Source organism: Megalops cyprinoides, chromosome 6, assembly GCF_013368585.1.
Source record: "Megalops cyprinoides isolate fMegCyp1 chromosome 6, fMegCyp1.pri, whole genome shotgun sequence".
Taxonomy (NCBI): Eukaryota; Metazoa; Chordata; class Actinopteri; order Elopiformes; family Megalopidae; genus Megalops; species Megalops cyprinoides.
Genome location: NC_050588.1, coordinates 12,804,573 through 12,857,820, shown reverse-complemented (window position 1 = coordinate 12,857,820; position 53,248 = coordinate 12,804,573). Strand labels below are relative to the sequence as shown.

The following is a 53,248-nucleotide window of genomic DNA, read 5'->3' as shown; positions in this document are numbered from 1 at the left end:
CCTGAATACAGAAGGGACAAAGGTGCCGGAGCTGGTGTAGCCTTCCAGAGTTGCCAAGTGACAAGAAAGTGACACAGAAATAAAGGGAGAACGTGAGGGGGAGAAAAGATAGGATGGACGAGGAAGAAAAGAGGGAGAGAAAGAAAGGAGAAAAAGAAGTGGAAAGGTCTATAATCCTGGAATAGTGGTAGTCGAACATCTCCATGGTAACAGGCACAAAGGCCTGTGGTTTCCTATTGATGGCTAATTGTATTCTTCACAGCTCTTTTGTTAATTGTTGTCTGCCCAGCTCCCACTTCCTGCTGGGTTTTTACACAAAGGCAGGAACAGAGGGGATTAGAAATGGCACATCGGCTTTAGACTCTCACCCCGCGTTGCGGCGACTCGCTGTGCACAGGGGAAAAGTGAGAGAAAGACATAAAACAGGCCGTTAACACTTTGAGGGCCGGAACGCACCTGGCTGGCTCTCAGGAGTCTCTCTGCAGATATCTCAAATGATGACTGCAGAGGCAATAAAGTGCTGTGAGCGGGTTGTCCCTCACACTGCTCAGTAGTGCAAATTTGTTTAGCTTGCATATAAATACACACAAACATACATACAGTACATACATACAGACACATATTATATATATATATATATATATATATATATATATATATATATATATGTGTGTGTGTGTGTGTGTGTGTGTGTGATGTGTCTGAGTGTGCGAGTACAGGTTTAGCCTATTAGTTAGCCTGCCTGTAAGACCCGGTGAAGTGGTCTTGTCCCTATGTTTAATCATTACCTTAGCCTAGTGCAATAAGTTATAGAATTATACAACACTTGGTCAGCTTAGGCGTGTGAACCATACAAAAAGTGTGTTACAGAGGAATACTCTTGTTAAGCTCGGGGAAGGTGTAACTTGTCTCTAAACTGTTTGAAAACATGTCTTGGATAGAAATGGTGGCAGATACAGCCAAAACACTTAGAGGCCTATTTTAAGGGGATTAAGTAAAGACGTTAGACTTACAAAGGGCTGTTTCAGGCCATTAATATTAGTCATATTAAAGGTGAGTCCACAATATAATTGTTAACGTGTTTCTGCACATTTGTATGTTTTGAATGCTGTACACATGCACTGCTGACCAATTATGTTCCCGGTTAAGACTTAAAATAGTTCGTCGGTTCATAATAATAGAACTGTTTTGAAATAAATGTTTGTTGGGAACCATTTCCCCTGGTGTTGTTGATTCCCCATGCACCACCTGAAATCTGACGCACAAGATATCGAGGTCGAACCTTTAAATTAGTTTTATGTCGACTGAAAAAGGCCTGCCCCTTTAAGTGGGAGGTGAATGGCAGGGAGAGAGAATGTTGGAAACAAAATACCAGAAAGTCAGGGAGAGACAGGAGGGAATTGACGGCGTGTAGTTAGTTAGGATACTTTGGCCAAAGCTGCTGATGCTTAACACAGTTTTCTGACTGAAGTAAGGCGGTGCAACGTACAGGTGCTTAGTTGTACCACGCTTTGCATGCTGTTTAACAACAACTGCCCATTCAGAAAACATCGGATCGGAGGAGAGAAGTCAACACAGTACGGGTTTCCCTGGAGTGGTAAGTTCAAGCGTGAGCGAAGCTGCAGTGTCTGTTAGCGAGATATCCAGCAAAGACTCTTCACTCGATAATGGCAGATTAACGTTACATCAATGATTAGCGTAACTCAATCTTCGTGGTAGGTCATAGTACGTTCTTTCGTTGACACGAAGTTTAACTTTGGTTTTAGCGAATTGCTGTAATAACTCATTGTGACGAGTGGATAACTTTTCACTTGTCTAGAATTAGGTTAGGGTTGATATCTACCTATCTAGCTGTCGCCGAGTGCGCTAAATGAGGGGAAATCATTTTAATCGCCAACCAAAATAAATCCAACTGCACTAGTCCGTTTACAGTATCCGAAGTTCCTAGCTAGCTACTTCCAATTCAGTCACTATAGTTACGAAGTATGCCCGGCAAGGTTTCTTGAAAGTAACGCAACTTTTCAGTTACTCATGTGCTCGTAGAAGTTTATTGCCAAGCATGTATCATTTTGTTCGCAGTAATGAAACGTGGGCTGGCTGTCAATATTGTAAAACATTTTGGAGCGAAGCATCCAACAAGCTGAAATCAGCTATACGACGATACTGCAGCGAGTAGGCTACAGTCATGCAATATTTTATTTGTCATCTAGAAAAATGCTATATTCTTCTACGTTTGTAAATGTATTTTATCGCTAGTTAAAATGAATCGAAGTGCGCTTATGTCAAAGATGTGGCATGGTCGATGTCATTATTGCAGTGAAATGCAGCCGAAACAAGAGAACCGAGAAGATATTGCATTAGCTAGACATGACATGATAGAATGAGTGAGGTGACTTGTTACTGAGTGAGAAGGACAGGTCATCTTTATCTTCTCTGTGTCCGTCTCAGTTGCCACATGTGTTTACCTCTGTATATTCAATACAGTAATGATAGAGTAGCCTACAGCCAGACTACTAAAGGGGTTGGGTTGAGTATATGCCTTGCGAATGGATGAAAACGCAAAAGACTGGCAACCTTCGGTTATACACCCCAGCATGTTTTCAGTGGAAATGAGAGAAAAAACTAATCTCAATCTACTGCGGTAGCCAAGATATGGCGTGTGCAAAACCAATTCAAGGGTCAATGTTGCTAGCTAGCTAATGACCATAGTGTCAAAGCTACGGTGCCATGGAGGGAGGGCTCCTAAGGGGCTTTTAGATTGTCAAAGAAACCCTTGGCTATCACTGTCTTGAGCCTTCATTAAACTTCTAAACATAAAGACTTCTAAATTTATGTAGGGTGTGAGTCAGTAAAGTGACATGGGCTGTATGTTCGTAGATGTGTGATTGTCGGGGGGCGGCGGGGGCTAGATTGTCCTGTTTGATGCGTGACCCCAGTGACAGCGATGCACTCTTTTAGGTCTGAGGCAAATGACTCCAGCACCTGAGTCTCACGCTTCCATTGTTGGCGAGCATGTCGTCGGCTCATTAAAAGGGAAGTTGGCAAAGTGGCCGCAAGTGTTGGCTTCACAGTCGTTGGCCGTGCACAAAGCGAGCTGTCAGTAGGGAGTCCCTGACCTTTTCTCCATCACTCTCCTTCTCCGTCTCTCGTCCCTCCGTCGCGCTTTGTTCCCGACGTCGCCTGAAAGCATAGAGCGCGGTAACATTAAGCACGCTGGCATAGCCGCGCGGTGAAGCGAGACCTTGGACCCTCCTCCAAGATCAATCGTGTCTTTGTTGAGCCCGGTGAATAGGAATGTCCATTCTGCCTGTCACAGCGAGAGAGGCACTGTGTCAAACCGCCTTCGCCATGTTCGACCCGGCTCCAAAACAGTAGAAGCTAACAGTTGCTGAAGGGTAACCCCATGCCAAGCGATTGGTGGTCGTCCGTCTTGAATAAGTCTTATGGATTTATTTTAACCTCGGGAAATGAATATTTCCTGGACATTTGGCACCCAGGCAGTTTGCCGAGAACATTACCATAGACTGCATTTTGTCTCAAATTCCATAGACTATCAAATGTTTTAAAACGCCCTCACACCTTCTGCCTATGCCTGTCACACAACCTTCTTCTTTTAACAAAACATCTCTCCGTTCATTTTTGGTTACACTGTGAATCAGTCTGTAATTATATATAACATTATTTAATATTCTATAAAGAAATGGAAAGAAGTGAAAAGTTTGTCTTTCTTTTAATTTGTCATTAGTTTCTGTGGATTTCCCCACAAATCACTGAGCTAAAATGTCAAACAAGAGGAATTGTTTGGATCGTGGCGGTTGGTTTATTTTGACAGACTGCTGAGACCTGTATGACAGGCATATTTTACCTTTTGGCTCAATGTGCCCCTCAGAAGGAAGCTGGGTGAATTTTGAACAGTCTGTAAAACAGGTTTGAGGTCAGGGCAGAAGAGTATATGTCTAGTTGAATAGAGCATGCTGGGACGGAAGCCATCCCTTGACTCTACAGTCAACACAGTCCCGACTCTGTACACTGACTGCTGTATTTATGATTGCGGTTATTCAAGAGTATATTAATATTATTTTACAATTCCACTGAAATCCATGCATGACATGGACTCACTTAAGAAGAAACCGTGCGATTGCGGGCAGTATGTAGCCATATGTGGAAAGTCAAACACAGAAGTGCCGTCCGCAGAGCAGGCTGGTTTTTCTGTGGCATCCTCCACATTGTTTCCAGTGCCCTTTTGAACTTGGGACCTGACGGGACCAGCACAACAATGGCTCGTTAAGTGTGCTTCCCCGGCCCGCTGGAGATTTCTGCTGGTCATTGCACTAATAAACCTTGCTGAAGCGGAAGAAAATGGAATGATAAGGGTGTTTCGCAATCATTCCAATTCAAAAAGCACCCCCCACCCCCACCCCCAAACACCAACATAGGGGTCTCTCTATTGTTCTAGTGCCCAGTGCTCAAAGCACATTCCCTAAAAAAAGAAGCGTTTCTTTCTCCTTTAAAGATCTTATTAAAAGGTGGTTTGAAATATGTGTTCCTGTGTTTTTTTTCCCCTGCTTTCAGCAGTAGGAGGTAAAATGTTTTCTTTTGCTTCCATTTTACATGATGGTTTAGGAGCAAAGGAAGGATTCACTCCTCCTCTACTGCAGATGTGCTGACCAGGTGAGAAACTGCACTGGTTAATTAACTTGCATCCTGTAACCAGCCTTATTTATTTTCCAGATCTGGATGCTATGCCCCCCTCTTCCAGTTTGTGGTCTTTGTAGATCTCAGTTGGTGAGTAACACATCTCATCTTTCATTGTTCCATATGCATTCTCCTCATTTATTAATGAAGGAGCTCCATTGATAATCCTTCCTTTAGACAGAGCTTGTAAGGACTTGTAGGACTGGGCAGAAGATGTAATGAAAAGGGCCTTTTCTAAGATAAAGTAAAATATGTCCTTTTGTCCTCAGTGCATTTAGACCATTTCACTTTAACCCATATTCAGTGGCACTGGTACCACTGGTTATTGACTCTGGACTTGAGCCGTTGCTTCTGTAGCTTGACTTGTTTTGATGTTTAAGAGAACTGCAGCAATAGCCCTGATCAGTTTTACCTGAAGTGAGCCTTGGGCTGTTTGCTAGACAATTATTGATAGTTGGCCTTGTAACTGTTATTTAACACATCGACTATGTCTAATTAAACTCGTCTAATTAAATGGTTTTTTCTTTTTTACTTTTTTGAAGAAAAAAAAAAGTCAATAAATTTTGGACAATAATCCTTAAGGAAAGTGCTGTAATGTACTCACCAAGCAGACATCAGGCAATGGCCCTTATGGATTTTTAAATTCTTTATGCATCCAACCAAACACTGTCCTTCGGTTTTGTTTTGTTTTCTCATAAAAGCTCCCTGACTTTTTTCTTAGCAGTCTTGCCTGTGGGAAAACCTTCAGAGAATCTGTCTATTGATTTCACCCTTTTTTATATAGCTGATAAAAGGAATTAAGTGGATGGTGGAAACTGCTGCATGTCGCTACTTGCTTATATTGCACGCCCTAATTGTCTCTTGTGTGTGAGAAGCAAACCTTTTTTTGTGACTTAGTTTACCCATTTGGCACGCACTGGGGTGATGTAATGTAAAGAGGTAGGCAGAAAATGAATTTCTATTTGACTGAGATTGAGATAACTTTAATCAGTTGTCTAGATCAGGGTCTCAGTGCTTAATACAACAAAACTAAGAGTGAAGAGTGAAGAATAATCAATGGCGAGTCAATGTAGTTTGTTTTATGGGTCTAAAGTGAGAGTCAGTGTGGGTTGCTCACGAAGTCATTATTTGCACTAAAATTGCTCCTGTTTCTTACAGTTTGGAGGTGGAAGGGGCAAGCCATTGCACTCAGTGGCAATAGTGTATTTAAACGTCTAATAATCCGAGGGTGCACATCCATTTTAAAAGCAGGAATAGTGTTATTTTAAAGCTCGGCCCGAAGTACATTCAACGCACGAAGCAACAACGAAAATGACAAACTAGACGTGATAAAGAGCGTCCGCATTATCTCTTTATCATTCATTTCCTGGCTCACTAACGGCAAACAAATGTGGGCTTATCAAAATGGCTTCTTTATAAATAATTATAATTTTTTGTCATATCTGCGGTCGATGCGAAGTGCTGAGAGCGTGGAATCATCACTGATTCTGGCTTTGATTACAGATGAAAGAAAGCATCGTGCCTCCCCACTAACTACCCCCCCCCCCCCCCACCCCCCCTTCACCCTTGTAACCCCCCCCCCAAGACTGACCCAACACCCACATTTCTCCATCCTGTGCCCCGCACCCGTCGCACACAGAGCCGGAAATCAGAAACAGTGCAGTAATAATGGAAAGCAATCTTTAGATACCTTGACAGTAGCAAGTAGAGAACAAATACGGCAGCTACTTCATGAGCTCGGCTCATTGTTTCAGAGCCTTTCGTATGCATCGAAATACCACAAGGTAAGCTGATTAGTTCATGTATTCCACTCACTTTCTCTTGCCCTTTGGACAACTTTTCAGGGTGACAGAAGCAATAAAGTAATAATCATATGCTAATATATATAAATAATAATTTTAGATTTTGATCGCCCTGATTTGATGTTACACATGTATACTTTCTCTTCTTTTAAATATTTCTTTATCATGTTTTTGGCAGCAACTGGACTTGGCAGTACATTTGCCGTAAAATAACTCTCCACGGAGAGTCTTTTTTTTTCTTAAATTCCAGTTAATCTGTTTCCTTCATTTCTGTAATTTTGCATACATTTAGTTGTGCATGGTATATAATTGCTAAAAGACTGTACGTTGTTTGCACAGCACTGTTTTTTTTTTTCTTTATTTACGGCAGCTTAAGATACTGTTCATTTTGTTACACCGCAAACATTAATTTGTTTTATACTGAAACTAGAGAACGGTATGGGTTGAATTTATTGCCTTTCTCCATGTATCTGCTCTACAGCATACTTGCTCTATCGATGCAACAAAGGTATAGTGTTGTTGTCAGGGCTTAGTTTAGTGAAAACAAGCAATTCTGTCCATTTTGCAGCCTTTTGTTGGCTTGTTTTCTTGGCTCCATACCTGAATGTGAAGTGACAAGTAGCGTGTGTGATTGTTTGGCTGGCTTGTTGAATGTAGTGGTTTTATTCTGTGACTGTGGGCTTATGTCGGTATATCTAAAATGCCGCCCTTAACCCAGAACACCACTGATTGTTTAAGGTCAATAACTTTCCAGAAGAAAAAACCTTTAAAAGAAAGTGTGAAAGTGGAGTAACAATTTTTGCTCTTCACGAGCATGAAAATTTTTTGATCATTTCTGTTTTCAGCTCATTTTTCTAAACTTGAATTTGTCACAATGCAATGTTCTATCATATGGACACAACGCAATATTGAAACATGTTGGTCTCTTCTGCTCATGAGGTTTTTATAGAAGATTTAGACTTTCACACTTTTCCAAGTAACTTTGCAAGTAACAGTACAGTAATTTATGGCATAGTTCACATAGTTGTATGACCTTAACATGCTGTTTAATATGAAAAAATACTTGGTCTAAATGCCCTCCTCCACAGAGCTTTGTAGCAGTACATTTGTGTGATCTGGAATGAAGTGTTTTTATTAAAATGGGTGCTTCTTCATTCAGGTGTACTTCTATTTGGGTTCAGTGCCAGAAAACTGAGATAGGGCCAAGGTGCGGCTTATTGAATATATGTTAGAGTGAAGAGTTGTTCTTTACCACAGCGGTGACGGGGGAGAGAAAATGAATTGTGCGCTCCTTTTTTTCCATGAACAATAAGTTTAATGCACCAACGCCCTGTAAAAACTTTACATAATCGCACTTCAAGGAGCACGTCCATACTGGTGAGGCCAATGTTGAGGCTTGAAGTTCAGGTACATGTTTTAAATCCAGAGATATAAGTAGGAACAAAAGTTAAATATAAGAAAAACATTTAATAAAGGCCCCGTATTCGAATATGCACAACACCTAAAATTGAAAATATCTTCGAGCTGAAAAAACACAGTTCAAAGTTTGAAAGTGGGAATTTTTTTTTTTGGTCTGACAAATGAGCGCCCACAGAATTTGCTGCCAAGAAAACAGGCACGCTTTGACATATATACTGTATAATGGAAAATTTGCCGACAAACCGCTTAATCATGACTGCAAAATTATGTCGGCACACACTGGCATATCCTCATCATTATGGGTTAATTGATTTTTTTTTTACAGTTTTTATGGATGCATAAAAAATGTATGCAAAAAAGACAGACTTCTTATCAGGCTAAAAGCCTGGTTATTGCTCAGAATTACTTGAGATATTATCGTAAATATCAGATGAACTATTTCTTGTGCTGTTTCATGGCAAGGAGCATGCAGTGTATAGCTCATGGAGCAGAGTTGTTTTGTTGTACGGGTATGGTTCTACCATGGTAAGTAAACCACCTGTTGCATGTATCTTTTAAAAATATCTGTTGTAACTTGGAGGTATGTTTGCTGGCTTTGAACGGAGCCAGTATAACCTATGCATTGTATCCAGCATCATGTCCGTTCATGCTAGCTGTATTTAGCCAGCTTGTTTGAAACTTATTATGATGCTGAAGGGTTCAGTGAACTATGGCACCTTTATTTATTTATTGCCATTTAATTGCATGCTGTTTACTGAATGGCTTTTTTATCTGAAAGGATTTGCCTGGCTGATGTGTAAAGGTTTATAAATTAAATGAAAGATGCCTGTAAACATGTGCTTGTACACAATACATTTGTGTTACATAAAGTCAGGTTTTTAAACCCGTTTTGCGTATTTGAAAATAAACAGATCTGTTAAGGCTCCATTTATCTGTACATAAATCGGTCAGTATTTGTTTGCCATTGTACAGCATAAGCTAAACATTTGTTTATTCATTCCTTTCACACTTGGGTGGTTCACAACAGTCCTATCGCCACAGTGGGTGCATTCACACTCTATGAACAAGACAAGGAAATAATTCTAAGTTTATTTGCATGATTTTTTTCTATGGCCTTTTAATCAGATGAAACAACAGACTCTACATTAACTCCTCCATTGGCACCATATCCCCAACTTATTGCGACTATTTTTATTTCTTTTCTATTTTTTTGTACAAGCACACTATTTGGTTTTTTGGCTTAGGAGACATTGGCTATTTTTATTTTCTGGACAGGCTAATCAGTAGTATATATTTTCAATTATAATTTTGTGTGTATTTCATTGTAGCTGGAAAGACATTACCAGAGGAAGTATGAAAGTATTTTGTTGGGGCTTGAAATGAGTTTTTAAAAGTATGAAAGTACTGTTGGATTTATCAAGGACACAACAAGCCTATGGCCCAAAAAATGTAGAAGCTTGGTATGTCCAACCAAACACTTCCCCTGGATTTTATTTTCCAAACCAGAGCCCCTAAAATATTTCTCAGAAAGATATTTCACAGTCATTTAAAGTGAGTAAACTCAAATCAGCTAATTTGTCTTTAATGAAAAACAAATTTGATATTTTAAAGTTAAGTACTAAGTACTTTAAGTTCCAGTGTTTTCTGACTTGCAAATGTAGTGGAGAGTAAATTGTAATGGAGAAAACATAGGAATAGTTTGGCATAGCACCACTGAAAATAAATGCACATTCTTTCTTATCACTTGTTTTTCTTAGAAAGCAGCTGTAGGTGCTGTAAATGTGTCTTGCTGCTACTTTCACATTTCCCCCAGCTTGCTCATAACAGTGAGTGACAAGCCAGCCGAGCCGGTTGGCACACCAGCGAAACTCTCCTTGCCTTTGTATATTATTATAGTTTGTTAGCTAAACAGCCACTTCGCCCATTTGGTTTCCCGCTAACTAAAACTTTCCGCTTGCAGAATGCAGATTCCTGCATTCATTTATGGTTTGCTTTTGGTCTTACTTTTCACATATAAACAGATATTACTGACTGAACTATGGCTCGTAAAGGCTATTTTCTTGAATAGCGCAGACATGCTGTTCTCCTTTGATTTAGATGCGGTGCTTGCTCAGTTGTGCTACTTCCTTGCATCGCACAAGGAGAAATGCAACATCTTTTAATTTGATAAAAAAAAAACTTAAAGTAGATTCTATGGCACACAACTACAGTGCATGCCAAGAACATTTTATGTTGAAACATGCATGCAATATGATGAACAAAGCATTCACAATTAAATAATAAAAAAGTGCCGTAAGGCGTTTTCTTTTGGTGTTTGCGATTATATGTGACATGACCTGACATGACACGACTATTATATGAAACCGTTTTTCCCATGCTTTGCAAACTGAAAACGAAAACATTTAGAGAAAATAGCATTCTGTACACTTTAGTGAGAGGAGAGAATGACAGTGTCTCAGACGATCAGATTTTTTTTTTTCCACTTTAGTTGCTTGCCAAGCTGTCAACCAGCATCTTTGCTCAGTACGATAGTGCTGTGTGGACTAGTCCATAGACAAATGCACAGTGCTTTCCCTGATCAATTCCAAATACAGTATGTTTTTCATTACACTTTGTTTTAGCAGCAAAATTCCAACAGTAGTGGGGAAAGGTTTGATCAAAGGGCCAACAACCAATGGACAAAAAGACTGCTATTCTGATGATTGACAGATGGTATTGGATATAGGTAGCGGAAATTCTTGTTGCATTCTGTTTATGAATGGGCTGGGGTAGGGGTGGGGTTTGGGGAGTGAGCAGCCCTTGCAGATTCCCCCTTGGGCCTGACCAAAAAGGTGACCTCCCTTCATAAGGTGTGCAGAAAGTGTGCAGGGCGCGTGCTACTACGGGCATTAGAAAATGTGCAGCCGAAGGTGGGCTGGTGTGGTTTGGGGTGGGGAGGGGGGGAGGGGGCGGAGTTTCAGTCACACAGGAAAGGCTGTTATCTCACGGAACTTTCACACATTTCGGCATTTTGCTGGCGCACAAAAAAGTCAAAACCAAAAAAAAAAAAAAAAATCTGTTTCTCTGCTTTTTTACGTCAGCACCTACTGCCACATAATCTGCATCCACAAAAACTCTTAAGTGTTTAAGCAGGAAAAGCCACGGGTGACCGTTTTGTCTCAGCACAATCACTGAACCGCCGGTGACCTATCACGCTCCAGTCGTGGCAGGTCTGCTAGTGTTTGCTTGTCGTTCCACCCTAAACATGCATTAAACACCCGGTTTGATTAAGTAGTTTGCTGATTAATTAAATAAGGTTCACCTTTGCCTTTGTTCCTGAGAAGCTGGAAATTAGCCCGAGGAAAATAACTTGGTTTTGATTCCGTGTTTCAACTGAAGCCCACCATGGGATATTACGTGGGGTGGAAAGAGTGGAAGATTCCAGAATGGTGGCTAATTTAAAAATTGTAGGTCTAGGTTGGAGCTGTGTGGCAGCGACAGTGGGCTTTGTGGTGGGAAATTCAGAAAGTGTGTGGGATGGATGGAGAGAGTTGATCTACTTAAAGTACGGGGGCACTTTTATTATTTCTGTGGAACCAATGTGCTCTGTTGATTCAAGTATGTTGTTTCCACAACGGTGGAATGATTTACCAACAATGCTTAGTATACACACACACACACGCACACATACACAAGCACACGTATAATTGTAAAACAGTGTTAACGTAAAGAAGCAAAAAGGGTGGGTTTGTCACTGTCTTATCAGTGAGGAGATCAGATGTTAACTGTGTTGACTGTGGCTGTAGTCTTATTTTGTTTAGCCAGCCACACTTCGCTCACCACAGTGTACGGAGTATAGTTAAATAAACATTTAAAAATGAATGTTTTTTTTTGTTTTTCAGCAAGTTATTAAATATTAACACATATTTCTAGAAGTGTTTTTATTTTTTGAGACATTAACATATGAACACTTTTTCTAGTTTCTTTTGGAAAACAAAAAAAAATGTAATGCTAAAACCATTGTAATGAATCATTTAAATAAAATATGTCAACTGCAGTCCTTTTCGAGACGTTTATGTGTTAATTTCATGTGGTTTTAACACATTTCAGCGCTGGCTTCATCTGTGGCATCCCTTTCAGATGTTAGAAAACACAGCGAGCGAGGTTCCTGCTCTGTAACTCACTGCCCTGTCTGTGGGAGACGCCGGAGCCCAGCATGGCTGAAGGCGCGAGAATCTGAGCTTTCAAATGATATGCAGAGCACCCCCGTTACCCTGTGAAAGAGAAGCGAGTCCAAACGTGTCAATCATGGCACTGCGGCTCTCCGCGGACGCTTTGAAAGGCGAGTCAGACCGCGGTGAGTTTGTGATGTTGCGGCAGCGCGTCGCCTTTGAGGGAGCTATAGGTCGCTTTCTTGCTCGATAACTTTTGAAGGCCCTGACCCCCCCCCCCCCCCCCCAACACACGTGCACACCTTTGTCTATTGTGGAATTGTGGACCGCGCCAATTAACTTAAGTGTTTATCTCCAGCTGCTAAACAGCTTTAACCCGGGAGACGATTTTCCGGCCCGAGGAGAAGAACTGGTTTGTAGCTCTCTCTCTCTCTCTCTCTCTCTCTCTCGCTCTCTCTCGCTCTCTCTCGCTCTCTCTCTCTCTCTCTCCCCTTCTCTTCACTCCCTCACAGCGTGTCTTTGACTTGCCATTTCCTACCTCCTGTCTGGGCTTGCGGAGAGTAAGTATCCTGTTTGCGACAGTGCGTGCGTGCGCGTCCTTGCGGACAAGGGGTGCCCCCCTCCTACCTGAACTCCTGGGCAGGACGTCCTGAGCCTCACACGACCGTGGCTTCACCCCTCTTTCCTCTCTTGGCATGCTCCGCTGCCCTCCCCGCACCAGCTGCTCCTGTGATTTGGCCCTTGATGTTTCGATGCCTTGCAATTGGTTTTATCCTAGTACAGGCAGCTTGGGTGCTTCAGGGCCCGATGGGGCCATTGGTTGTCCTTATGGGCAAAAACAGCCCATAAAATAAATTCACTAATTAAAGCCATGGCTGGGAGATGCAGTCAGGTTCTCCTTCGCACTGGGTGCACGTTGGTTGTGGTCTTACGTTAAAGACTGCTCAAAAACCCAGAGGATTCTGGCCTATCCCTGATGTAGTCATTTACGCAAAGTCAGGTGACTTCAGCCTCATGTCATTTTGCCATTCCAAAAGGTCAGATTGAGACAAGGGGTTTTTTTCTAGTAGATCTTAAATGCCTCTGAAATCTGCCCCCACAGAGCTTGTGGCCCCTGTTTGTCGGAGGCATTTAACCATCAGAACCTCCGACCAGGCTGTTTCTCGCATCACGTTGTTATGCTTGACCAACTGATATGAGCGTTTCCAAGGTGACCATGCTCCTAGCCTGCCGATTCCAGATCAGTGCGTCACTCAAAAGAGGCGCAGGCCTCTGTTTGGCTGACGGCCGTAATGAGTGATAATGCTTTTTGTTGTTGTTTTGTTTAATTTGATTTGGGGCATCAGAGGCCAGAAATGTCTGTACGGGTTTGTCGGAGCTGGAAAATGGACATTTAATAAAGAGGTCATTTTGACATTTGTGTGCGAAAGAGTGCAGCCGTTGGGTGGGTGCGGGTCGGGGGGGGGGGGGCGGGGGCGGTTGCGAGATTAACTTGGTTTTAATTAAGCGGTTAAGCACTTTATAGCAATCTAGCCCTAATTCTTCACAAACCAAGGTATTCTTCTGCGCCTCCCTGCACACACACACATACACACACACACACACCTTCATTTACAACACTAATAGGTTTGGACTATGACGAGTTCATCCCCTTCCCTCTCACCTCCCACGGTTCTCCAGTAAGGGCACAATACTGGGACCAGCAGTTGTTCAGAAGTACCTGTTGCTCTCCTCACAAAGAGCCGGCCGGGTCTCCATGGAGACGCACAGCTGCGCTGCCGCTCCTTCTTAAAGGCCGCTATTTGCGGTGCAGTGAGGAGCTGGGCTGGCAGGGTGGTCACTGTGGTCTTACGTTGTCCGCTCCCCCCTCGACACACACACACACACACACACACACACACACACACACACACACAGTTCTCCCCTCCACCCCCCACCTCCCGCCACATCAAATACGCACCAGTGTACACACAGGAATGGCTGAAGCAGGCCCCACTGAATCAGGATTTGATATTAAAGTGTGCCGGGGCTTAGAAATGTCTGCATTTATCGTCTCCTCTTTTGTTTTTCCTTGCCTGAAGGGGAAAAGAGACAGCGAGAGCCGGAGGGGAGGGGGGGGGGAGGGGGGGTGGCGGTGGGCGATGTTGTGCAGGCTGTTGCGAAAAAGGCCCTTCATGAACATCCTTTATCCCTCTCCTCTTGTTGTGTTTCTTTATTCTGAGTGCGTTTTGTGCTCCCCCTATTCAGCTCCTCTCCTTCTGTCTCAGATGAATGCCACAGTGGCCCTTTTCGCTCAGAAACACAATAACAGGACTGTTTTAGACCGAGAAAGCAGGATAATAGAGCCTGCTTTTTAACCTGCGCTGCTGAAAGGCGGAAGAGGGGGAGTCGCAGCGGTGCAGGTTTCTCTGAAGAGCAGGCGAGTCGTGTCGTCGTCCTACTTATACGTCTTGTTTAGAAGGCCTGGAAAAGCGCGAGGCTGAGAGCTGGTCAGGTTTTTGTTCGCGGGCGTCACGTGAGGCAAGTCCCGCTGAAGTGCTGGGGCCCTAGAACTGGTTCACCCCAAATGTCCGTAAGACCCGAGCGCTCAAGTGAAGAGTCTGTGGTCCCGAGGGAAGAGTGGAGGGATTGGGGCCGGGGGGGGGCGGATGGTAGTGACCAGTCAGCAGAGATTCGACAGGGTCAGTGACTGGAGAAGCCAGCTTTGCCTGCGCCAGGGTGCCGATACACAGCGGTTTCCTCACTCCCTGAGCGGAGAGGCTCACTGGGGAGCGTGGTGCCCGCCCGATTTGCATTTGCCTCTTTCCCCCTCCCTGCACGGAAAACACCAGGCGCCGCATGGAAGGCGAGGGGGCAGTGGCGGGGCTGGCCCCTGAGCGGCAGCCGGAAAGGATGGCCAGGAACGGGCCCGTCTCTCCCGCAGCCAGCGTTTGCATTCTGGCATCGGCACGGATGGCACTCGAGCCTCTTAACCTCATTTTGCAGAGGGGCCCTCATTTAAATCGCGGGCCACAGAATCTGAATGACCCCCATCCTCTTGCTTGGTCCACAGCCCGTTGGCCCGGTGCAGCAGAGATCAAAAGGACTGCTGGACACCTGAGGGAACCTTTGTCTTCTCCAGTCCCATAATTCCCTCTTCCAATCCGCACGCAGTTTCTGCGGTTCACCGGCAGCGTGACCACAGCCTTTTAAAACAAGAATGAACCTATTTAAATGTTGACTAAGACATATATAAATGTGTGTAAAGAAATATATACTTCTGTTTTCAAGTACACAGATGTCCCTCACACATGCTAAAAGGGCCACATTTTGAACTCAAAGGAGAATTGAGGTAGAAAAGTGCTGAACATAATCCTCCCCTGTTCAGCATGCATCCTCATTTGTACAGATGACAGTGCCCAGCATAGGGTAGGGCCTCTCTGGGAAGGAAGAGCATGCAAACTCCTTAGCCTCCCCATCTTTCACCAAGGATCTAATTGTTTGGCTTTGCCTGTTTTACCGAATACAGACATTCAAGCCTTTAGGGTATTTGGCAGAATTTCATTTCTGTTTCCTATTTATTCATTCTAACCACAGGACAATTAATTAATTAAATTAATTTTAATTGTTTCATTTTTTTGTCCCTGGAACTCCTCCAGCTCTGTGGCTTTCAGTCGGTCCTGTTCCTGAAGAGATGACTTTGTTACCATTGTTACCACACCGGTTTTATGAGGTCGATCGGTAACTAATCCAGCGAATCATTCAGGAGCCCCTGGAAAAATGTTCCCCGTTTATGCGCTAGTGTGTCCACTGCAGTTATCATGAGTCTTATTTTGAAGTGCAGACTTGTGCCATTGTTGTTTCATAGCTATCTGGTAATAATCACAGTTTGATGTCACGGGTAACTGGAGCACTGGCACTAGCATATTTTATGCAAATACCGCAGCTGTTTGGCCAGGTAGTGGCTACTCTTGTTGGCTTATTCTGTGTGGTACATGTGTCCGAGAGAGAGAGAGAAATGGAGGGTTAGGCACAGAGTTAGAGGTGGGAGAAAATATACTTCCACTGAGGAAAGGCCGTTGCTTGGCCTTGTCCTAAGAGGTCTGGAGGTCCCACTACCCGTATAAATGGCCCATGTCACTGGTTCTCAAACTTGGCGCGAGGAACTCCGTCAGATGGACGAAGTGCAGCGGACCACAGACCCTGTATCTTGGTGAATGAGCTAAAAACCTCCCGGCCACAATTTTGTTCGCAGCCCGTCTGAAGAGCTTTCTGCTGCTGATTCGACAGCCGATTAGTCCCGCGGTAAGCGTTCGCTGATTACTGGCCTTGTGCCGCAGTCGAGTTGCCTGTAAGTTAAGCCAGCTGTTTCCTAATCACACTGCAAGCGCTGGAACTCGTCCCCAACCACGCTGCTGGACCCTCCCCAGTTCAGTTAATCTGCGGGGTGGTTGGGGGGGGGGGGGGGGGGGGGGGGGGGGGCAGAATGCTGGTGCAGCGCCGAGTATTTGAGAGGCTGGCGTGTTTAACCCGTCACTCAGAGGCGGTGGAGCCCCAGCGTCCGAACGGAGGAAGCGGGTGTTGGGTTTCGCTGCCAGGATAAACAGTCTGCCTCCTCCTCTGTCAGGACAGACTACTGTGCTGGCTGCCTGCGTGCGGCGCGGCCTCTGTTTACTTAGCAGCAAGCGCGCACTGACTCACCGCGTGCCTCCGCGTCAGGCCCGTTCTGCAGAACCGGGCCGTGCGGTTAGCGCTAGCAGCGAGGTGTCGCACCGGGCGCCCACATATAGCACGCCGACGTTGTGTAAACGAGAGAACGAGGGCGGTTGCATCACGGGGCCACCTTCAGGCGCAGTGTTACTGTACTTGTCATGACACGTCCCGAAAACTAAAGCTTGTGTCTCCGACTTTCTCCTTTGATGCGAGAGGCATCGGGTTTTGCTTTTCTCCCCCGGAGTCAAACAGCGGGGATTTGGACGGCGTTCCCGGGAAAACCCGGTTGCGCTCGTTGTCCGGCTGACCCCCGTCTGAGGCATCCTTCCGTCCTGTTCGCCAAGGCGGGATGGGGTTGGGGGAGGGGTTGGGAGTGTTTCCCCCAGAGAGGAAGCAGTCCCTCAGCAGGGAGAGGAAGCTGGCGTGCACAGTCACCCGCAGGTGCCAGCCACGCCTGTGGTTTTGCCCCTGGGCCGGAGTCTGGTGCCAGTGGATGTGTGTGCTGGAAAGCCCCCCTGCAGACTAAAGACCATGTGGCAAATCCTGCCCTCGATTCATAAACCAGGGAGGTGGGCTGTGTCTGTCACAGACTGGTCTACCGCTGTCAGGGGGGACTTTACGGTGTTGCTTACATAAAGGGCAGCATTATGTTCTTAGCTGAAGCTTTAAGAAAATCTCTTAGGTATTTTAGAATCTGAATCCACCAGCAACGATTCCATTCCAAGTCTACACCATTTCCATATTACACTGGTACAAACAGTGCTATAACAAGAGCTGCTTAAGTAAAAAATATATCTTTTAACCTAATGCATTGTATAGCCAGACGGTATAGATTATAGTACTAAAAGGATCATTTGCATTGTTTGTAAACATGCTGAATGATTCATTATTTGGGATAATGTCAAGGGGATGTATAAAATTTTCCACACAAATTCCCACTAATTACTAATATCACACTTTCATTTCCAATGTTGACATATCCAAATATTACAAAGCCATTTTACCAGGTAAAATTTTATGTTAAGACGAATGTTTAACTTTGCTAGCTCATCAGTTACAGTAATTACATATGCTTGCGCCTAGATTGAGCAGTGAGCGGACCTGGAGATTTGAAGAGTCTATAGCCTGATACGGCTACAACATTGTGCTTTCAAGAGTAAGCTGGTGCACTGAGCCCCCTTATACACACTCACATATGCACCATAATTCCTTTCCAGTCTCTCTTGCAGAAAATAAGTACTGCTCAAGTTAAGATTATGATGATGATATTGTCACTGGAGCTTTTTTCTACAACATAAATATGATGACCTCAGATTGATATGTTTTTTTTTCGTCTCTTCTGAGTCTAAATTGTAGTGAAAATAAAGCAGCTGGCCTCCGAAGGTGGTAAGCTATTTCAGTTCTTTTTGGCATTTATTGGCACTGCTTTGAAAAGGCAGAGGCTCCACCTGCTTCTGCTTCTGAAGAAATCTCTTCCTTACCTTTCCACAGCATCTCCTGGATTCACAGCAGGTACAAGAGTATAGTTGTGGTCATATTTTCTTATGGTGGTGCGTGAGTGTAACCCATACAGCCTTGCAGCAGTAGTTAGAAATCGGTTTAGAGCGAGGATTGAAGTGAGTCCAAACGAGGCACTGAGTGACACTTACAAACGGCTCGGGGCTTCATCCATTCCAGGGTTTTAGCAGCCCACCTTCTTAAACTAAGTACAGTTCTCAAACTACTAAAACCCGACACAGCTTATGAACGTTGATATGTGTATGCACTTAAAACGTGAGAAAAAAGTGACAAGCGCATCATAACAGCACCTGGTGGTGACTTAACTATGGTGCAGCTGTTAAGACTTGCGACACAAGGGCAGTCTTGTTCCCGTCCCTGTAATGGCCGTGCGAATAATTGCTTGTGTTGCAAGTTGCTGAAATAAACAGTGCGACTGTACGGTAGGACCCTGGAGTTGCTGTGGCTCGGCTGTGTCCAGGCCACCTGGGCAATGACTCATCCGTCCCCCACACCCCCATCCGTCCGTCTGTCCGTCTCTTCATCCGTCTGTCTGTCTCCTCTTCTCTGTTTGTCTGCGCCTCCTGCCAGCCAGCCATTCCCGTGGGTCCCAGAATACCAGGCCGAGATCCAGTGGGCCACCCCCATTCTGGGAGGGTGGGGGGCGGGGGGGTGTTCCATGAGTGGCATTCTCACGGGCGCACAGCGCTCCCCAGGGGGGCCCAGGGCCCGGGCACGCTGGCGAGGGGAAGGGCCGATAACGATCGGGAGAGCGGGCCGGCGGCACAGGAAAGGGTGGTGCCGCCCAGCTCGCCGGCCCCAAGGGCGGCGGCGCTAAGAATAGAAGGAGCCGGACCGGGGCGGCCGGGGAGCGCACTTGTTCTCATAGCCGTCCCTCCCCCGCCTTCCTCCTCCTCCTCCTCCTCATCCTCTTCCCTCGTCAGGACGGGGGTTTTGGGAGCTGGTGGGGCTGGTGGGGCTGGCGGGTGACGCCCAGGTCGGTCCAAGCAAGAATCCACAGAGGGGGGCATGTAACCGGCACACTCACTTCAATGTGATGTTCAACATCACCGCTATGCTGTTGCATCCTATCACAGATCATCTTTCTTCCATCTTTAAGGGTAGCGTATTTATGAAATGACTTTAATATGACCCAAGTAATACTGCGATCAACACCAGTAAAACAGAGAGAGACGTTACTCTCCACTTTTGTGTAGAATAAAATCTCAGTGTCTGTCTCAGCTGTCACCTTGCTGATTAGCATGGATGGGAAGCTGCACTAAGTACGCAGGTGTACTTGTTTACGATAAAGAATTTCAGCCATTGCAGAGTGGTACATTCCGCCTCGCCCCTGTTGGCCATGAGTAGTTGGCACGCTCCGCCTGCATTGTTACCCCGCTGTGTTTCCTGCAGCATATTGCTTTTGTCCATCTCATGCCCATTGTTCACACTTCCTTTGTTCCCCTCCTGCAACAATGGATTTTTTTCTTTTTATATATACTTTTTCCCCCCCCTCTCTGTTTTGTTTGTTTTGTTCTCCGTCTGGTTTGTTTTTCTTTCCTGCCGTTCTCGGAAGAAGAAAAGCGAAGCTGAATCAGAGTTCACAAAGGTTCAGCGCACCTCTGTCTTTGCTCTCTCGGCCCTGTCACTGTGAGCGGAGAGCAGACTGGAGAAAGAGTTCGAAGTGCCCTGAAAAACACAGAAGCGCCTTCCTCGGCCTGAAAATGAAAGGGCACCCGAGGGTGTTCCCTGAAAAATCGAATGGCGTCTTACCCTTCATTTATCAATTATCAGGCACATCTCAACAGAGCTTGAAATAAAATTTCACTTTTCTGAGGGGGGGAATTGAAAATTCAAAACAGTACGTAACAAGCACACGCGCGTTCCCCGTGCTTTGCAAGGTAGACTTGTAAATTCTCGGTATGTCCAGCCAAACGCTTTCCCCGAGTTTTATTTTGTCAATGACAGGCTTGTGTTGTGGTCCCGCCCACACGGCGCTCCCGGCATGCTCTCGTGTTCCTGGAGGCCCTGCGCCGAAAATTACATCCCGCGCTGAAAAAAGAGGGCGCGAGTCATCAGCCCGTTTCGGCGTGCACAATGAGCCTCTGTTCCGCATGCAAAGCAGCCGGCCGTAGGATTTCATAAACAAACCGCTGCCTCGGCGGAGAGATAAAGTCAGCCCTGAAAAGCATAATGCCCTCATTAGGACAGATGGCATTGGCTAATGGAAGTGGATGGGTTGGGAGGAGCTCGCTCGCAGGAGATTCTGCGGACAGCACAGGAAACTGTCGAAGTGTGACGACAGCGGTCACCACTTAGTCCCTTTTTTTCCCAGTTCTGGGGAATTTCAGTTAATAATCTGAGAAGTCAGGGTGAAGTCATTGAATCTTTATTACGTGCAAGCTTGGGGGTTAAGTTAAGGGGTCGCTAAGCAAAGAATAACACCAGAGGCCAATGAGGAAAAAAAAATCAGGAAATGTGTCAGACGTACCAAGCTTCCAGCTGCCCAGCCTCCATTGAATTTTTGTGATTTGTTATTGATGATAATTGCTAAGGTAAACTGCAGATCCCTTTTCAGGGAACGACCCCAGCCACCCTTTAAAACTCTGTAAGAATGAACACAGAGGCACAGTGACAATGCCTGTCAGTTCACCACTGAGGATTGATCACATGTATGATGACCTGGGTGCCACTTTACCCCCTGCACACAGGATGTGTGAGCCTGCCCCCCCGGCGCTGCGTCTCCAGGCCAACGGTGATGTGACCATGGTGGGCGTGGGCGTCAAACTGGAAGAAGAGGAGGGGCCCGGGGACGGGGGCGGAGTGGCGGGCCAGGAGACCCAGCAAGTGTCGCCCGGCGATTGGACCGCACAGCCGCCCACCGAGCGGGCCGAGGCCCGGATGGGGACCCCGCCCAGTGCGCGCACCCCCACGGTAAATGGCTTTTCAGCGCTTAGCCTTCAGCGGCTCTCTAATGCCCTTCTGCAGACCCTGCTAGGAAGCATGACCAGTAGATAGCATAGAATGAGCTGGCTTATCTCCTTTAGTTTGAATGTTTGATTATTCCCATTTGGAATGTGCTCCTGCAGTAGATGATCCACTTGCAACAGCATGGTCAGAGGTGAAGGGGCTTGGGGGGGCTCACTGATGTCATTTCCCGGACAGGAGAGCTCTCCCGGGAGAGAGAGGACACAGAGACGGAGCCCTCAGGGCCAGGACGGGGGGAGCAGGAGCTATGACAGAGTGGACCTCCATCCCAACGTAAATGAGGGTGAGACATGAACGTGCTGTCATTTCACTGCACCTGTGACCAAATGTAGGTTTAAACAAACGAGAGAAAGCACCGCCATAAATGTATAACTCTCTCTCTTTCTTTCTCTCTCTCTGTCTCTCTCTCTCTCTCTCTCTCTCTCTCTCTCTCTCGCTCTCGCTCTCTCTCTCTCTCTCTCTCTGCTCCTGCCCCTCCCACTGTCCCTTCTTTACTGTATGGTGAATGTGGCTCCTCAGTGATGCCCACCATTGAGAAGCTTCTGAGCGTGGACTGGAGGGAGAAGTTTTTGGGGAAGGGGGCTCTGAGTGGAGCCCAGCTGAAAGGTGAGGTGAAACTGGTATACTTTATGTCCCGACCTGTGAGATCTACGCATCTCTGTCCCATATTTTACCCCGTATGCCCTGTCTGTGCCCGCTCTTTAACGCCACGTGTCACCCGGGTGTGCAGGCACTCCGGAGAGCCTGGCAGAGAAGGAGCTGCAGCTGTTGGTGATGATCAACCAGCTGTCCAGCCTGCGGGAGCAGCTCCTGGGTGCCCACTCGGAGCAGAGGAACATGGCCGCCCTGCTCCTGGAGAAACAACAGCAGCAGATGGAGCTAGCCAGGCAGCAGCAGGAGCAGGTGAGTTGGGGTTTTCCCCTGTGCGCCCTGTACAGTACTCCATAGTAATCCTCTTGGATAGTCCATATAGCCTATACCCTGTAAGATTTTCCCTATATACACCCTGTAACATTCTCCATAAATGCCATAAATGACATTACTCATATATGGCTGATGTGTCCTCTATGTGTCCTGAAACATTCTCCATAAACACTCTATTGGGAGAATACTCTGTGTATGCCCTCTAAAGTTCTCTATAAGCACCTTCAACGCCAAGCAACAGGTAGACAAATAAAACCTGTGAAGTATGTACCGAGGTCATTTTCAGATGTACAGCATGCAGAGTACATGTTGTCACTGTATCCAGCTATCAGAGTGACGTTTGATGAAGGCTTTGGGGATTGATGGTGGGCAGCGTGCTCATAGCTTGATGTGGAGCCAGATGGGTCCGCGTGTGACTGACCCTCTCCCCTCTGTGCCGCAGATCGCCAAGCAGCAGCAGCAGCTGATCCAGCAGCAGCACAAGATCAACCTGCTGCAGCAGCAGATTCAGGTGAGGAGGGACCTGCTGTCTCTAGCAGACACGCACACACACACACGTACATACACGCACACACACACCTCACACACATACACATACAAACATACATACACACACACACACACAATCCTTGATGAAAACCTCCTCTGAACCTGTGGCTGGAGTTGTCTGAGTGGGGCTTCCCCTTGACCTCTGACCCTGTCCGTGCGGCCCTGTTCCAGCAGGTGAATATGCCGTACGTGATGATCCCAGCGTTCCACCACAACACGCAGCCACTCCCAGTCTCCTCCGAGCCCCAGATGGGCCTCCCCCTCCAGCCCATTCCCTGCAAGCCAGGTGAGCCCATGTCAGGCGGCCGTTGCCAGGTTACGGAACAAAGAGGCCTCGCTGAAAGGCTATTTGTTTGTATTGTTTAATGCCTCCTGTTTAACTTTATCTCGGTGTACAGTTCAGCGCTGCCTTGTTTCCTCAGGTCCAGTTCAAATCCGACCCCCTCTCGGGGCCTGCTCTAATAAACAACAATGGTCAGGTTAAGTCAAGATGCTGGATCTTTTTCCCCCGGCGCGCAACACAAGCGACGCGTGATCTCGGTCGGCGTTGTCAATAAAGTTGTAAAAATTGAATGGAACCCTCTCAGTCGTCCTCCGCCACTCTATTTATGTGCAAACCACATTCAAAGATTCTCCACCACTCACAGCCTTTCAGATAAGGGGGCCTTTAGATGTTTGTTGAAGGCCGGGGGTTTATCTGAAATTGCCTATTAGCCGCTGTGTTGATCAGTTGGCTAATGGAAGGGGCATAAAGACCAGTCCAATTTTCCTGCTCGTTTTTTTTTTTTTTGTGCGACGAAGGCCATCTCCGAGGACAAAAGGGAGGCAATAAGCGATTGTTAACTCGCTGAGAGAGGGAGAGGGGAGAGAGAGATTGCGGCCTAGCGGAGCACAAAGGAGCGAGCTGCCTAGCCCGAGCTCGGGCAGCTCAGCTGTGCGCTCCCCACCTCATTAAACTAATTGTCTTCGGATAAGCCGTAATGATCGGCCCCCCTTCCCCTTTTATTTGTTTCCTGCGCCGCGCCCTCTGTCAGCGCGGGGTTATCGCCCCTGTGTGGGATATTGTTCTTTTGTTGCAATAAGGAAAAAAAAGGGAAGAAAGAAAGAGCGTACGATACACTGCCTCTTTGAAGGCCAGTGGATAGGACTTCAAAGGAAGCTCGCAACCCGCCACGAGTTCCTCATTTTCGGTTCCGCGTCCTGCGCCGGGTCACTTAAGGCACTGTCAATACCTCCTTTTGTGGTTAAATCAGGCTCGCGCTTGACGCTCGGTCTGTGTTTTCAACCAAAGGCCTGAGCGGAGCCGAATGGAGCCGAGACTGCAAGGAGGATGCGTGGGTTTGCTGTATTTCTGTGTTTTACTGGCTGCTACCCTAGAATTAGTCATGTCCCTTGTGGACACTGTCTGTCTGACTGACCCATTACGTTACATTACATTATTGGCATTTCGCAGATGCTCTTATCCAGAGTCACTTACATAGGTTACAATTCTTACGTGTTATCCATTTATACAGCAGGATATTCACTGCGGAAATTCTGCGTTAAGTACCTTGCACAAGGGAGGCACTTGCGCAAAGGAGTGCCCCAGCAGGGAATTGAAGCAGTAACCTTTTGGTTACAAGCCCTGCTCCTTACCTCTATGCTATACTGCTGACCCACTCACTTACTCACAGATTGACTCACTAACTGAGCCAGTGATCTCTGAAGGATCGAGGTTTTAGCAGCACAGGGCAGCAAACCCCGCAAAGAAGTTGCAACAAATTAAACAGCTGTTTCTTGGTTTTGTGGTGAAAGCTCAAATGTTGCAGTGAGCTTATAATAATTTGAATGATATTTCATAATGGAAGACAGAGAAGGGCTCCAAAGTTGATTTTAAGCCGGTGAAGCACAACGATATGATCTGATGATCAATGATACGGTGAACTCGGATGAACGCGTGGGACGGGGAGCTCTCCCGTAAATACCCGGAGAACCAGTCAGAGCGTCAAATCTGCAAGGATTCCTCGTTCAGATGCCACAGCGCGTGCAGTTACACCTCTGACGTAAACAGAACCAAAAAAAAAAAATCAGGCTGGCTCCGAGCACGGCCCTGCAAATATTTCACTGCGCTCACCCCAGTTGCATTCTTATGTAAACTGTGTTACACAGTAAAGGAGGCAAACCAATTGTCTGCCGCTATCAATGGGCTTCTTTGTGACACATTTGTTTAGCCTCCCGTGTCGCTCGGTTAGAGGAGGTGTGTGTGTGTGTGTGTGTGTGTGTGTGTGTGTGTGTTTGTGTGTATGTGTGTGTGTGTAATCAGCTGAAGGCTCTGTGCTCCTGGTGACCTGGCCATGTGGGCCTTGTAACTGCAGATAATGTTGTCCCTTTTGACGCCGGCACCTATGACTGTGGTTTTGTTTATGTGAGGGAAACAAAGCTTTCCAGGTTGTAATTGTTTGTTTTTTCTTTCTTTTTGCCTTCATAGTGGAATATCCAATGCAGCTCCTTCCTAACCCTCACTCCACCCCTGGGAAGAGTTCTAGTGGTACAGTCCATCGACAGGTACTTTTCAGCTCTTGTGGTCATGGTGTAAGGCGACTAGGTGGTTTGGGATCACCAAAGCTTTAATGGGCACAGTTTTCTGCAAGTCATCACTACCTGTTGAAATCGTAACTGTATTTCATACAGGGTGTGAAATGCCTGTTTAAACCGGTGTGACACATTTATCCAAACGGCCTTACTCATTCCTGTACTATTACCTGGCATATATTTGTACAAAGACAGTTTGCAGTCTGCATCAAATACACTTCCCCAAACTTAGGTAAATAAACCTTGCTGGTGGAATGAACTTAAGTATGCAGATCACACTAGTAAGTGGCATGAGAACATTCCAGGAAATTACAAGTGATTCTAGAGCATTTCAGCTATTTGTCTTGGCCCAGCTCCTGGATAACATATCCTTACAACATTAGTATGTGTTGACATTAAGCTAGCCGATGCTCACATAGATAATTACCCCCACAACACACAATGGCCGGAACAAGTCATTCCAGAGACACTGAACTGAACGTCATACCGTTGAACACCCTTATCACTCTGCCTTCGTCACTCAAAAACCAGAATGCACAGGTGAAATTGTCACACTGAAGCAATTTACAGTAAGGGGTTAAACTGCTAATAAAAGGTCACAGCAAAACAATTTTAGGTATGTATCTATAAGAGAAAACAAACTAGAACTATGGAAAAAATGCTTTTGAGCTTTCCTTGAGGAGGACTAGTGTGTGTTCTCCGTGAGGTGGAGCGGACTATGCGTGAGTTCTCTTCAAGGTGGAGTAAAATGACTCCATCTCTGTTTTTGTTGTAGGAGACTAGTCAGCCACTGAACCTGACCTCCAAACCCAAAGGGATGGAGCTGGGGAAAATGCCCAGTCCTCAGGCCCTGGAGCGAGCGTCTCTTCACCTGCAGGCGGGATACGGGCACCGCGACTTGCAACACAGCCCCCCACAGCCTGCACTCAGCCTGGGTCAGCGTTCCACACGCATATACACACACACACGCTTATACACAAACACACACGCGCGCTTATTACAACCACACACGCACACACACATATACACACCAGCACGCTTATACAAACACACATACACATACACATACACACACATAATTAGATCGGATATAGACACAGACATGTACACACTAGCTCACACGCATGATTAAACCGGAGGAACACCTTCCCAATACGCAAGCAGATGTGGCTGACTGCTGAGCACCATGTGTCAGAAATGGAGTAAAAGTCACCGTGGTGCTGTTTGGTGTCTTTATCTCTGAAGCCTTTAGGAAAGTGTGATTTAGCTACCAGGGATTTACACTGTGGAAAGCTAGACATCATAAGGTCAGTGTTAGCAAAAAAAAAAAAAAAAAACATTTTTCTCCATTCACCTTCAACCTACATTTTCCTCTTGGTGACTGTATTCTTCCTCACTCTGTGATGGCATGAGAGATGCCTTGTCACCACCCACAGAAACTTGTTTGACTGTGACATCAGGGCAGAGTTTGATGGAAGCTGTCATCGCTTCACTGGGGCCCTCTGTCATTTGAGCAACAGCTAAATGAAATGGCGACCGCTCACGCCTGTAGGTGGTGGTGCGTGACCTATCAGAATGGAGACATTGTGGCACATAACCCCCTTTCTAAGACTGCACCCTCATGCCCTGTCTGTCCCACAGGCTTTCTGGGCGAGGGGGATGTGGTGACCCAGGCTATTCACGACGCCCAGCAGCTGCTGCGGGGTCCGGTGGGGCGTGAGAGAGACAGGGAGAGGGACGCCGTTGCACGCAAGGTGAGTCAGCGGGTGAGATTCCCCCGCCGCCGCCGCCACCCTCGCGAACTGACAGCACCCTCCCGGTCACGCCTCACCGAACGGCCCAGGCGGAGGAATGCATTAATGCCCCCCAGAAATAACACGCGTGACCTCGACGTCAATTCCCCCCCCCACCCCCCTCAGCCTGGGCACAGGATCCGAGGTCAAGGTGCGGACCGGACGCGGGTGTCGGCTTACGGGCCGGGAGGTGGGGCAGCCACGGCGGTCTTTGTGTGACAGACACCGCAGGGAGAGGCCACGCAGCCCTATTCGGCAGCACAGAGGAGCAGGCACCTCTACGGTGCTGCGTGATGTTATGATTATACAGTGCTGTGGCAGCTATTTTCCTCTTTCTTTGCTAATTATACACTGATTAGCGCCTCTTGCCCGTCTCCACCTCTACCTCTCTGGACCTGTCCTTCCGAGACAAAAGACTGGCTGCCCGCCCCGTCTGCCCTTTTCTTCGCCTCCCGGCTTCCCCTCTGTCGCTTAGGCTGCGAGTTTTTCCTGTTTTTGCGTTTGCGCCGTGAAATTTACTGCGAAGAGACGTGACAGGCGTTTCCCATCGCGCTCCTTCGAACAGTCCTAACCATTCTTCTCGAATAGTTCCTTTTGTTACCTGTCAGATCCGATTGCCCCCCCAGCCGTTCTCTGTGTGCTTTCGGTTCCCGTGAAAAGCTGTGCAGTGACTCTGTTCTTTGCTCTTGTATGTGTGCATGTGTGTGTGTGTGTGTGTGTGTGGTGCTGAAGGAGGAGTCTCGAATTGAGCGGCTTTCCCACGGGGAGAGAGGTGAAGACGCCCACGGCCTTCGGGCTGGTGAGGACCACCACAGCAGCGATTCAGAGGGTACGGCCGCTTTAAAGCCATTAAAAAGATTAAGAATTTCCACCCCCATTGTTACCTGTGCCTTACAGCATTTAAAGAGTTCATTTGAAGATAAAATGAACTGATTTGCATGGAGGCAATGGAGCAGGATACTGTAGTTCTAGCAGCACACCAATGTGGGGAGTGTGTAATGGCGCTGTGGAGTAATTTATGATCTAGGCTTGTAACCCAAAGGTTGCAAGGTAACCTTGGTAGGATGTATGCCCTTGCAAGGTAAACTTGGTATCAAGGTTCCGAATCCAGATTGCTTTAGGAAGTGGATATTAAAGGGACAATATACCCAAAGTTAAGCTAAGTCACCCTGAATGAGGGCTTGTGCTAAGCATTACATTACATTATTGTCATTGAACCTGAGTGGAGCTGAATGCAGCCGAGACTGCAAAGAGGATGCGTGGGTTTGCTGTATTTCTGTGTTTTACTGGCTGCAACACTAGAATTGGTTGTGTCCCTCATGGAAACTGCCTGACTGACAGACCCATTACATTACTTTACGTTATTGGCATTTAGTAGACTCTTATCCAGAGCGACCTACATAGGTTACAATTCTTATATGTTATCCATTTATACAGCTGGATATTTACTGAGGCAATTGTGGGATGAGTACCTTGCCCAAGGGTACAGCAGCAGTGCCCTTTCGGGGGAATCAAACCAGCGACCTTTTGGTTACCAGTCCTGCTCTTTACTGCTACACCATACTGCTGCCCATGAATACAAGTGCGTGTCGTCTCTCCAGCAGGGACCATGTCCGCTCCAGGCGCCGGGGGCTTCACAGAGGCCCGCAGCTCATCCTCGGGGCACATAAAGAGGCCCATGAACGCCTTCATGGTGTGGGCCAAGGACGAGCGCCGGCGCATCCTGCAGGCCTTCCCCGACATGCACAACTCCAGCATCAGCAAGATCCTTGGTGAGTGGGTGGGCTTGCCCGGCCACGCCTCCTCTCACCCCCGTCCAATCGGACGCAGCGCAGCTGTCTTTTCTTGCCTGTGGCTTTTGTCCGTAGGTGTAAGCGGCACTTCTTCGGCGATGTCAATTGGAAACTGTTTATTTTAAAATGGAGAAACCGTGCACCGTGACTACACCCCTAAAGTGCCTCACATTTATTATGGGATGTTTCATTATTTGAGATACATTTTTGGTAGGGCATTTCTGCTTTTTTTTCTGGCTTGCTTCCCTTTTCATGTTTGGAATCTTCACCCCCTCTCCCCACCCCCATATCCCCAGTCCTGCCACGTGTCTCCCGTGTCGTTCTATCTTTGGCTCTAACCTCTGTCTCTCTCCATCTCCTGTGAGCAGATACATTGTTTTCCCATCTATTCTCTCTCTCTCTCTCTCTCTCCTGTTGTTGTCAGTGTGGTTTGCGTGTGTGTGTGCGCGTGTGTGTGTGTGTGCCAGCGCCCGTGCCCCTCGGGGGCCCCCATGTGAATGCGCCTCTATTTCGGGGGGTGACACCTGCTGCAGCTCTGGCCCAGCAGGGCACGCCGGGGCACGATCTGCCACCTGCCTCCCCCAGCGGCAGGCAAACAACAGCCACCCCCCCCCCAACCTCCACCCCCCCCCCCCCCCTTTTCCGAATGCCCCTTTCCTCTGACAAAACAGTGGCATTCCATTCCATTGTCAGCAGCTCCAGCCAACCTCCCAGCCCCCGTCCTTTTAGAGAGCAGAACGTGGCGTTTATCTCTGCGGGGCAGCTCCGCCCACATGTTCCACAGCCCCACTAACCACCAGATCTGCTGGACACTTATTGCCACGTCCAAGCGCTCTTCAGTCTTGCGTAGACCAGCTAGCCAAGCCAGATGGCAGCTCTAACCAGCCAGAGTTTTGCACTGTGGACAAAAGCCAGCAGCACTCCAACTTTATTTACGTAAACACCATAAGCTCAGAGTGGCTCCTTTGACTTTGCATGTTTGATTGTGCATTTGTTATTGATTACGTGTGTACATTTAGACACACATCAGTAGGTTGTGTAGAACATTTTAGTCTTGATTCTCCAGCAGTACAGTGACCTTACTTTTCATTACTCTCATGGGCACAAAACAGGGGCTGGTGGGAGATGTAGTCCACAGCCTCAAACCCTGTACTTCACCTTCTGTCACCATTCAGTATAAAGCATTCAGCGGTGCTCTGTGCTGGTGTGTCCCCGTGCTGACTGCCCCCTGTGCCGCCTCCCGCCCCGTACAGGCTCTCGCTGGAAGTCCATGTCCAACCAGGAGAAGCAGCCGTACTACGAGGAGCAGGCCCGGCTCAGCCGGCAGCACCTGGAGCGCTACCCCGACTACAAGTACAAGCCCCGGCCCAAGCGCACCTGCATCGTGGAGGGGCGGCGTCTGCGCGTGGGCGAATACAAGGCCATGATGAAGAGCCGGCGCCAGGAGCAGCGTGGCCCGTATCCCACCAGGTTAGCCCCTACCCCAACTCACTGACGCACCAGATACTGCATAACGCAGAGCCTTCTGTTAAGTCACAGAGGCCTAACACAAAACAGTCTTCTGTTAATACAACTACCACAGTGGAAACCAAGGCCACCATCTCTGTTAACGCTGCGCAAAGCTCATTTCCTGATTAGTGTTTATCTAAAGTAGTCGATGCGTTTTCAGCTCATTAATTAAGACTTTCAGCTGATTAAGTCTTTCTAGGAGTTCTTTGAAGTGTTTAAAGGAGGCTTGCTTGGCAGTTATGTCACTAATTTTTTTTTTTCTCACTCAACCCCTGTTTTGTTTTCACCAGCCAATCAGATCAGCAGCTGCACTACCCGTCCGGTGACGCTCGGTACCCCAGTCCCCCCGTGTCCTTGGCAACGATCCCCCTGCACCCCGCCCTCCTGGAGCGTTACCTGCCTCGTGGCCTGGAGCCCCAGCAGGCCAGGGTCACCGAGGAGCAGGGGGGTTCCGCTGAGAGACACCCCTACAGCGAGGGCGAGGAGAGCGACCAGGGAGAGCGCAGCGAGGGAGAGCTTGTGGTCCTCACTGACTGAAAGCAGAGGGGAGGTCAAAGGTCAGCCTCCGCCCGCCGCAGGAAGGCACATCGGCAACATCAGCGTTCCCTGCTTTTCCGGGTTTCCTCTGACCGTGTGCTCACACAGACACTGACCGTGGTGTGGATTTGCAGGTGCAAAAGATGCGGTTGGTTTTTTTTTTTTTTTTTTGAACGGGTGCAGACCCGCATTTAGAAACTTTTGTTTTTCACCAATCCGTTTTTGCAGATGTTGGTCGCTGAAGGTAAAACGGAACGATCGCTTTTCTTTTGTTCACTTAAATATGATAAGCGTAAGAATCAGAGAGGCTTGCTGACGTCAGTCACCCCTGAAGCAGGATGCCACTTCTTCACAGTCCAATTTATCATGTGTTTTCTTACAGCAAGGCTTTTGTGCTTGTGATGTCATCAAGGAAAGCCTCTGCGCTTTGAGATAAGCAGCCTCCGAAACGGCTTCTTCTTGCGGTGGACATTAATATAAAAGTCCCATAAAAGTGCACATAATGTTAATGTAAATCTGATTATATACCTAAAGAAATGCATATAGTCTAAACTAAGAAATTCTCTACTTTCTCAGTTTAGATATTTTGTTAAAATTTTTAAGTAGTTATAATAAATGGCAAAAGGAAGAAAACCCAGAGAAAGTGTTCGGTTGGGACATACTAAGCGTTCATGAATCATCTTTTAACGGCAATCTACATAACGCGCACTTCAAGCATTGCCCTGCGGAACTTGGGACACTGAACGTTTTACTTGGGGGTTCATTTTCAGTAACTTTTTTACTTTCCCTGAAAAAAAAAAAAGTTATTTTCCCAAATTGAATTTGCCCCTCATTGTAGAGAGGTAACCTAGTGATCATCTTTCAGAGAACAGTCCAGGGTGTCCTTTAAATCCTGCATGGGGATGACAAACAGAGCTTCTTTTCTGTTTTCTGTTCTTCATTTATGTCTACGTAAACATGTACTGGCGTAATCGCCACTGGTTTGTCGAGGCAAAAGTGGTTTTCAGGGATCATAACATGACCTTCATTCAGAGGTGCACTTTTTATTTATGTTCAGTTATACCATTTGAGATGATGGAACGCATAGTCTGCAATTTAACACCCAACCACCCCCCCACCACAACCAGGAAAAGCACATTAGACTAGTTTGATGGTCACCTTTTTGTGCAGCCTGCAAAGTTTATCTGTAATGATCAGATTCCTGGCTACTTTCGGTCTCACTGCAGAAGATGTTGGGACATCAGTGCGAGTTCCTGTTGGAACGAGGCAAAGGTGCTTTCCAGGACTCCGTGAGAGTCTCACCAGCTCTGGCAAAGCATTATTTTCTAGTCATTTTTCCAACCTGCTGGTATTAAACTGCTTTGCCAAAGCAGAGCAAGAGGCGAAGCTGGAGGACTCCAGCCTGTGGAATGTGAGCACTTGTGTCACGCTCCTTCTTAACAAGGTTCTGTTGTTTCGTTATGTGTCACAATCTGCACTCCCCTGCTGGTTCTCAGATGGCAGCCAAATGTTACTCCGTGTTGCTGATTTTGGCGGGAAAAAGCTCTTTAATCATTTCATAACCCCACGCGAAAATTAGTGGCACAGTGATATTCCAGTGTTTTTTTTTAATAATTGCAATTATGCTGTAAATGCCACTTGCTTCACTATTTGTTTAGCAGACAGCCTTAGCATTTACAATTTTTTTACTCATATTGTGAAACTAATTTATATAGGCGCAAATGGTAAATTACAGTGTTCAAGGGCACCCCTACGTTGCCCTGTGCTTGAACGTAATAACCTAACTCAAGCTCAGCCTCACATTGGAGTCAAAGTCACATGGTTCAAAATACTCCAGTCATTACAGCACCTGTATATGTCATTGTAAATGTGTACTTTGCACCATTCTGTTATAGCACCATTCTCTGGAGCCAGTTGCATGTAATAATTGGGGGAAAAAGTTCAACACAGACAAGAATGGGTCTCTCCTGCTGAGTTAGGTTTGAGGTTAAACTTGTTGGACTTTCTCCAGGTCCTGCTGCAAGGCTCACAAGGTACAGTGGTTAGTGTGGCATATATTAGTAATGCAGTTTACCCCAGGGCTGTTAAAACATGTTTGCCTTGATTGATATGTATAGTAAGGTTAATAATCAATATTGTGACAAGGGCTGGATTAGGGAAGTGTGTCCATTCAGAGGGAAGAGGGAACATTAAAGCACCATTGTTTGAAGGATTTTTGCATGTCCAGGAAATGGAAATGAAGCATTTATGGAAAGGGTGAAATCTCAAATTTCTAGCTTCTGTGTTTACATTGGGGGACGGCTTCCCCTTTCAATCATTTGGGAGAGTTTGCCCTCTGCTGGCGAGAGTGGGGTCAGCATTGCCTCTCGGAGCAATTGGCATCTTTACAGGCAAAACTGACAGAACAATTCTTTTGTTTCATTAGACTTTTCTTCCCCACATTTGTGGAAGAAGACCAGTGAGGAAGTATCAGCTGAACTGGCCTCCTATCCATAAAGCCCCATAGTTTGCATAATAAATTTGATATACATACATTGTCTCATGTAACATGATTCCCACAGCAGTGTTGGGCCATGTTTTAGCATTGTAGTAGCACAAAAGTAAAGGTGCGCTTGAATTTTGGACACGCCTTTTTGGATCCTGATTGGACCTCAGCAGAATGATCTTCTTAACCATCTGCTGTGTTTGTTAAGGCTGCAAAAACACAATCGTAAAGAGATGTCCAGTTATCTCCCTTTGTGGATCAGGGTCAGAAGCTAGGTAAAGCCAATAAACCAATAAAAGTTTTAGCAGCTGGTTGAGAATGTTCATTTTTCATTGAACACCTAATTGGACCAGATGTACATATGGAAACAAGTACGCTTGCAGTGGAAGAAAACCAAGGGACCCTAAGTAGCTGCCCAGTACTGGCATTGCCCACCTCTGTGTGTGTGTGTATGTATGTGTGTGGGGAAATAGACACTTTTCCGCATCATCATGCAAGCAACATTATCATTGTCTGTCTTCTGAACAATCATTTGGCAGTCTCCAAATGTACAGCAAAGAGTGAGTTTCATATTTACTATTGACTGCAGTCACAGTTTCGATAGGGTGAGGCGAGAGGATTGTGCAGAGATTTTAAACATAAAATGTGTTTTTTGGGGTTGTAATTGCAAATGGAATAGTTTGTCTGTTATAGCGGGGCTTGGGGGGGGGGGGGGGGGTTTGACTGTCTTACAATAACAAGCTGGCACTCTGTAGGTTTGCTGGCAAAAGAAATATGTTACAATCAGAAAAAACGAAAAAAACATTAACCCCTTATGAGAATTTGGTCAACTGTTGTAAACCTCTTGTTGTAAATATAGACATAGACCTCTATTTTGTTTATAAAAGCCTGTGTAATTTAAAGGTGTACATTTCCTGGCCATTTTTATTTCCAAGTTTTGTGTTTGTTTTTGAACGTAATAAAAAAAAAAATTGTATTGTTGTGCTAAGTTTGTGTTTCATTAGTCTTTTTATTAAGATGCAGCCTCTTCAGAAGTGGATTAATTTTCTTCAGTTCCACACAGCTGTCTCCTCTTGTTCGTCCATTGTCCATCCCCCACAAAGATTTCAGTTGTCTTTGGGACTGAAAGCCAAGGCCGGGACAAGAAAAGGGAGTGTCTTCAAATGTGTCACCAGCGGATGTGAGACCATGTGTGTGTATTTACGTTTCGTTTAGGATATCCTCAATAGCAGACTTCCCCAGCATACCTTCCGGGACCAAAGAACAGAATACAGGTCAAGTCAGCAGAGACGGGCAAAAGTTCAAGGAGGAAAAAGGTGTTTTTCTGGAAGTGGGATGAAACGGTGAAAGGAAATGTTTTAAAACGAAACTATGGTCAATTTCTTCACAATGAAAACTCTTGTAAAAAGCTAAGAATAATCAAAAAGAAAACATATCAGTGGTGGATGGTCTGGAATTTTTGTGCTGGTTTAAATACAACGACCTACTTTTAAGAATAAAATGTGTCTTGACAGTTTCTGTTCTGCCTCTGTGAATAAAGGGGCCAACAGTCCATAGGCATAGGCATTCTTCTGAGCTGTAGTATTTCATAACATTGATTTTCTTCCCTCCAGTACCACGGAAATTATATATTCTCAGCACAACTGTCAAACCACTCAAAAAAATACTGTATTGCATGTTTCATTTACATCAGTTACTTTTTCCCAGTTATACTTGTCAATACTGCCACCTACTGGAGACTTTAGTCACTCCCCGTACTCTGATAATACACTTGAAATGATCAACATTTCAAAATACAGCTGTAATTCAGATGACCATGAGGGAAAAGATCACATTTCACACTATTATCACCTCTGCATTTTACCATCTTGTGGCAAGTTACAATCAAACAAAAAAAAAACACCCTAAAGAACATCCCACCGATGCGTTCAGCAGTTGTCAGAATCAGTTGTCAGAAAAAAAGCACAATCCGCAGCAGTAATTTTCACAGCTGTTTTAATGGAAATGTTTACAGACAAATGTTAAATCACTTTTCCTGGCACACATACAGAAGTGAAAAGGATCACTGTACACACTTCAGTTTTTCACAGTAATTGTTACATTATTTACACCCCACGCCCCTCCCTCAGAGCTGCAGAGTGTCCCCTCCTGCCTCACCAGCACGAATGTTTGGAAATGTCCGGGCCTCTCTCTGCACCTCAGATACTCAGCACCCTCCTCTAAACACATTAAACAGCCAAAAGCATATACAAAGGTTTAAATAGACAGATATAAAAGAGAACTCAAGTTATCTGTACAGGTTTTTCAAGTTAAATCAGCTCAGTACATTCACAAGTTAATTTCAATCGAACTGCAATGTGTGAAGCTAACCATTTTGGTATACCTTTACAAAACAAAGCATAAAATAAAACAATAACGATAGTTTACTTTTAAACTAGTGCTACCAGGAGAAGTCCTTCATTTTGTCAGTATGCCCTTAATGGTTGGACCATGATATACAGTCATTCAGTTTGACCCTAAACTAATGATGTTTCATAATTAAATACACAATGTTTAAATTGTACTTGGAATTCATTATAAGTCCTACAAGAAATGCAAATACGTAGCAATAAATAAAACTCCGGATTAGCATTTGGCTGGACGTACCAGCTAAGAGTTGCTGTACAAAAGCGCTTTTTACACATAGCATATCCAGCCTACTGATATTCACTTTTTGTGCATTATTTCTTTCTAAAGGACTTTAAATTTCAAGCATTTGCTGGGCGTGTGCTGTATCATTAAATGCCATGTTACGGTCATTTAATCGTTTCTTTTCAAAAACAAATCGGGGCATGATTCAAACCTACCTGACCCTCCAAAGTCCACACCAGCATCTAATACGCTTGCAGGCCACATCGCTTGCAATTGTACAGCTGCTGTTCCAGTAAGTCCCAAGGCACTAGTGCAAGAGGACATTTTTGAGCAAGGAGATTAATTGTGCTCCAGTAGAGCATTTTTTTATGCCTTGTGTCACTGTGTATATGAAGTATGTAGAATTCACTGCAAACTACAATTAGTGGGTGTCAATTACCACCTTTCAGTTCCAACGAGGCCATTCCCATACGCTGTAGGATGAATTTGGTTCCACTGAGTTTGGTTGGCGAATGTGAGGCTATGATATGATATGCAGCCAATACCCGCCCCATCGCTAATAGGGATGGAAAAAAAAAAAACTGCAGCCCTCACAGAATGCACACCAGTCCGAGTACATTGGAGACTCGGCTAACTACGAAATAATTCATACCACCAAGGGCCCTCGGTGCCGTAGTCATCGCCTGCTGCTTAAGCCGGTGAATAATTAACCACGTGTTAATAATTGACAGAAAGAAGTCCAGTCAGCAATGGCAAATGAAGTGCAAAATACCCCCCCGCGCAGAACACCCCCTCACAGGAAACGTTCACGGGGTCGGGGCGTCTGGCAGAATGGTTGCGGTTGTCGTTTCAGCAGGTGGCGTGAAGTACAGCGGAACAGTCCCAAAATCAGGGGATGGTTAGCGGCTGCAGCAGCTCTCACACAGGCACCTGTCCTAGCCTCAGCATCTGCGCAAATTACACTGAAGGGGTCAACGCAAACTTTCTGGTTTTTTTTGCATGCCCATCCTACATAGACAAAACAGGAGTGACATAACAGAACCTTGGATATGCACACTGACATATAACCAATTACGCTCAGCACGACAAAAGCAAAAAGACAAAAGAAAACAACTACGCTACACTATTACTACAAAGAGCGCTACGTATAATGCTTCAAACTGCAATGTCCCCATGCAATGGATGTGCTTATTTTCAAAAGAGAAAAATGTGATGGACAAAAAAAAAATGATCTAATGGGGAGCATTACTGTAAGGTACGGGTCCCTGACAATTATGTTGAGGACCCACATATTCCATTCAAATGTGTTTTCTAATTACTGCAAGGTGCTCAATAACTGACCTGCATGGAGAGTTCTGCTACACAGGTGTTTCTGACCCTCCCTTGGAAGCGATTTTGGTTAGAAACCATGGCTGAGGCTTTTAACAGGACATAAGGGCAGGCTTGGTCCAAGATAAGGTGCAACTACCAAATCTCCGTCCCAAATCTGTGTCGCCCATGGCCTCAATGTCCGTGACAGCAGCAGCAGAACCCTCGAAATCCAGAGGCCTAAATCCCAGCTTCCAGCCAACAGCCACCCAAACACGCAGGCAAAATCAATTGCTAAAATTAATCCAGGGCCAGCATAATCACCGTATAATAGCCGATATAATAGTTCTTTGGCATCAAAACTACAGTTCCCTCTAACAAGTTTAAAAGAATTGGATGGGATGAATACCGGGTTCATGCATTTTTGCTGAAAAGAGGATTAAACATTTAGAATGTCAAAACGAAGGAGGCTTTGCTTCCTGGCCAGAAGTATCCAACCACACTCAAATCTGACAAAGATTTTGTGTTCTAGTACAGGGCACAGAACAACACTTCACCAGTGTAGAATGAGCATGCTTCCATACTAAAAAAGCCCCACAAATGGTATGGACTTACATCCTCGGCGTAAGTGGTTTTCGGTCATCTTGAGTCACGTAAGATCAAAAGCAAATACTTGGAGAAATGATCAGAACAAATCCGGCCTCTCTGGACCCCTGACATTGACTGACCTGGCGATATTTCTTACATAACATTGTTATGCAAGGCTCTTTCGGTCCCCCTAAACCCTTTTGCGCAGTTATTACCAAGATGGGAATGCTCGGCGGACGTTAGGAATGCACGGCTGCACTCGGACGCCCCAGCGGTCTCGTTAACTGGCCTGTGAGTCTTGCCCAGGTGAGGCAGATTGGGGGGGGTGCAGGGGGTAGTCATGCGAGTGCAGCAGGAGCTTACAGTGATTTTCCAGGCCTGATGAATGACGGGTGGAAAAATAAACAGCTCGAGTCATAACCATAAAAGAGAGAAAGGTAGAAATCCGGTTTCTGCAGCCTGGGAGGCAACGGGCCCTGACCTGGTCCTGGGACACACACACGTGCACGCGCACACACACACGCACACACACACGCACGCACGCACAGAAAAACTGACCAATCAAATAGATGTCTATTCCCTTTGTCTTCTGCTGTGAAGCAATCTTAGCCAAAAGCAGCGAGAAGCCATGGGGAAGCTTAGGGCTTTGGTGGCAGCAAGAGGAGGCAGAGTTGCTGGGAAGAGAGAGGGGACTGGCTGGGTTTGGCCTCCGCCTTCCTGCTGCCCGAGAATGCAGAGCTCACCCCGAAAACACTTCAAACTTCAAGCAAACTGCACAAAGGAGGTTGGGGGTGAACGGGGCATGCACAGACCGTTTTCATAGTTTACCGCGGGTGTCCCTTAAATAAGCCCTGCCACAGCAAACCACTGACAATGGCTGCCCCCCATCTCACGGCAAAATCCACAGCAAGCTGAGAGCGGCCATGGTTACAAAGGTGCAGACTGAAGACTGAAGTCAGAAAATGTTTGTTGGCTGAACAGCAGGTGGACTAGGAAGTGTGCCGTGTTGGATATTTACTTTAAAGGAAAACGGAGCGCTGAGTTACTTGAGCTCAGAGAGAGAGATGGAAGAAAAGGAATGAAGAGGAAGTGTGTGTCTGCGTCTGCGTCTGCATCTGCATCTGTGTGTGTGTGTGCGTGTGCGTGTGCGTGTGCGTGTGCGTGTGCGTGTGCGTGTGTGTGCGTGTGCGTGTGTGTGCGTGTGCGTGTGTGTGCATGCGTATGTGTGTATGTGTGTGGCAGGGGGCGAGGTGAGTCTGGTGGAGTTTCTCCCAACTGGACATCAGCAGATGCTCCTAAATATCCACCACCCCCACCCCAAACCCCAGCCTTACCCCCATCCCACCCCGAACCCCGCCTTCTCGCCCCACCCTCTGCCTTCTCCTTCTGGAAAGTGCTTCTGCTATCAGGGTCAAAGAGTCAGTGATGGAGCCAGACTCCTGCGTGGTTCCGGTCCGCTCATTCGGGGATCTTGAGGGCCATGACGGCCGGCTTGGTCTTGAAGTACTGGTTGAAGCGCAGGACCGCATACCTACGGGAGAGAGAAGGAGAGGAGATAGAGACTGAATGGACCACGTGCTCCAGGAGCGCTCTCTAAGACACGGCAGCATTAAAACAGCCCTGCCCGCTGCCTTGTTTGATGATACAAGTCAAATGAACGCATCGGTGGCACGACCCGGGCGGAAGATACTGCACCATTTACATCATTTCCATCAGCGTGCCAGGGTGCCTCTGTGGCAGCTGTGCATTCATTTCAGGATCCGCTTTTACATTATTGCGTTGCTTGCTTGCTTGCTTGGCAGACGCCCCTATCAAGAGCTCACATAGATTACATGTCATCCATTTGTACAGCTGGATATTTACAGAAGCAATTTGGGTTAAGTAACCTGCTCAAGGGGACAATGGCCCTGCCTGGCTTGAAAATCAAGCTGACAACCTTTTGGTTGTAAGACCTGCTTCTTACCACTACACCACTCTGCCCCTCTACATTATGAGCCCTTCCCAATCACATTAGGGGCCCTGGAACCTGGGCACTGACCCTCTAATGATGCTACAGGTAACGGCAACATCAGAACACTTACATGTGCTATGCTCAAATAGCACCGTCAGCCATGCGCTCTGGATGCTACACATTTTCCCTATTTTTAGAGACCTGGGAAGGCTGCTGGATCGGCGACAGGGATGCCACCCCCGCGTGCGAGCCTGCCCGTTTTAGGAAACGGGCCAGCCGTCGGTAGTGAAAGGCTGCCGTTTATGGTGTCGCTCGTTCTTTCACGCAAGAAAGCAGAAACACGAGCCCCACGCGGGTGCCCTGCCGCTCCATTAACCGGCTGTAACCAATCCGCTGTTCTCCCGCGACCGGCTTCCGGACAATTCAGAGGTAGCTTTCTCACCCAACAATGCCCTATTCATTTAGCAGTCATACGGATACATCTGCTTGTATCAGTCAGTAAGGTGAAGGGCTCTGTGGTTTGTATTGACTTCTCCCATTGCCATACATGGCACCATGTGGCAATTGCTCGACTTCACAAAACGTGAGCATGAGAATCAATACTAAAGAACAGCATAGCGGTCTACATGTACAGACACAAAAATGTTATCTATGAACTATGGACCTGTTCCTAGAGTGGCGGTGAACGTAAATTCTTCGACATAGTCAGATATGGCTGGGACTTCCAGGATCCAGTTACATCATTTAACAAAAACATAGATTCAGCCCAACCAGTAGGCCCATGTAATGTTCTTCCTGAACATAAAACACTTTCATGGCACAATCTATTTAGAAATTAGATGAACATAAAAACCTGACTCAAAAACCCTGAGAGGAGCTGTCTTACCCGAGGAAGTCAAAGTCGATGGTGGAGTACTTGGCCTGAATGAGAGCCCAGAAGCCCCAGAAGAAATGAGATGCCTGCCAGGAGAAAGACGGGACTGCGGTTAAGACGTGACCAGACAGACAATGGGCCCCATGTCCTCCTGTAACACTGCTGTGTTCAGTCTGTCTCATACCGATGGGCACCATACACCTCAAAAAATGCCAGAGCATGCATAATACCCTGCACACCGGTGGGAAGCTTCAGAATAAGAGGAGCCTCAGCGCTTCCAAATCAGCAAACTGTGATCAGACACGACGCAAATTGGCTAGCATCTTTGCAGTTCTAACAGACAAAGTCAAAAACGATTTGTATCAATAGTTTGTTTATTTTGTTTTTTTTTTTACATTATTAAAGGAAAGGGCATTGCATTTACTATAGACTATTTGGAGTTAAAGTTTTTCTCCAACAAATATTTAAAATGTGATACATTCAAAAAGAATCTGTGTAGTTCTTCTCGCTTTATCACAAAAATTCTCTGACAGTACACTAGTTCTATAATATGCAGTCTAAAAAAATATTTGGGTAGATTGTCCTAGTTCGTACACATTTCCATGCCCATTTGATAGGGGTGATCAAACGGCTTTACAGAACAAGCTTCACCACAATGTCTCTTCACACTGTGCGTGTGGGCGCCTGCTACGTGGGATTGTTCCTGGCCACCCACACTGGTTTTCATGTTTTTGAAGGCCAGGCAAATCAGTCAGACGTCTATGATACACTATAAATATCACACATTAATCTGTGACCCAGTGTCACTGGTTGTTACATAAACTATTTAAAAGAAATTATGAAGAAATGCATGCAATGGCTGTGCCTCCAGAAACGTTTCACTATTGATAAAGTTTAATCAAACAAGTAAAATTTGAAGTGGAAAATAAAAATGATGAGAATAAGTAAGAAGTTGGCAAGCTACGGAGTGACACAGTGAGAAAGCATGGCATTTTAGCTGACATCATGTCACAGATTATTTTTATTATTTGAAGAAGTCATTTAATACAAATTTTACTATTACAGTATGTAGCTAGCCTAGTCATTTCTTTCTGTTTAACTACTAGTTAAGACAGAAGTTTGTTTTAACATGATGTTTTTTTTTCTTTCAGCCTTTAAATTAAAGGCAACACTTACTTTTACATTTTTCTTTTGTTTCTCATCTTATTTTTAAGAGGATGTTTGTGAAATCCTGATAGACAACTATAATTAAACCCTTGTGGAACTGTTGTATGGTGTGTAGGGTCTCCCTTAAAATAATATTCTTTGTTACAGTCCTTGCTGGCAAGCTATGTATGGCTAATGCTATACAACTATAAAAACAGTTAATTATACAGCTAGTGTGAATGCTCATGAAATAACCGTCAGGCAGACAGTTTCCCTAAACAAGTACCATTGTCACTGAAGCTGATTAATCTTTTTAACCAAACACTGTACAGAAATAAAAGCAAACTTGTTAACTTAATGAGAACATATATTGTGATACCACTATACTTAATACCAGTATGCAGTGGTGTTAAATAGGCAGTGTAACAAAACCTTTGCAGTCCAGTGTCCTTCTGAAAAATATTTTGTACACCTGTAACTTCCGCACACACAAAGTGTCAATATCTCTGGAACACCTGAATAAAACAGTGCTTACTACTGATCGCAATGCATTAATGTGCACGAAAACAATCCTACTAGAACACGGCACACTATGTGTGAGTGCTTGCACTGAATCAAGGAATAGAACGGGTGTATGAAATAGCAAAACTAATATATAAGAAACATGTAAAATGCTACAGTATTGCTATACTTACATTTGCAATTACAATAACAATAATAAATTTTGTCATCCTTCTAGGTGATGATGGAAAATGACTACCTTCTTTGAGGATAGCCTGAAAAGGGTTTTGGTTACCAGCTTATGATTATCTTGTGAACTGAACTCAGGCGACATGCTATTCCCTGTTTGTGGTTTACGATAAGCAACTTATTTCCACAAACTGTTTCAAGTAGAATATGCGTCACAGACATTTCAGCAGAGACCAGCTCGTGCAAGTTCTAACTGAATGTGAGGACTGAACGAAAGGACTTAAGGGCTGGGATCCAATTACACACACAGACTGCTTACTGATTAGCTATGACAACGTCAGTGCATGGAAACTAGGTTTGAACATCTGGGGGTGGGGAGACGATGACCACAATGGGGCCCTCAGCCAATGGGAAGTGACGGCCCCGCCCCTCACTCACCAGTGCAAACTTGTTGACCTGGACGTAGAGCGTCTCCAGCTCGCGCTCGCTGACCTCCTCGCCCTTCTTGGTGAAGAGCTTGTAGGCCTGGAGGTAGGTGTGCAGCCATTCCAGCTGCATCTCCCTGCTGGGGTAAAGGTCATAGTCTGGCTCGCTCATACCTGAGGATGCACAAACAGACAGACAGACAGACACAGACAGACAGACAGACAGACACAAAGTAATGGCTGAAATTATTATTTGAAACACACATCCTGATAGGGAATATTCATGGCAAGGGCCAATTTTTCCATTTCCGTCAGCCAAAGCAGAGATGTATTCTTCACAAGACTGATATGTCCATCCAGATGACATCATGTCCTTTCCACCAACAGTATATTGAGCCCCCTGTCTATGTCAGAAAGGCCCCTCACCTGACATCCACTCACCTGCAAACTCATTGAAGTGATTCCCGATATCAAATGCCTGGTAGTTGTAACTGGAGTACTCGTAGTCGATGAACCGAACGTGGCCTAAGAGGAGCACAGCGGAGTCTGTTTGCAACCTTCCGATATTCCAAACACATTCTTTCAAATGCAGAATAATGTAGATGTGCTATGCTTAATTTTCTCTCATACACAAGGAAACTACACAGAGAGTAAAGGACTGATTTGCAGAACAGGGCTGTAGTCGCATATCACACAGGGAAACAAAATGTGCGTCTTATTTTGCCGTTTGACAGTTCAAGCAACAGGAGGCGTGCGTTACCTTCTTTTATGTTGTGGATAATGTTCTTGCACAGTAGATCATTGTGACAAAGCACTACAGGAGAGCCCAGCTGGGACAGGTGTTCCTTCATCCAAGCCATTTCCTGTTCTAACACTTCCTGGCTTGGTACTTCCTGTTGAATTCTGAAAAACAATCAAAGATGAAAAAGATAATTTAGGCATACAGTTGCAGCAACGGATGTGAATGTTCTCAGCCTGTTTCCTCTTCTCAAATGTATTTTGACACTCTTGCCTGATTTTCACTCTCAATGTGTGAAACATTCACCTCCCTACTAACAGCCATGCTAACACATGCTCTCTGTGGTAGCAGCCATGAGTGTCTACACAGACAAGGATCCTGCCAAATCTCCCTGCCCCTCCCCCTGTTGCCGTGGGTGACTCAAACCGGGGAAGTCCCTCTTATTCCCAGCACAGATCCTGACCAATCATCTCGCAGTGGGCTGCATGAGCTAAGCGCTCTCCACAGAACCGTTGATTGTCTGCGGGGACGACAGATACGGCAACTAAAAAGGGTTATCTCCTCTGTTGATGTGGCCTGTCTCGACCAATCAGAGGACCGGCCGGGCACTTTCCCAGGAGTAATGGGCTTACCTCCTGAGCTAATCCCCAGCCACCGTTTACCAGCAGCGCGCCGCAGCAAGGCACAGCCAGACCCATCTTGCCCCGAGAGGGGGGGGTTGGGGGTTTCACACCCACGTGGGAGCGCTCAGCAGGTGAGGCTGCCGCGCCAGCTCCCGTGCAGCAATGCAGCCCTGACGCTGCTCGCAAAACGCCTGCGCCGCAGCGGCTCCCTGTCACCTGCGCCCGCCGTTGCCATGAGGACAGCAGCGTCAATAAAACGTCACCGTGCTTAACATCTGCTGTGTCCCTGAGCGCAGGTGCCACCTTAACCCGGGGCTGCGGGTATGGTTATATAACAGCACTTATCCTGCTCATCATAATGCCCTGAAACGCACAATAATCCTGGTTATGGAAAGGCCTTCTTGGGCAAGAGATGAATTCACAACTCCTCCTGGCAAAGCGGTGGCTACACTGCAACACTAAATCCCTATGACTGTGCCAGAAAGCACAATGGCAAGTGCTCTGTGCCCTCGAGCGTGACAGTGGCCGTACATCGGGTCCACTTCCACACCCACAGATGCTGACCCAAGGAAAAGAACCAGAGCAACTGAGGGGCCTGCAGTGAGTCATAACAGCTTAGCAGTAATAAGGCCAAGACCAGGTCATTCAGCCTAATTTGCCTCGTCATTTGCTTATTATCTGGAGTGAATCTATCACTGTATCCCATTTCATTTGGAAGGACACCAGACTCTGACTCCAGTACAGATCTACACAGGGTATTCTGTCCATTAATACGAAAAAATACTTTAATGTGTCAGACTGTACTTAAGAGTAAGTTCCACCTGCATTATCTGATTCTCTGCACATAATGCAACAGAAAATACACTCCGCACTGTACCTCATTAATCTCTTTTAATATTAATATCTCTAACAAATCTCCCTTCAGTTTAATTTTACTGAGATTAATGCGATTTAAGCAGCTCTTCATAAGTCATCTCTTTTTGACCTAAATATATTCTTGTTTCTCTTCTATGTACTTAATTTGAAACTTTGGAACTGTAGTGACACAAATGACACATTCTAAACATGATCTGAATACCGCATTATATAATCATTTTGGCACTTCCTTTGACTTACTGCAATATACCATTGTATTCTGTTTTCTCTCACTCAAAGAGTTTGTCTTCCACAATTCCGAAGTCTTTCACATATTGTACACCCTAGCTATGCCTCCATAAAATAATCCTTAAATTTTTATTGATAAGTAGTAGCACCTTTAAGTTGATATTGTTAAATATCATTGGCCAATTGTCTACCAATTTATGAAGCCTGGTAGTTTGATATCATTTTTGCATTTAACTACTTCACTACTACTGCCCTAATCTATCTGACAATATATCTACGAGAAAAGGCAGAGGTCTCAGCACAGCCCTTTGGAGGACTCCACTTTTTACATGTGACCCAGTGATCTAACTGTGACACCAGGGATTTGATCACATAAAGGAATCCACAGAGCTGGAAGGGGCGTTTATGTTTGTGAGCTGTGGGGGGTTACCTGGTGTTGGAGGCCTGGTCAGTGAATTCAGTGGCGACCAAGCTGAAGTACTTGCGCATCTTGATCCACAGGTTGGGCTTGGGGATGCAGCCATTGTGAGCGTGGATGGCGTGGATGCGGGCCATCTCCCTCGCAATCAGCCTGCCGTGGGAAAGAAAGATGTTACACATTACCATGGTGTGCCAGAGAAATGGCACCACACACAGTTCATAAAGGGCCTTTCCCTGGGAATGTACCCTGTGATGCTGACCGAAAACACATGGCTGGGAGTTAATAACTATTCAGTGACCAGCTGGGAACAACTTTAACAAGCGAGACCTTATGCTGGTAGGAAAAAAAATGTACAGAGGGACTGTGGATTGTGTGGAAATTCGTCTCCATAATCTTTGTTAAAAACACCGGTTTTTCCAGAGGCCTAATTATGACAATAATGACTAACTGGCTGTGAATCAACCATTGACAGAAGTCTGCCTGTATTACATCACCTGTCACTGAACGACTTCCGGAGACAACTCTGCCGCAGTGATCTCAACACTGGAAAATTCCTGGCAGTTGCTGTCACAACCTCCCCATGCATGTTATGTGAACTGCTTTTGTTTAGTCACATGCTACTCAGTCAGTCCACAGTGATTCTGGAAAGCCCATGTGGCTCCAATTATGCAATGTGACACTACAGTACTGATATGAGATATATATATATATATATACACACACACACAATACACCATGTACCAGGTTAACTACAAAGTACCTTTGGGCATGGAGGGTACCTACGGTCACAAAGAGATCACAACCAATAAGTAAACTGGCAAAAGGAAAAATACGATTGACGTATGCACCCTTTTAGAAGCTACCAAAGGTATGGGACAACACCTTTCATGTTCCTCTGGTATCATATTCTATCTGGCAAAAACTTCCCATTGAATTATCATGCAACAGCAAATAAATCAAGCAGCACCATTTGAACAGGTGCCACTAGACTTTCAAACTGTTGTGTCAACAGTGAGCTACATGCACTGTAAGAATCAAGTTGCACCACAATTAACTTCAATGACTCAAATGTACTGATGAAGTCATTCTGGAAGGGGGATCCTCCGTCCTGGGTTGTACCATTATTTTTGAGGGGTGTGTCTTCCCTCAGGTCTTTAAGGGCGCCTCTCTACTGGGCTGTACCATCATGCATAAGGACTTCCAGGGCATCTAACACCTGAAGGGGGGGGTCTTCTCTGGATCACCGTACCTGAGGAGTACGGGGTCCCTCACGTCCTGGGTGCCGAGGGCATCCCCCTGCATGAACTCGTAGCAGATGCCGTTCTGGAAGGTGCAGTAGAGGCGAGGGGCGCAGCCGTTGGCGTGGAGCACCTGGAAGCTCTTCAGCTCGTTGTCCCTGTCCACTATCAGCTCCGTCTTGTTGCCGTACACCCGCACAAGCACCACGTCCTCCGGGGTCTCCTCCACGTAGCAGCCCACCAGCTTGTTGGTGGTCCCATCTGTGAAGAGCTGGAAGACAGGAAGAGAACGCCTTCCCTTTATTACAGCAGCTCGAGTGCCAAGCAACGCTGCAGCCTATTTCAGCGTTCATCATACCATGAGCTTGAGATAACGATTGCGAGGCCACTGCCTAATCTGTCTCTAAAGCTGTAGGCACACAGTGAAACTGGCAAAATGCCACAAACTGTCCAATTCAAAGCACCTCGTGTAAAACCCTTAAGGAAAGTGATAGCTAAAAATCAAAGTAGCACTGAAGATTTTCAGAGTGAATATCACTGTGAAACAACTTCAGTACACCAATCAGTTATATAATTCATTCATTCCATTCTTATGCCATTCCATGTATGTGCCCTGCACTACTCTTGTTGTTTGTTGTACCACTACTAGTGGATGGTATTTGTTGTTGTTGTTGTCACCTTGAAAATCATTATAAGAACGCACGATGAGAGACATTGGAATTGGAATGCTTGGCCAACTAAGTCTGATTCTAATTCTTATCAGTATTCCATCCTGGGCTGTAGCGGGGTCTTTGCTCTAACGTTCATTAAGACAGATGGCCAGGAAATGTTTACAATGTGCACTTCAAAACAGACAAACGTTAAACTGTAGAAAATAAGGAAACGTTTCTGACAGTCCATTTTTTTACTATTTTTTTTTTTAACAACAGTTTTACTGCAAATTTCACAAACTTTCAGGGCAACAGACTTTCCCTAGAAAAAAGAAGGGAAACTAACTCACTCTCCCCCCATCACCCACCACTGCATTTCTCACATTCCTGGCATGGCTTTGCCGAGGGACGCAACTACAAGGGAAGATCATCAAACACACGGGCGCAGCTTTTGATCAGACAACAGCGCTTTTGTGGCCCCCTTTATTTTCAGAGCTACATGCGCACTGACACAATGAAGTCCCTAAAACCTGCCGGTCATTCTTTCAATACCTCCGCATCCATGTGGTGTCACACGCCTCCGTGCCCACAAGCGCTCACGTTCGAGGTAAACACCGTTTGCTTCACGTCAACAGCCGCAGAAACAGGGAGGGCATGTTTCTTCTTTGTGTGTGGACGGTGCCTTATCAAGGTTGTTTTGACTCTTTCTTAGAATATCACAGGACTTGAGCAATATTTGTGCCATTTTCTTAATAAGTTAATATACATGACATGCTCCTCAGCTATTCATCTTTGTGGAAACTGCTACAATGCAAATTCACCACCACAAACCGCTTTGAGGAACTTGTTTCGCCACTTCGCCATCACAGATGCCGTAATTTTGGCCCTGTGCTCTGACGGTGACGTGGCCTTGCCATTGGCAGGATGCATTGGAATGGCGGTATCAAGAGCGGCGAATGATATTTACACTAGCCTCTTTCCGCCAGCCTGATCTCCGTGACCCTGCCCGCGCTGTAAACACCGTGACCTGTCCCTGTCCCTGCCGCTCATCCAAGTCACCTGATTAACACGTACACAGTCACGCTAATCTAACTGGAATGCAGGTGTCTGTCCTGTTGTAATCTGACACGGTAATCTCATGAATGGTGATCCCTGGCTGCGTGGAGACACGTGCTGCGGGGCCAATATTATTGGAGATAAGCGCCTGGCAGCCCTCGACTAATTGAGGGCACGGGGCGCCTGCGGAGAACAAAGGCCCCCAAAACAATCAGTTTTCATTGATAAAAGTGCAAAGCCGCGGTGCAGTGCAATGCAGCGGTAAACATTCGACTGAGGCATTCCTGCTCTGAGGGGGCCAATGTCACCCATAACAGGGGGCCGCGAACGGGGCCCGTTTGCCTCTCAGCGCCGGCCAGACCGAGACCTGCAGACGCGTCGACGGCCCTGGTGAAGATCTGGGTCAAAGCGACCCGAAAAAAAAATGCATTCAGCATTTCAGCCTCAACAGAGTGGGAGGGAGGTTGGCAAAGTGAAAAAGCAAAGATACAAGACTACAGGAAGGAGTACTTTAAAGCTGAGGAAGGCAAGGTACAGGGTCGCCTCATGGACAGCATGTTCCATTTCACAGAACTGCACAAAGATCCTGACTGCAGTTTTCAAGGTTTACAACTTCTGGTGTCACATTTCCACTCTTACCTTTGTTCCAATTAAAAATATGCAAAAGATAGCAACTGCAGCATAGGGCCATGTATATGCATGTTTCTCCTGACACTGTTCTTTAACCAGAAAATGAAATATGAATATTTCATTGATTTAGATAGTGACAAACTGTAAAGCCATGCCTGTTGACGCACACATTTTAGGATAAAACAACAGAAACATGGATTATTAAAACCATACTAACACTGTAAAAAAACGAAAAAACTGTGACACTCAGCTGTATCTATAAGTTTCCTCAAATCTAGCACGGCAGAGTACTGAAGTTTCTCGCTTCCATATCACATGACGAGACTACCACTGAAACCCTGAGCTCCTTGTTTTTTTTCTCACATTAACAGACACCACAGTGTCTTGTAATCCACATAAACCATAGCTATCGTGCTAACTACCAGCATATCCTGCTGATGTCATGTGTCATGTGTTAGGTATCCATCTCTCCGCTGAGCAGGATAACTAACCACAACCAACATTCTAAATCTAACATATAACATCTACATTTTTAAAATACCATATGTTCATCTGTGTGGGGGTGTATATAAATGCATGGTTAAAAAAAGCTGTTTTAACAAAGCATTCTGAAAGAGGAAGCCACAAAATGAACATACTAGCTATAACGACAGGACAAGGTGTTAGCAAGAACAATTTTTTTGCTAACTTGTTACAACTAGTCTGCCACTGATCCATGGGTACTGTGGCAGAGATTTCTCATTAGTACCACAGACTACTCCTGTGCTCCTGTGCTCCTCTGTCTAGGAGATTGAGGACACATATTCATGAGATATGGACCAAACAGTCTGCTCAGTGTGCTCCACATTGGAAACTCCGTCTCTGCCAGGGATGCACACAAACACAGACAGTACAGGAATCTGTACTGTCCTGTTACACACTGGAACCTCCTAGATGGAGAGCGAAAGGAGCTGAATATTGGGTCATAATAAAGGGAGTACATAAGTGTAAACGTAAATGTAAATGTCAGGAGCTGAATATTGGGTCATAATAAATAGAGTACATAAGTGTAAACGTAAATGTAAATGTAAATGAAGCATCTGTGGTTCCCGTGTGGTCTTCAAGTACATCCCTATGATGACTATGGATGTCCTGTTGTAGACCACACCCCTTCAAGAATGTTAACATTGAGCCTTTAAATTATTACATTAGTAACTTCTACATTGCCAGACTTCACAATGTAGAATGCACTGACCTGACTATCTGGTCAATGACAAAAAATCTATGTTAGTAGGCAACACCAAGACTACCTGCCTATGTAGGCAATAACAGATGACATAAGTTGACAGATTTTTCCCCAAAAAATTCATTTCAAACAACAGAAATTTGAGGAATGGGTGAAATGCATTTATGTTAACACTTTATATCAGGAGTGAATAATAACTCATAGTAATACTCTACACAGCAAACAATTACCATTACCAAGATACTGACGTTAGTTAGTTGTCTAAATTGCAAGTTAGGTAATTTACTTAGCAAAGTGAACTGGCGTAACGCTGTTCTTGCCAGGCAGAAGGAGCTATGTAAAATTGTATAATACCCCATGAGAAAACGCAATAGTTCTGACGGTTTAACATAGCTAGTCAAGCTGCATTCTCTAACCTTTCCTGGTGTATAGCACTATACCAGTGACAAGGATCAGTATATTGTAATCAGACCAATCAGACCAACCAAACAGTTATTTGCACTGATATCGTTACAGGCATAAAATGACTGAGTTCCAAAATGCACGATAAATGCATGATTCTGTTATCAATCCGGAAATACACGTCATTATAATGATTTCATCTTTTACTCATTTGACCTGTAACCTACTATAGCAAAACGTGACACGCAGGCATTGATACGGGGGGGGGGGGGGGGGGGGCAAAATGCTAAAATGTTACCCAACCCAGTCACAGTAACAGTTGGGATATCGGCTCAGTTGTATTGAACTCCTGAAAAAAGTCATGACGTAGCACCATCAGACCATCGCATTTCACTGTGACTCAGACACGACCAACCAGGTCACCAGGGCAACCGGCAAAATCCGTCATGCTGCGAGGACTAAGGCTGCTTCGGCCTTGCAAAGCATCTTCTTGCAATTTTGAAGCTAAATGACGTCCAAAAATGTCATTTTTGCACAGTAAATTGCACGTGGATGTGTAGGCAGTCTAGCGGTTAATGGCGAAAATGGTCTCGGGTTGGTGATACTCGCGCGGATTACCGCTTGCTACAGTTTATCTGGCCGATAATAAATGCGAAACTTAAGATATGGAGATATCACGAGTTACTTTGATGGAGCAAGGGACTAGGTTTAGATGTAGTCAAATACCTAAATTAGCAAGCTTAAAAGAAGTCTAACATTTGCCGGACGGCTGTCACCTACATGTGTGACTCCATCAGTAGCCTCCTCCACCCTTTTGTCAGCTACCTTGTTCAGCGTGCACGTCCTTTATCTAGTCAAATCCACATTTGATAGTCTAATTAGTGTTCTATAGTAAATGCTTGCTGTCTACTTAAGTAAATAATACATGCATTAAGGTCAGGTAGCTAGGCAGTTGCACCTCCTCTACGTGAAAAATCTCTTTAGCTAACTAATCAATGCGCTAGTCAAACCTTTGTTAATGCAACTTGGTGTCACAACTAGCTAGCGAGATAATGTCACATATACTGTAGACCGTGACGTATTAGCTAGCTAGCTACTGGTTTCCATTTCTGCAGGCTAGCTAGCTAGCAACACATCAGCCAACGGCACTAAAACCGTTCTAGCTAACTTTGGCTACATTGTCTTACTATTAGCTAACTAGGTAACGTCACCTTGCTGCAAATACTGGTTTTGGAGGAAGAATATCCAAACGTTGAGATATTTTCGCTAGCAGGATCGCTGGCAAATATAGGAGGAGTGTAAATTTGTATTTCATTTCCGCTCATTTTTTCAATAAGACCCAAAAAGGCGTACCGTTGTTGGCATACTGCCGCTAGCTAGCCATTAGCTAACTATCACTCATGAATTAACGTACTGCACCAAAGACAAGAGGTAATGTTAGCTTGCTAGCTATGTCAGCTTACCTTGGTTTTAACAAGGTTGATGTCCCATGCCGGTCGGAGCTCTTTCATGAGTTTCATTGCGCCGGCTGTGACGTTATGTTCATCCACAAAAATGGGGAATTTTCGGATTGCCGGCGAACCTACCGGCACGTGGATCTCCGTCTCCATATTTAGCTAGCTAGCTTAGTGATTTTTATCTTTTACGAATTTCTGCCAGAGATTTCTGAGCTATGCAGCATGCAAATACAGACGTTGCTCAGGATAGGGCTGGTTAGTTAGTTAGCTCGCCAAATAACAAAATAGCTTGTTAACTACGATAAACATTCACAAACGGACACAGACTCGATATCAGGGGTTTATCGACAGTTACCTACGTATCTAACAAGCAACCTAGCCGGCTCAGTTATGCAGATGCGCGGATGCTGCTGGAAAAATCTTCCTAGCTGGCCAGCCGACTTCAGAGACTTTCAGTGGTTACTAGCGGAGGCTTCCTTCTGCTTGGCACCGCCCTCACGGTATCATCCGATTACAAGTCTTTCGTTGCGTAGCGGTTTGAAATCAGTGACAGCCGGTTATGATGGATGACAACCGTGGTTGACGCCCACTCTCTCGACTCGGACTGAAGGTGGCTAAAGTGGAGATTTTGCATAGGATTGAGATAAATAGCAACTCCGTACATCCGTCTGCAGCTTTTGGGAGG

The 53,248-nt window shown here is 45.8% G+C and overlaps 2 protein-coding genes across 4 annotated transcripts; one reads left to right on the top strand and one right to left on the bottom strand.

Moving 5' to 3' along the window:
• Positions 1 to 1,380: 1,380 nt before the first annotated feature.
• On the top strand, positions 1,381 to 30,984 carry LOC118779885 (transcription factor SOX-13-like). 3 transcript variants are annotated; one of them, XM_036532206.1, is made up of 15 exons: positions 1,381 to 1,597; positions 4,732 to 4,785; positions 20,968 to 21,190; positions 21,422 to 21,527; positions 21,764 to 21,850; positions 21,975 to 22,147; positions 22,611 to 22,679; positions 22,892 to 23,003; positions 25,185 to 25,261; positions 26,064 to 26,223; positions 26,930 to 27,042; positions 27,814 to 27,910; positions 28,686 to 28,853; positions 30,128 to 30,344; positions 30,674 to 30,984. In XM_036532206.1, exons 3-15 carry the CDS (start codon positions 20,969 to 20,971, stop codon positions 30,918 to 30,920), a joined length of 1,848 nt encoding a protein of 615 aa, XP_036388099.1. In that variant the 5' UTR covers positions 1,381 to 1,597; positions 4,732 to 4,785; position 20,968; the 3' UTR covers positions 30,921 to 30,984. The 3 variants fall into 3 exon arrangements, with proteins under 3 accessions (XP_036388099.1, XP_036388098.1, XP_036388097.1); XM_036532205.1 differs by having other exon boundaries at positions 22,889 to 23,003; XM_036532204.1 differs by having other exon boundaries at positions 22,889 to 23,003; positions 28,683 to 28,853.
• Positions 30,985 to 39,332: 8,348 nt separating this feature from the next.
• Positions 39,333 to 53,046, bottom strand: etnk2 (ethanolamine kinase 2). Its single transcript, XM_036531745.1, has 8 exons — positions 52,570 to 53,046; positions 47,155 to 47,414; positions 45,915 to 46,055; positions 43,779 to 43,921; positions 43,460 to 43,543; positions 43,032 to 43,192; positions 40,770 to 40,843; positions 39,333 to 39,463 (listed from the first exon to the last, which is right to left on the bottom strand). Exons 1-8 carry the CDS (start codon positions 52,714 to 52,716, stop codon positions 39,391 to 39,393), a joined length of 1,083 nt encoding a protein of 360 aa, XP_036387638.1. The 5' UTR covers positions 52,717 to 53,046; the 3' UTR covers positions 39,333 to 39,390.
• Positions 53,047 to 53,248: the final 202 nt, after the last annotated feature.

Coding starts and splice junctions, on each gene's coding strand:
- etnk2 (XM_036531745.1), bottom strand. CDS start 52,716: ATGGAGACGGAGATCCACGTGCCGGTAGGTTCGCCGGCAATCCGAAAA. Junction 46,056..47,154: donor AGGGACCCCGTACTCCTCAG/GTACGGTGATCC, acceptor TTCCCACGGCAG/GCTGATTGCGAGGGAGATGG. Junction 43,922..45,914: donor GACCAGGCCTCCAACACCAG/GTAACCCCCCAC, acceptor ATTGTTTTTCAG/AATTCAACAGGAAGTACCAA.
- LOC118779885 (XM_036532204.1), top strand. CDS start 20,969: ATGTGTGAGCCTGCCCCCCCGGCGCTGCGTCTCCAGGCCAACGGTGAT. Junction 22,680..22,888: donor TGCTGCAGCAGCAGATTCAG/GTGAGGAGGGAC, acceptor GCCCTGTTCCAG/CAGGTGAATATGCCGTACGT. Junction 23,004..25,184: donor GCCCATTCCCTGCAAGCCAG/GTGAGCCCATGT, acceptor TTGCCTTCATAG/TGGAATATCCAATGCAGCTC.